General features: G+C 33.1%; 4 protein-coding genes across 5 annotated transcripts; 2 read left to right on the top strand and 2 right to left on the bottom strand.

Moving 5' to 3' along the window:
• Positions 1–264: 264 nt before the first annotated feature.
• Positions 265–25,489, top strand: LOC131844383 (uncharacterized). Its single transcript, XM_059193259.1, has 8 exons — positions 265–539; positions 1,602–1,700; positions 2,895–2,994; positions 3,461–3,629; positions 23,112–23,228; positions 23,770–23,906; positions 24,435–24,621; positions 25,348–25,489. The coding sequence occupies exons 1-8, from the start codon at positions 472–474 to the stop codon at positions 25,470–25,472; spliced, it is 1,002 nt and encodes a 333-aa protein (XP_059049242.1). The 5' UTR covers positions 265–471; the 3' UTR covers positions 25,473–25,489.
• A 1,420-nt stretch (positions 25,490–26,909) lies between these two features.
• On the top strand, positions 26,910–35,337 carry LOC131844400 (nucleoside hydrolase-like). 2 transcript variants are annotated; one of them, XM_059193283.1, is made up of 8 exons: positions 26,910–27,345; positions 30,120–30,221; positions 30,576–30,675; positions 31,459–31,627; positions 31,995–32,111; positions 33,102–33,238; positions 33,627–33,813; positions 35,141–35,337. In XM_059193283.1, the coding sequence occupies exons 1-8, from the start codon at positions 27,299–27,301 to the stop codon at positions 35,278–35,280; spliced, it is 999 nt and encodes a 332-aa protein (XP_059049266.1). In that variant the 5' UTR covers positions 26,910–27,298; the 3' UTR covers positions 35,281–35,337. The 2 variants fall into 2 exon arrangements, with proteins under 2 accessions (XP_059049266.1, XP_059049267.1); XM_059193284.1 differs by having other exon boundaries at positions 27,193–27,256.
• A 14,113-nt stretch (positions 35,338–49,450) lies between these two features.
• Positions 49,451–51,747, bottom strand: LOC131844302 (uncharacterized). The gene is made up of 2 exons (XM_059193149.1): positions 50,967–51,747; positions 49,451–50,209 (listed from the first exon to the last, which is right to left on the bottom strand). The coding sequence occupies exons 1-2, from the start codon at positions 51,333–51,335 to the stop codon at positions 49,691–49,693; spliced, it is 888 nt and encodes a 295-aa protein (XP_059049132.1). The 5' UTR covers positions 51,336–51,747; the 3' UTR covers positions 49,451–49,690.
• Positions 51,748–51,835: 88 nt separating this feature from the next.
• LOC131844301 (uncharacterized) lies at positions 51,836–53,774 on the bottom strand. Its single transcript, XM_059193148.1, has 2 exons — positions 53,378–53,774; positions 51,836–52,439 (listed from the first exon to the last, which is right to left on the bottom strand). The coding sequence occupies exons 1-2, from the start codon at positions 53,759–53,761 to the stop codon at positions 51,915–51,917; spliced, it is 909 nt and encodes a 302-aa protein (XP_059049131.1). The 5' UTR covers positions 53,762–53,774; the 3' UTR covers positions 51,836–51,914.
• Positions 53,775–60,948: the final 7,174 nt, after the last annotated feature.

Here is a 60,948-nt window from a genome sequence, read left to right as displayed (position 1 = left end):
ATAGCCTGAAGAGAGGCTTACAGAGGAGTAAATTAAAACCCTGTATACGTAATTTCTTCATTCATTGTATATATTTTTTAATTTGTAAATCTTTGCTGATAAAGCTTCTACTCTTAAGTCTGTCTAAGGACCTCTAGTCTAGCGATTTACCATAGCGACTTTCTCCTAAAGTCGTGTGTTCGATTCCGTGAAATATTTACAAAAGAATGTATTTATGTATTTCTATCAATGGTCTAGTACCCATAAATCTACAAACTGCTTAGCTTGAAACTAGATGGTGCTGTGTGAATTGTGCAGGGTTATTATTAATATTATCGGAACATCTCTAGGTGACTCACTCCGATAATAAATAGAGTTTTGACCGCGGTTCGTATATCGTTAATTTCACACAATACAATAATATTGGTCAGTCTATAAATGGGCCAGTTTCAATAAACACGTATCGTAAATGTTACGCAATTAACTATCATTATGTATTCAACAATATTATGTTATCAATTAATAGTGTTCTTATATGCAAACGTTAATGCGGTCGATTTGTAAGTGAAATAATTATTATTTTTATACACTACATTTTTTTTGTTTATATTTTGGAATTATAAGCGTTCGAGCACCAGAATTTGGTATTGTTCGCGGTACTATTGCCTATATAGGTACTTGCCTGAACAGTATCACAGAGGTAATTGGAAGGACCGTGTTATTTTTTATTTATTACTAACATCAGTCTGCATCACACTTTCCTGACATTTATATGTTACTAGTTGTCCCGACAAACGTTGTTTTGCCTTAAAATAAAAAAAAATTAGGGTTGGACTACCCCTAACATTTAGTGGGATGAAAAATAGATGTTGGCCGATTCTCAGACCTACTCAATACGTTCACAAAATTTCATGAGAATAGGTCAAGCCGTTTCGGAGGAGTATGGGAACGAAAACTGTGACATGTGAATTTTATATATAAGATATACCTAATTTATATTTCGCCCATTTTACATAATATTTTTTTAAATTATATCCTATGTGTTATTCTAATATATAAGCTATATTACTGTAAAGGTTCATAAAGATCCCTTTAGTAGTTTTTGCGTGAAAGAGTAACAAGCATCCATCCATACTCACAAACTTTCGCGTTTATGATATTAGTAAGATATTTTTCGCCTCTGGATACAAGCTTTTTTGAGCCCAACGATTATGTTACATCTTACGTGTTACCTTTACTTCATAGCGGAATGACCGTGTTTTTTTATTTATTATGTTTTACGACTCTGGATACAAATCCTTTTGATCCCAAAGACCGTGTCATATCTTATGTGTATAAGCAAGCAGCTAGAAGCTTACAAAACGTAAGCTGTATTCCGGTTGTAGGGAGAGATTAGGCAGTGAAATATTTTTTATTGTAAAATACACATACTATCTTAATATTGCAAAGCATTTTTGGTATCACGGGGGTCAAATAATAACGTGATGTCAGTAGTGGTTCTGTTCATGTATATAAACGATGACTACCGCTTACGATCAGAAAAGCCCTTAATATGTTTGTCATTCCAGTAATACAAATAAGCTAATGTACAGTTTGTGGTGTATGAATGATTAAAATTTCAGGCTTAATGACAATACAAAAATAATTATTGACAATGATGCGGGCGGTGATGACGCCATGGCTATATTTCTTGCTTTACTATACCAAAAACATTTCAACGGGTAAGTGCAGTTACATATGTTTCTAATTAATAAACAAATAAATATTCCGGCTGGAAAGAAGAAAAGGAAGCGTGGCTGAACTACTGATTAGGCAAGAAAAACATTAGGAAAGGTCCTACCTGTCCTAATGTCCTCGAAAAATATCTGTAATAATAATAATAATCTCAGGACAATTTACACAGCGCCATCTAGACCCAAGTTAAACTAGCTAAAGCTTGTGTTATGGGTACTAGATAACTGATACGAATACATAGATTTTTTTTTCGTAAATGCATACATATTATACATAGAAAATACCCAGACTGATACAAACAATCATACTCATGAATACAAATGTTTGTGCTGTGCGAGGAATCGAACCCGCGACCATCGGACGTAAAGCGGTATGTTAGACCGCTAGACCACCGAGGTCGTCAAAGTATAAAACGTCGATATAGAACCAATGACGATCCAGACAAGTGGTATCTGTAGACTAATACTTAGGAGAGCTGACTCAAATTAGGATGGGACAACGGAAAAGAGAGATAGAGAGAAATCATGTTACAGCTTGTCATTATACATTTATAATGCTAAACAGTTCTTGCTCGGAACGAGTTTATTGGCCGAGAACGGTGATTGTATTACAAAAAGTATAATAGGTACTAGTTGAACTGCCTACTTACGATAATTATATAAATCTTATTACAACGATATATTATAGAAACATAAGTAAAAAGTGTTACGGATTTATTTTATTAACCAACACAAAGAGGATCTTAATGAGGTTCTATTAATAAATGGATTTGGAAAATTCTTCCCTATAGTATATCCTATTATATTCCATAGAAAAGTCATTAAAATAGATTTGATCATTAATGTTTGGTTTGCAAATCAAAGCAACTGGAAATATGACTTTCTGTGGAATTTACAAACACTGGAATAGAACTAGCCATAAAAATCAGTTTTAATGTTGGTTGCACAAATAACAGAATATTGTCGGTACTATTCAATAGTCCATTTTTTTTGTACATAATGAATTGTTAAATTGTATAATATTTGAGTTTTTAAATTCAAATTTTATTGAATTAATGTCAATATCAATTAGTCCAAGTCCATCAAACGTTTGTAATAGTGTCGTAATATTACGAAATCATACATAATATTACCATAGTAAATATCCCGTTTACATAATGTGTACTATAATATTTATTTCAGGCCTGAAGTAGTCGCTCTGACTACAGTAAGTGGGAATACTGCAGAACACAATGTATATAGAAATAATCAGCGAATATTAAAATTAACTAATAGGCAAGACGTAAGTACACTATTTTAGGATATGATGATCTGGCTTAGGTCTTTAACTTTTAAATAGATAGATAGATTATACTTTATTTGTAACTTATACTAAAGAAAAGATATACAATATATTAAAGAACACGTGTATAAGTTTTATTCATTTTATCATCAGGCTAATCATATATTTTTTTTATACAAAATTAGCAGTATAGCCTGATGTTAAAATAAATTTAACATCTGCAAACAAATTTAACATCTATACTGCTAATTTTGTTAGTAAAACAAATTTTCTTATAGCTAATGTTAATAAATCTGAAAATAGTAATAACTAAATCAAGCCGGATTGTATGAACACCAGGCGACCTTACCATTTAGTCAGCATGACACAAACAAAAAAAAACTCTATTTTAAACTACTAAAAGTTTATAATTAAATAAAAACATTTCATTATTATTGCACATTGTTCAATTTGCTTTTATTTCCAGGTACCAATATATAGAGGTGTCAATAATTCACTATTCTCAACATTTAGAGAACGTAATTATTATGGCGAAGACGGCCTGGGCGATACGGGAGATAATTTGACGGATCTGGTTCCAGCTAAATCTCAGGATGCTGTGTCAGCGCTTATTGAACTGTCCAAGATACACGAAGGTGCATATTGTTAATGTTGTATAGAGGTACAATTGGATTTTTGTTTGTTATGCATAAACTCAACAATTACTAAAATAGAAGTAGGTACATATTAAAATTAAATTATAAAAAAATATAAATGCACTTTAAGCGAGTAAAGTAGGACGAATCACACATAGTATAAAACAATGTCGCTGACGCTGTCTGTGCGACCCTAAGCTTAAATCTTTAAAACTAGGGAACGGATTTAGAAGCGGTTTTTAATAGATAGAGTGATTCAAGAGGAAGGTTTATATATATAGTATCCCATCAAAAACATAAATGTGAAATGATAGCCGAGTTTAATATTATGATATATGCCTTGATTGATGACTTCTACGACAAAAGAGATGAGATCTAAATGGGTGCCAAGTTCAATGGTCTGTCCTGAAATGTATTTATAACAATATAAAATATCATTTCTTCTTATAACTTAGGATAATATACTGTAGCCTAAGGTCTAACTTGGCTAGTTTTCATATACGAAATATACTGTAGCCTTCGCAAGTTCTAAACATGTTACTTGTCGGTTCCTATTTTAATATTAATAGTAACTTTTTGGGAAAATCGGGGTGGTATAACGTCCACAGATGGTTGTACTCTACAATAGAGCTCTCGTGACTTGGATCTAAATTGTTAAGACGTACTCCATCTAAGGTTTTAACTCTGGAGAGTCCAACGTAAACCTGCCCTTTATTAAGGGGGTCTTCCTATGTGACGGCCTGTTTTTTAGGGATATTTTAGGATATTTTTTCTACGACCAGTAAATATTTAGAGCTTCAAGTTTTTTATCATTTATTAACACATATTTGGACAGTATAAATATAAAATTTCAGCTAAAAATATTCAGTCAAACTAGAGTTACAGCGCTCTGAACACCCCCGCCTCGAAAAAAAGAGCTCCCACTTCCTCCACGATTCCGGCTGATCGGCTTATCTGAAAAAAAAAAAAAAAAAAACGGCGTTTTAATTTGTAGGCTTAAAAGCACGGAATGACCTATAATCAAATGAATATAAAAAAAATTGGATTTTTGATAGACATTTGAAATAAAAGTTGCAAATTAGGCGTTTTTTTTTTTTGTTTTTTGCTATAAAAAAATCGAAGTTTTGAAAATTTTCGATTGATAATAGTTCATTCCATGCGTTTACATATATTGAGTGTGCCCTGTAAATTTCAAGTAATTCGGTCCAGCCGTTTCTGAGATACAATGGAGGAAAGTTTGAAAAACACAGTTTTGAGAAAAACGCGTTTAAAGTTTCAAGTCCGTTAAAAACTATTAAAATATCAACTTACTCTCAATCGGCGATGCCTGGTCCATAGAGTATTCCTTCCTTTTCCTCGTGAAACTCTTTTAAAGCAGATTGTTCAGCTCTTGAGTCAATCCTGGCTTGTTTAACGACATCACTTACGCGCCGCTCAGAGCGTAAGATTCGCTTTTCATCCCGTTTCTCAACATACGCTTGGGCTTCACGACCAACAGGGCATCCCATAATCGACATAACTTTTAAAATACCTTGAAAACCTTCATTAAAGATAATAACTGCTAAGTAGCTAGCAATTTCAACAACTTTGGGACCAGAATGAAGATGTTTAGGAGCGAAAGTCCAAATCAAAGAATTCAAAGATTCGTTATTGTTTTGTGTCTCTGCTCCTAAACAACGAATTAATAATTCGTCTTTCGATAAATCTTCGAAAACCGGTTTGATAGCTTCTTGGACTTGCAGAATTAGAGGTGGTTTATCGTGATGAAATTGGTCCAGTTCATTATTAGCTTCAGCCTTACGCCATTTACACCAACTGTCTTCGCCTTCTGGACAAAATTGATGCTGAGGGTTTTCATCAGAAGAACATTTGTGATAGTACGTTGCCCAAACTTCCTTTCTCATATCTTCAAGTGAATCTGGATGGCGTCGAATTGCTAATCCGTAGAATTTTGTAATTTCTTGGATAACTTTATCAGTAAGTTTACCTGCTCCTTTTCCTCCTTTTCCTTAATTTCTGTTTAAGTCTGTAGAAACGTGTCTAAACTTGTATAAACAAATATATTAATAAAAGGGAGGCCAGGTATAAAGCCGACGGTACACAATAGGCCCGGTCTCTAACTGCCAACTCACCGCTCCGAACCGCTCTTTCTTTTACCTGCTGTATCTTTAAAACGACTTCGAATTTTCTAAAATCGCTTTACTACCGTATTCTAGACATGTTAAGGGAGCAATTTATGAAAAAAAAAAAAATCGATTTTTTCAACCCATCACATAGTAAGACCCCCTTAAATATAGAGGAGCCTATGTTGAGAAGAGGACTGTCAAAACTAAGGCCTTGTGATTTGTGGATAGCATATGTTAAGCAAATACGGAATTGTTCTCTGTCAACATATACATTATTTAATATCTGAAACTTGGTATTGACACGTTATAGTTCGTAAAGACGATTATGTAACAAATTGACTGTTATCTACTGAATTCTCAAGAAAACAATTTGTTACCAATGAGTTCTCATTCTCGAGTTAACTATACATTCCTTCTTATAACTATACTATAATAAATAGAATAAGAAGAATAAATGATGGCTATGGGCCTATAGTTAGCTGGATCTGAGCGATCTCCCTTCTTAGGGATCGGATGAACCAAAGCCGTCTTCCAAAGTTTCGGGACTACACCTGTAGAGTAGCAGTACCGGAAAAGAGGCGTTAGTACCGGAGCCAACTCAGGTGCACACGTCCTGAGCACAATAGCAGGAATACCGTCAGACCCACTCGACTTGTGGATGTCAAGGGAGAAAAGAGACTTACGTACCAGCTTTTGGGTAAATTTTACCTCCAGAGGTAAAATTTATGTCATTCATTCATCATCATACATGAATTATGAATGAATGATGAATGAAGAATGAAGAATAATTGATGATGCATGAATGATGAATGATGAATGATGAATGATGAATGATGAATGATGAATGATGAATGATGAATGATGAATGATGAATGATGAATGATGAATGATGAATGATGAATGATGAATGATGAATGATGAATGATGAATGATGAATGATGAATGAATGATGAATGATGAATGAATGATGAATGATGAATGAATGATGAATGATGAATGAATGATGAATGATGAATGAATGATGAATGATGAATGCATGATGAATGATGAATGAATGATGAATGATGAATGAATGATGAATGATGAATGAATGATGAATGATGAATGAATGATGAATGATGAATGATGAATGAATGATGAATGATGAATGAATGATGAATGATGAATGAATGATGAATGAATGATGAATGAATGAATGATGAATGATGAATGAATGATGAATGATGAATGAATGATGAATGAATGATGAATGATGAATGAATGATGAATGATGAATGATGAATGATGAATGATGAATGATGAATGAATGATGAATGAATGATGAATGATGAATGATGAATGATGAATGATGAATAATGAATGAAGAATGATGAGTGATGAATGATGAATGATGAATGAATGATGAATGAATGATGAATGAATGATGAATGAATGATGAATGAATGATGAATGAATGATGAATGAATGATGAATGAATGATGAATGAATGATGAATGAATGATGAATGAATGATGAATGAATGATGAATGAATGATGAATGAATGATGAATGAATGATGAATGAATGATGAATGAATGATGAATGAATGATGAATGAATGATGAATGAATGATGAATGAATGATGAATGAATGATGAATGATGAATGATGAATGATGAGTGATGAGTGATGAATGATGAATGATGAATGATGAATGAATGATGAATGAATGATGAATGAATGATGAATGAATGATGAATGAATGATGAATGAATGATGAATGAATGATGAATGAATGATGAATGAATGATGAATGAATGATGAATGAATGATGAAAGAATGATGAATGAATGATGAATGACTGATGAATGAATGATGAATGAATGATGAATGATGAATGAATGATGAATGAATGATGAATGAATGATGAATGAATGATGAATGATGAATTATGAATGACGAATGAATTATGAATTATGAATGACGAATGATGAATGATGAAAGAATGAATGATGAATGATGAATGAATGATGAATGATGAATGAATGATGAAAGAATGAATGATGATTGATGAATGAATGATGAATGAAGAATGAATGATGGATGATGAATGAGAATAAAAATGAAGAATGAATAATGAATGATGACTGAAGAATGAATGATGAAGGAAGGTAGAATGATGAATGAGAATAAAAATGAAGAATGAATATTGATAATGATGATGATGATGATTAAAGGTTATTATACTGGTTTGCATTACAAATACTTAAAAAATAGATGGTACAATATATAAAATTCTGAAAATGAATGATGAATGAATGATGAATGAAAGATGAATGCATGTTGAATGAAAGATGAATGATGAATGAATGATGAATAAATGATGAATGACTGATGAATTAATGATGAATGAATGATGAATGGTGAATGAAGAATGAATGATTAATGAATGGTGAATGATTGAGAATCAAAAATGACAGAAAATGAAGAATGAATATTGATATTGAATAATGAATATTCATTGATGAATATTCATTCTTCATTCTTCATTCTTTAGTCTTCATTATCATTATAATTCCTCATTCTCAATGTTGCTATTCATTCTTCGTTCCCATTCATTCTTCATTCTCATTCAAATATCATTCATTCTTAATTTTCATTCATATATCATTCATTCTTCTTTTAATATTTTATATATTATATATATTATACTATATTATACCATTTTTGAATTTTATATATTGTACCATACTCCTCCGGAGCGGCTTGACCGATTTTTATGAATTTTTATATTTTTTTTTTATAACACGGGACAAACGAGCATGCGGCTCACCTGATGGTAAGTGATTACCGCCGCCCATGTCACCCGCAACACCAGGGGAATTGCAAGTACGTTGTCGGCCTTTTAAAAAGGAATAAGCTCTTTTCTTGAAGGTTTCAATATCGTATCGGTTCGGAAATATCATTGCTATAAAGTGATTCCATAATGTGGTTGTGCGAATCCGAACAATTCCTCAGAACACTCCCCGTGATATATGCGGTAGAAAATGCATAGAGATGCAATATAACAGATAGGGCCTTCCCCTTACTCTCAATAGCCTCTGCCCATCGATGTGTCAAATACACTAGAAGATCACCAGCTGAGCGACCCTGGCGAAAGCCATACTGACGATCAGAATCAACTGGTTCACTTCTAGGTATCGTAGGAGTTGACGGTTGACAATCGACACCATTGTCTTTGATTCAAAAGAATAATAAATAGAATAAGAAGAATAAATGATGGCTATGGGCCTATAGTTAGCTGGATCTGAGCGATCTCCCTTCTTAGGGATCGGATGAACCAAAGCCGTCTTCCAAAGTTTCGGGACTACACCTGTAGAGTAGCAGTACCGGAAAAGAGGCGTTAGTACCGGAGCCAACTCAGGTGCACACGTCCTGAGCACAATAGCAGGAATACCGTCAGACCCACTCGACTTGTGGATGTCAAGGGAGAAAAGAGACTTACGTACCAGCTTTTGGGTAAATAATGTATATGTTGACAGAGAACAATTCCGTATTTGCTTAACATATGCTATCCACAAATCACAAGGCCTTAGTTTTGACAGTCCTCTTTTCAACATAGGCTCCTCTATATTTAATAAAGGGCAGGTTTACGTTGGACTCTCCAGAGTTAAAACCTTAGATGGAGTACGTCTTAACAATTTAGATCCAAGTCACGAGAGCTCTATTGTAGAGTACAACCATCTGTGGACGTTATTCCGCCCCGATTTGCCCAAAAATTCCTGATACTGAATTGGCATTGCACTTGAACATTTAAAAGTTACAAGAAAATATAGAAAATAACACAAAAAAAGACAATTATACCCCGTAAATATACGAAAATACATATCCGTTCATTCATATCCGCGTATAAACATTAACCTTATTATTATAACTAATATAACTAATATTATATATAATACTAGAGGGTGCGTGTGTGCGCGGGCCTCAAGAGGCCCGCGAGGCGTTGTCTTTGATTTTTTTTGTGAAGACGGTTTTCTGTTCCATGTACGTATCGTGTACCATCCTGTGGCGAAACATTGTATTGTAATGGTCACAATACAAAACCTAACCTAACCTACCTTTCTGTATACTATATTAGTCTGGGGTCAAAGTTTTTAATGTAGAGATCATAATACGAAACCTAACCTAACCTACCTTTTTGTTTACTATATTATTCTGAGGCCATAATTTCTACTGTAAGAGTCGCAATACAAAACCTAACTTAACCTACCTTTCTGTATACCATTTGGACCTGTGGCTTTAATTTTTATTGCAATGATCACAATATAGAACCTCACATTACCTACCATTCTGTATTAGTATACAGAAATGTATGCTTGGTCATGCCACCTAATTTTGCAAAAAAATCGCATGAAACTATTAAGATGAGATTTATTATAGATCCCCGTCACTCTTATGTTAGAATGTCGAAAAAAAATTCCCACATTTTGGGTTTGCAAAATTACCCAAAAATCGGGGAAAATTTATAGCCTAGATAATATTTCAAACCGAAATCTGCCATGGCTCAATAAAGGTCGACTCGCTGCAGGGAAGCCAGGTACCCCAAAATATATTCCTAAATTTATCACCAGAGATAAAATACTCAAACTTTTTTTCCTTTTTGAATATTTTTAACTTATCCACTTTGGTGACAGAAACATTTTGTCCATACATTGTACATTGTACATAGCTAAGGTGACTCCTTCTAGTAGTTCCTTAGTACTGTTTACTATGAAAATTAGTTAATACTTCGCACCGAGAGTTTCCATTCCTCAATACAAGTCAATTCGTTGCAGGGATGATAGGTGCCACAAAACTGAATTTTAAAAAGTTCTTATAACTGTCATCATAGATCCTAATTCGGCCGCCATCTTGGATTTTTCCTTTTTAAATACCTTTAACACATACATTTTGGTGACAGAAACACTTCATGTATACATTGTACAGAGCCCATGTTACACTTAGTAGTTCTTGAGTACGGTTTACTATGAAAATCGAGTTATGGTGTTGCCAGCTGATTTTGACAAAAACCACCTAGGACCCTTTGGGGGATGATTTTGGACCAACGGTCATAACTGTTTTGTTCAACTTAACGAAAAAAAAATTTCCCACGTTTTTTAATTTTTCTCCGAAACTACCCCAAAATCGGGGAATTTTTTAGACCAGGTAATATTTCCCATCGAGAGTTCCCACTGCTCCATAAAAGTCAACTGTCAGTCGCTGCAAAGATTAATGGTACCCCAAAATTGAATTTTTAAAAGTCCCTAAAAATGTCAACATAAATTAAGTACCGTAACTCGGCCGCCATCTTAGATTTTTACTTTTTAATACTTTTGACATATTCACCCTAGTGACAGAAACATTTCGTTCATACATTGTATAGAGCCTCGGTGACTCCTTCTAGTACTATTCTCTAAGAAAACTGATGTAAGGTGTTGCCAGATAATTCTGACAAAAACCACCTAAAATCAATAAAGGGATTGTTTTTGACAGATTTTCATCATTCTTTTGTTTGAAATGTCCAAAAAATATTTTCCCACTTTTTAGGACCTATCTCAAAAAATACCCTAAATTCGGGGAAATTTTTTATACCAGGTAATACTTTGTGTTGAGATACATCATCTCTCCATAGAACTCGACCGGCTGTGGGGTTGCCAAGTGTCCTAAAACTACATTTAAAAATATCTCAAATTTTCTCCGAAAAGCAAAACTCCCCTATCTCTGCCGCCATTTTGGATTTTTACTTCTTAATAGTTTTGACGTATTCACCTTAGTAACAGAAACATTTCGTCCATACATTATGTAGAGCCTCGGTGACTTCTTCTTGTACTATTCCCTAAGAAAACTGATCTGCGGTGTTGCCAGATAATTCTGACAAAAACCACCAAAAATCCTTAAGGGGATGACTTTTGACAGATTTTCATCAATCTTTTGTTTGAAATGTCGAAAAAAAATTTTCCCACTTTTTAGGACCTGTCTCAAAAAATACCCCAAAATCGGGGAAAATTTTCATACCAGGTAATACTTTGTGTCAAGAGACATCATCTCTCCATAGAAGTCGACTCGCTGCGGGGTTGCCATGTGTCCTAAAACAACATTTAAAAATGTCCCAAATTTTCTCCGAAAAGCAAAACTCCCCTATCTGTGCCGCCATCTTGGATTTCTAAAATTTCATAATTTTCCCTAGAGGCCGGGTTCTTCGGCTATCCGACGCCGCACAGTGCGTTGAGCTAGCATACTCGTAGGTACCCTATCAATTTCAGTTTTTGAAGCTAGACCTCAATTTCAAAATTTGTCCCATGATGTATGGGTGTTGCCAGCAAATTCTGAAAAAATCCACCTAAAACCCTTCAGGGGACGATTTGTAGTAGACCAAAAAGAGTTCTTCATTTAAAATGTCAAAAAAAAAAAAATTTCCCACTTTATGGGACTTTTTTCCAAAATTAACCCAAAATCGGGGAAAAATTTTAGGCCTGGCAAATCTTCTTACTGAGACTTACCCATGTCAGTAGGTGGCGTTTAGCTACGGGGTTGCCATGTGCAGCAAAAACGCGATTGAAAATATCCCAAAATTTTTCCAAAAACTAAATCTCCCATAGCTTGGCCGCCATCTTGGATTTCTGAAATTTCATAATTTTCCCTAGAGTCCGGGTCTTTCAGCCTCCCAACACCCTACAATAGGGATCGGTAGCATCCCCGCTAGTACCCTAGGAATTTCAGTTTTTGGAGAGACACCCCAATTTCAATTTTGGTCAAACCATGTATGGGTGTTGCCAACAAATTTCGACAAAACCCACCTAAAACCCTTTAGGGGATGTTTCTCGATAGGCCTTGATGCCTCTTTTGTCAAAAATGCCGAAAAAATTTTTTCCCACTTTTTGGAACATTTCTCCCAAATTACCCCAAATTCGGGAATTCTTTTTAGCGCTGGCAATACTTCTTACCGAGACCCATCATCGCCCCATAGAAGCCGACTCGCTGCGGGGTTGCCCTGTACCTAAAAAATGACTTTGAAAATAATCCGGATTTTTAGGACCAAATTCACACGGCCCCAACTCGGCGGCCATCTTGGATTTTCGAAATTTCATAATTTTCCCTAGAGGCCGGGTCCTTCGACTTTCCTATGCCCCACAACCGGTGTCGCCTGCACCCCCGCAACTACCCTGGGAATTTCGGTTTTGAAACCCTCGAAAAATTACAATTTTCATTTTCATTTTCACGCCGCCATCTTGGATTTTATTTTTTTCTTTTAACCTGAAATACAAGCGTTTGCGGCCCGCTACGAACTACCGCTTGAACGAAATCGATCCGATGGAAATTGACAAAGTTCAGTCGCCATCTTGGTCCGCCATCTTGGATTTTCCCAAATTTCGGAATTTTCTCGTGGTCACCCTAGCGAGAGATACACTTCCCCCATACATCGTCACGACCCCCCGGCACTCCTTCTGGGAGAACAACTATGTCAATCAGTGAGTCACCGTAATGCAGCTTTATATATTATAGATATATATATTATACTATATTATACCATTTCTGAATTTTATATATTGTACTATCTATTTTTTAAGTATTTGTAATGCAAACCAGTATAATAACCTTTAATCATCATCATCATCATTATCAATATTCATTCTTCATTTTTATTCTCATTCATCATCCATCATTCATTCTTCATTCATCATTCATTCATCAATCATCATTCATTCTTTCATCATTCTTTCATCATTCATCATTCATCATTCATCATTCATCATTCATAATACATTCATTCATCATTCATTCATCATTCATTCATCATTCTTTCATCATTCTTTCATCATTCATTCATCATTCATTCATCATTCATCATTCATTCATCATTCATCATTCATTCATCATTCATCATTAATTCATCATTCATCATTCATTCATCATTCATCATTCATTCATCATTCATCATTCATTCATCATTCATCATTCATTCATCATTCATCATTCATTCATCATTCATTCATCATTCATCATTCATTCATCATTCATTCATCATTCATCATTCATCATTCATTCATCATTCATCATTCATCATTCATCATTCATCATTCATCATTCATCATTCTTCATTCATCATTCATCATTCATCATTCATTCATCATTCATCATTCATTCATCATTCATTCATCATTCATTCATCATTCATTCATCATTCATCATTCATCATTCATCATTCATTCATCATTCATTCATCATTCGTCATTCGTAATTCATCATTCATCATTCGTCATTCGTAATTCATCATTCATCATTCATCATTCATCATTCATCATTCATTCATCATTCATCATTCATTCATCATTCATCATTCATTCATCATTCATCATTCATTCATCATTCATTCATCATTCATCATTCATCATTCATCATTCATCATTCATCATTCATATTCATCATTCATCATTCATCATTCAAGATTCATCATTAATCCATCATTTATTCATCATTCATTCATCATTCATCATTCATCATTCATGCATCATCAATTATTCTTCATTCTTCATTCATCATTCATTCATAATTCATGTATGATGATGAATGAATGACATAAATTTTACCTCTGGAGGTAAAATTTACCCAAAAGCTGGTACGTAAGTCTCTTTTCTCCCTTGACATCCACAAGTCGAGTGGGTCTGACGGTATTCCTGCTATTGTGCTCAGGACGTGTGCACCTGAGTTGGCTCCGGTACTAACGCCTCTTTTCCGGTACTGCTACTCTACAGGTGTAGTCCCGAAACTTTGGAAGACGGCTTTGGTTCATCCGATCCCTAAGAAGGGAGATCGCTCAGATCCAGCTAACTATAGGCCCATAGCCATCATTTATTCTTCTTATTCTATTTATTATTCTTTTGAATCAAAGACAATGGAGTCGATTGTCAACCGTCAACTCCTACGATACCTAGAAGTGAACCAGTTGATTCTGATCGTCAGTATGGCTTTCGCCAGGGTCGCTCAGCTGGTGATCTTCTAGTGTATTTGACACATCGATGGGCAGAGGCTATTGAGAGTAAGGGGAAGGCCCTATCTGTTATATTGCATCTCTATGCATTTTCTACCGCATATATCACGGGGAGTGTTCTGAGGAATTGTTCGGATTCGCGCAACCACATTATGGAATCACCTTATAGCAATGGTATTTCCGAACCGATACGATATTGAAACCTTCAAGAAAAGAGCTTATTCCTTTTTAAAAGGCCGACAACGTACTTGCAATTCCCCTGGTGTTGCGGGTGACATGGGCGGCGGTAATCACTTACCATCAGGTGAGCCGCATGCTCGTTTGTCCCGTGTTATAAAAAAAAATATAAAAATTCATAAAAATCGGTCAAGCCGCTCCGGAGGAGTATGGTACAATATATAAAATTCAAAAATGGTATAATATAGTATAATATAATAATAATATATAAAATATATAAAATATTAAAAGAAGAATGAATGATATATGAATGAAAATTAAGAATGAATGATATTTGAATGAGAATGAAGAATGAATGGGAACGAAGAATGAATAGCAACATTGAGAATGAGGAATTATAATGATAATGAAGACTAAAGAATGAAGAATGAAGAATGAATATTCATCAATGAATATTCATTATTCAATATCAATATTCATTCTTCATTTTCTGTCATTTTTGATTCTCAATCATTCACCATTCATTAATCATTCATTCTTCATTCACCATTCATCATTCATTCATCATTAATTCATCAGTCATTCATCATTTATTCATCATTCATTCATCATTCATTCAACATGCATTCATCTTTCATTCATCATTCATTCATCATTCATTCATCATTCATTTTCAGAATTTTATATATTGTACCATCTATTTTTTAAGTATTTGTAATGCAAACCAGTATAATAACCTTTAATCATCATCATCATCATTATCAATATTCATTCTTCATTTTTATTCTCATTCATCATTCTACCTTCCTTCATCATTCATTCTTCAGTCATCATTCATTATTCATTCTTCATTTTTATTCTCATTCATCATCCATCATTCATTCTACATTCATCATTCATTCATCAATCATCATTCATTCATTATTCATTCTTTCATCATTCATTCATCATTCATCATTCATTCTTTCATCATTCATCATTCGTCATTCATAATTCATAATTCATTCATCATTCATCATTCATCATTCATCATTCATCATTCATAATTAATTCATTCATCATTCATAATTCATTCATTCATCATTCATTCATCATTCATTCATCATTCATTCATCATTCATTCATCATTCATTCATCATTCATTCATCATTCATTCATCATTCATTCATCATTCATTCATCATTCATTCATCAAACGTTCATCATTCATTCATCATTCATTCATCATTCATTCATCATTCATTCATCATTCATGCATCATCAATTATTCTTCATTCTTCATTCATCATTCATTCATAATTCATGTATGATGATGAATGAATGACATAAATTTTACCTCTGGAGGTAAAATTTACCCAAAAGCTGGTACGTAAGTCTCTTTTCTCCCTTGACATCCACAAGTCGAGTGGGTCTGACGGTATTCCTGCTATTGTGCTCAGGACGTGTGCACCTGAGTTGGCTCCGGTACTAACGCCTCTTTTCCGGTACTGCTACTCTACAGGTGTAGTCCCGAAACTTTGGAAGACGGCTTTGGTTCATCCGATCCCTAAGATCGCTCAGATCCAGCTAACTATAGGCCCATAGCCATCATTTATTCTTCTTATTCTATTTATTATTCTTTTGAATCAAAGACAATGGAGTCGATTGTCAACCGTCAACTCCTTCGATACCTAGAAGTGAACCAGTTGATTCTGATCGTCAGTATGGCTTTCGCCAGGGTCGCTCAGCTGGTGATCTTCTAGTGTATTTGACACATCGATGGGCAGAGGCTATTGAGAGTAAGGGGAAGGCCCTATCTGTTATATTGCATCTCTATGCATTTTCTACCGCATATATCACGGGGAGTGTTCTGAGGAATTGTTCGGATTCGCGCAACCACATTATGGAATCACCTTATAGCAATGGTATTTCCGAACCGATACGATATTGAAACCTTCAAGAAAAGAGCTTATTCCTTTTTAAAAGGCCGACAACGTACTTGCAATTCCCCTGGTGTTGCGGGTGACATGGGCGGCGGTAATCACTTACCATCAGGTGAGCCGCATGCTCGTTTGTCCCGTGTTATAAAAAAAAAAATATAAAAATTCATAAAAATCGGTCAAGCCGCTCCGGAGGAGTATGGTACAATATATAAAATTCAAAAATGGTATAATATAGTATAATATATATAATACATAAAATATTAAAAGAAGAATGAATGATATATGAATGAAAATTAAGAATGAATGATATTTGAATGAGAATGAAGAATGAATGGGAACGAAGAATGAATGATAAATGAACGAAGAATGAATAGCAACATTGAGAATGAGGAATTGAATGATGGTGGAATGATGAATGAATGATGAATGAATGATGAATGAATGAATTATGAATGATGAATGAATGAATTATGAATGATGAATGAATGAATTATGAATGATGAATGATGAATGATGAATGATGAATGATGAATGAATTATGAATGACGAATGATGAATGATGAAAGAATGAATGCTGAATGATGAATGAATGATGAAAGAATGAATAATGAATGAATGATGAAAGAATGAATGATGATTGATGAATGAATGATGAATGAAGAATGAATGATGGATGATGAATGAGAATAAAAATGAAGAATGAATATTGATAATGATGATGATGATGATTAAAGGTTATTATACTGGTTTGCATTACAAATACTTAAAAAATAGATGGTACAATATATAAAATTCAGAAATGGTATAATATAGTATAATATATATATTATATATAATATTAGTTATATTAGTTATAATAATAAGGTTAATGTTTATACGCGGATATGAATGAACGGATATGTATTTTCGTATATTTACGGGGTATAATTGTCTTTTTTTGTGTTATTTTCTATATTTTCTTGTAACTTTTAAATGTTCAAGTGCAATGCCAATTCAGTATCAGGAATTTTTGGGCAAATCGGGGCGGTATAACGTCCACAGATGGTTGTAATCTACAATAGAGCTCTCGTGACTTGGATCGAAATTGTTAAGACGTACTCCATCTAAGGTTTTAACTCTGGAGAGTCCAACGTAAACCTGCCCTTTATTAAATATAGAGGAGCCTATGTTGAAAAGAGGACTGTCAAAACTAAGGCCTTGTGATTTGTGGATAGCATATGTTAAGCAAATACGGAATTGTTCTCTGTCAACATATACATTATTTAATATCTGAAACTTGGTATTGACACGTTATAGTTCGTAAAGACGATTATGTAACAAATTGAATGTTATCTACTGAATTCTCAAGAAAACAATATGTTACCAATGAGTTCTCATTCTCGAGTTAACTATACATTCCTACTTATAACTATACTAAAATTATTATTAATTTTTGGTTTAAACTATTGTAATAATAATATAACCACAAATATATAAGTATAATTTAAGAAAACTATGAATTTCGTAGCATAAATACCAACCGAATGAATGATGAATGAATGATGAATGAATGATGAATGAATGATGAATGAATGATGAATGAATGATGAATGAATGATGAATGAATGATGAATGAATGATGAATGAATGATGAATGAATGATGAATGAATGATGAATGAATGATGAATGAATGATGAATGAATGATGAATGAATGATGAATGAATGATGAATGAATGATGAATGAATGATGAATGATGAATGAATGATGAATGAATGATGAATGAATGATGAATGATGAATGAATGATGAATGAATGATGAATGAATGATGAATGAATGATGAATGAATGATGAATGAATGATGAATGAATGATGAATGAATGATGAATTAATTATGAATGAATGATGAATGAATGATGAATGAATGATGAATGAATGATGAATGAATGATGAATGATGATGATGAGTGATGAATGATGATGATGAATGAATGATGAATGAATGATGAATGAATGATGAATGAATGATGAATGAATGATGAATGAATGATGATGAATATGAATGAATGATGAATATGATAATGAATTGAATAATGATAATAATGATGAATGAATGATGAATGAATGATGAATGAATGATGAATGAATGATGAATGAATGATGAATGAATGATTCTAAATATATACCTAATGATGAATGATAAATGAATATTGAATGAATATTGAATGAATTTTATATATTGTGAATGAATATATAATGATTATAATGATGAATGAATGATGAATGAATGATGAATGAATGATGAATGAATGATGAATGAATGATGAATGACTGATGAATGAATGATGAATGAATGATGAATGAATGATGAATACATGATGAATGAATGATGTATGATGAATGAATGATGAATGATGAATGAATGATGAATGAATGATGAATGATGAATGATGAATGAATGATGAATGAATGATGAATGAATGATGAATGAATGATGAATGACTGATGAATGAATGATGAATTAATGATGAATTAATGATGAATGATGAATGATGAATGAATATTGAATGATGAATGATGAATGATGAATTATGATGAATGAATTATGAATTATGAATGACGAATGATAATATATATATATGATGAATGATGAATGAATGATGAAAGAATGAATAATGAATGAATGATGAAAGAATGAATGATGATTGATGAATGAATGATGAATGAAGAATGAATGATGGATGATGAATGAGAATAAAAATGAAGAATGAATAATGAATGATGACTGAAGAATGAATGATGAAGGAAGGTAGAATGATGAATGAGAATAAAAATGAAGAATGAATATTAATAATGATGATGATGATGATTAAAGGTTATTATACTGGTTTGCATTACAAATACTTAAAAAATAGATGGTACAATATATAAAATTCTGAAAATGAATGATGAATGAATGATGAATGAAAGATGAATGCATGTTGAATGAAAGATGAATGCATGTTGAATGAATGATGAATGAATGATGAATAAATGATGAGTGACTGATGAATTAATGATGAATGAATGATGAATGGTGAATGAAGAATGAATGATTAATGAATAAAAGAATGATTGAGAATCAAAAATGACAGAAAATGAAGAATGAATATTGATATTGAATAATGAATATTCATTGATGAATATTCATTCTTCATTCTTCATTCTTTAGTCTTCATTATCATTATAATTCCTCATTCTCAATGTTGCTATTCATTCTTCGTTCCCATTCATTCTTCATTCTCATTCAAATATCATTCATTCTTAATTTTCATTCATATATCATTCATTCTTATTTTAATATTTTATATATTATATATATTATACTATATTATACCATTTTTGAATTTTATATATTGTACCATACTCCTCCGGAGCGGCTTGACCGATTTTTATGAATTTTTATATTTTTTTTTTATAACACGGGACAAACGAGCATGCGGCTCACCTGATGGTAAGTGATTACCGCCGCCCATGTCACCCGCAACACCAGGGGAATTGCAAGTACGTTGTCGGCCTTTTAAAAAGGAATAAGCTCTTTTCTTGAAGGTTTCAATATCGTATCGGTTCGGAAATATCATTGCTATAAAGTGATTCCATAATGTGGTTGTGCGAATCCGAACAATTCCTCAGAACACTCCCCGTGATATATGCGGTAGAAAATGCATAGAGATGCAATATAACAGATAGGGCCTTCCCCTTACTCTCAATAGCCTCTGCCCATCGATGTGTCAAATACACTAGAAGATCACCAGCTGAGCGACCCTGGCGAAAGCCATACTGACGATCAGAATCAACTGGTTCACTTCTAGGTATCGTAGGAGTTGACGGTTGACAATCGACACCATTGTCTTTGATTCAAAAGAATAATAAATAGAATAAGAAGAATAAATGATGGCTATGGGCCTATAGTTAGCTGGATCTGAGCGATCTTAGGGATCGGATGAACCAAAGCCGTCTTCCAAAGTTTCGGGACTACACCTGTAGAGTAGCAGTACCGGAATAGAGGCGTTAGTACCGGAGCCAACTAGGTGCACACGTCCTGAGCACAATAGCAGGAATACCGTCAGACCCACTCGACTTGTGGATGTCAAGGGAGAAAAGAGACTACGTACCAGCTTTTGGGTAAATAATGTATATGTTGACAGAGAACAATTCCGTATTTGCTTAACATATGCTATCCACAAATCACAAGGCCTAGTTTTGACAGTCCTCTTTTCAACATAGGCTCCTCTATATTTAATAAAGGGCAGGTTTACGTTGGACTCTCCAGAGTTAAAACCTTAGATGGAGTAGGTACGTCTTAACAATTTAGATCCAAGTCACGAGAGCTCTATTGTAGAGTACAACCATCTGTGGACGTTATTCCGCCCCGATTTGCCCAAAAATTCCTGATACTGAATAGGCATTGCACTTGAACATTTAAAAGTTACAAGAAAATATAGAAAATAACACAAAAAAAGACAATTATACCCCGTAAATATACGAAAATACATATCCGTTCATTCATATCCGCGTATAAACATTAACCTTATTATTATAACTAATATAACTAATATTATATATAATATATATATTATACTATATTATACCATTTCTGAATTTTATATATTGTACCATCTATTTTTTAAGTATTTGTAATGCAAACCAGTATAATAACCTTTAATCATCATCATCATCATTATCAATATTCATTCTTCATTTTTATTCTCATTCATCATCCATCATTCATTCTTCATTCATCATTCATTCATCAATCATCATTCATTCTTTCATCATTCATTCATTATTCATTCTTTCATCATTCATTCATCATTCAGCATTCATTCTTTCATCATTCATCATTCGTCATTCATAATTCATTCATCATTCATCATTCATCATTCATCATTCATCATTCATAATTCATTCATTCATCATTCATAATTCATTCATTCATCATTCATAATTCATTCATTCGTCATTCATTCATCATTCATTCATCATTCCACCATCATTCAATTCCTCATTCTCAATGTTGCTATTCATTCTTCGTTCATTTATCATTCATTCTTCGTTCCCATTCATTCTTCATTCTCATTCAAATATCATTCATTCTTAATTTTCATTCATATATCATTCATTCTTCTTTTAATATTTTATGTATTATATATATTATACTATATTATACCATTTTTGAATTTTATATATTGTACCATACTCCTCCGGAGCGGCTTGACCGATTTTTATGAATTTTTATATTTTTTTTTTATAACACGGGACAAACGAGCATGCGGCTCACCTGATGGTAAGTGATTACCGCCGCCCATGTCACCCGCAACACCAGGGGAATTGCAAGTACGTTGTCGGCCTTTTAAAAAGGAATAAGCTCTTTTCTTGAAGGTTTCAATATCGTATCGGTTCGGAAATACCATTGCTATAAGGTGATTCCATAATGTGGTTGTGCGAATCCGAACAATTCCTCAGAACACTCCCCGTGATATATGCGGTAGAAAATGCATAGAGATGCAATATAACAGATAGTCCCCCTTACTCTCAATAGCCTCTGCCCATCGATGTGTCAAATACACTAGAAGATCACCAGCTGAGCGACCCTGGCGAAAGCCATACTGACGATCAGAAATCAACTGGTTCACTTCTAGGTATCGTAGGAGTTGACGGTTGACAATCGACTCCATTGTCTTTGATTCAAAAAAATAATAAATAGAATAATGAATGAATGATGTAGGTCGTCTGGAATCTAATCTAGTATCTAGGTCATCTGGAAGTGGGTTATAATTTTGATCTATAGTTGATCAGTGATAAAAATGACGATTTTTGGACATTAATATCTAAATAACCGTTTGAGATATGTTTATGAAATTTGGAACACATATTTATCTCGCAAGTCTCAATATATGAACCAAATTTGACAGGTTTTTGTGAAAGAGTTTTTGAGTTATGAGGAGGTCAAAAGTGACTCCAAATGGTTCGTGTAAATATACACACGGTGCTGCTTGCCAGTTTACTTGAAACTCGGCTTGACACGCTACCGCGTGTCTAGATATAATACATGTACATCCGTGCGAAGCCGGGACGAATAGGTAGCTTTATATAAAAATAATACAGATATATTGGAAACCATCGTGATAAATTCCTAGTGAATTTTTCACGGTCGGCTAACTAACTTAATGTTTAGCCTAACTATTTCTTTATTAGAAATTATTTTACTAGTATATTGATTTCTTTCAGGTACTCTTATCGTTGTAACAATTGGCCCCGTTACAAATATAGCTCTGGCGATCGTTTTAGACCCTGGATTTATAGGGCGAATAAAACACATCTACATCGCAGCTGGTCATATTTATAGTAAGTTTAATATATCTATATATTGTATTTATGTCTTTACAATACTCTTGCACTACCATGTCCGCTATCTGCCACCTCAGTTAGCTTTAGGTTAGCTGGAAGAGGTTCCTTTCAGAGATACACCTGCCTTTACTCACACTTTTGTATAACAATCTTATTTATTTAGTGTTAAAAGCGCCATAAAGTGTATATCAATAATTCCTGTTTGGTCATGTTTGAAGTTACTTTATCTTTTCACCAATTCACAAGTCAGTTAATGGTTTAGTGTAATGATTTACTACTAGTACATTCAAGCTCACGCTCAAGAGATCGTCCGTTCAAATCCAGCCGACAGCAATGTTAATTTATATTTAATAATGAATCCGAAAGACGGCGCCGCGGCGGTAGAGCCCTTTTCACTTTGGATTTCGAAATGTAGGCATGTTAAGTGTTGCATTCACTACAAACATTGACAATTAACAATTAATCTGACTACCCTTTTTAGGATAACATTCGTGATTGTATGTTTGTATTTGTATATTAATAAATTTCATTGACATAGGCGATGTACATCCCGAAGCAGAATTCAACGCAAAATCTGACGCCGAGGCGTACTTTATAGTTACACAACGGGCAAATCCCGATAAAGTCACAATTATACCATTCTCGCAAATAAGAATACATTTGAATTTTACAAAGGTTAGTTATATTTTGTTTGCTACAAAAGTTTTTTAAGGTTGTGTGTCCAGCAATTTGAAAATAAAACTGTTCTTTTTTCAAATAGCCGTATTCCGATACTGAAAGAAAAATACTAAAAAATACTTTGGTCATAAAATCAAAGTTGCATTGGGACTATTTGGCTGTACACATATGAGTTGTTCACCGTTTTTATTATATCTGGTTTCCCATAGCAAGTCGAGGTTCTGGATCTCACGCTCATCCTACTCCCATATATTCCTCTTCTAATTGTTTTCCCTTACTTACTCCTTCTTAAAGGCCAGCTCAGCCAGGTCAAAAGGAATTGCAGATGAGAATCTGCAATTCCCAAAGATATTGGGTGCGCAAAACAAAAAAAAAACTAAATTATACCAAATCGCAATATAGTATCGAAACTCTCAAGCATATAGCTTGAGAATTTACGTGGTATGTAATAGTATGTACGCAGTCAATAACCAACGCAGTTTTTCTAATTGCTTTGTTCATAAAGTTTATTTTTATGTTTTTAAGGAATGGAGACAAAATGTATTGGGTGCTATCGATACAAATATAATTAAAGAACAAAACAGATTTGAACAAGTATCAATGAAAAGAAATGTGAGATGGCAGGCGCTGGACCCAGCCTCCGTAGCTATAGCCGTTAGACCTGATCTTGTGAAAGAGTATAAATATTCGAAGAACGATATATGCTTGTGTGGTAAGACATACTTTGAAATTACTGAAATCGAATCAAAATATGTAGGGCGAGAGGATTACTAGTAACGTAGACTAATAATCCTATTGCTAGCAATGTTCCAGGTCTTAGATAGACCTACATACAGTGCCCCCTAGACACCACCATGATAAATGCATATTACATAATTACTGTAATTTTATATTATATTATTGTATGTACAAGATGTGCCTTAGACTTCCACCGCGTCTGATAGTGACGAAAAAATATTTAATAATAACAAAACCCAAAAAAGACAAAGAAAAAAATAAAAAATTACTATATAAACTTTCATCCCGTATTTTATTTTACTCCCTTAAGGGTAACATTTTTATAATAATGTCATATTTATTTCTATTTAATGAACAGCCTACAGAATAAGTTTATAGTTTTAAAATTGACGATATTTTCATACAAACTCTCATCTCCTATTTGAAAGCGAGACAGACACACAGACACAGTTACTTTCGCATTTATAATATGTATTAGTGAGGATATTTATTTTAATGTATGTTTATAATATGTATGTATATGTGGTTTATTAGCGGCAATTTAGCGATAAGGCCGCCCATTGTTACCTCTGTCTTGCATACAGTAATAATATGTTTTTTTTTATTTGTACTAGTGCTATTAGCTTATGTAACTATTTTCTGTAAGGAGGACTATAAGAAGTTTTCATTTCATTATAAACTTTTTTTTATTTGATTGCAGGTGAGGCTAGAGGACTAAATAATAACAGTTTGGTCAATAAAGAAGATGCTAATGTTAGGCTTCTCTATTCAGTGAACGAAAATGAATATAAACAGTTTCTACTCGAAGTTTTTTCAAAGCAATAAATTATATAGGACTGATTTTTTTGTGTGTATTTTTAGATATATATTACATATATTTATATATCTGTAGTAGTTTTTATTGTCACAGTTTTACGGTATTACTGCCCTACAACGCTTTCCATTTCTACCTAATGTTAGCTAGAAGAGAATGCCTTATGGCGTTAAGCTCGTCTTTTGTAAAAGTTACTTTGATCAATAAAGAATATGGCAAAATCTCCAGATTTTTGTTGTACACAGGTCTCGGCTTGCCATATGTTTGTTTAAACAGTATAAACAGTCATACTCATAAATACAAATGTTTGCACCGTGCGAGGAATAGAACCCGCGACCATCGGTAGTAAAGCGGTGTGTTAAACGGCTAGACCACCGAGGCCGTCGCAACATACATATATAAAGAACATACATAAATGTATTCAATTCAACTGGCAGTATCTATGCGCATGCGTCGATCTTCATTACTATACGAGTATGTTAATTTTGTCTTACATTGTGTCACCTTTTGTTTGAATACAGATATATATATATAGATATAGAACATGTTTAACAATTTCAAGACGCGTAATTATATATAAAGAGTATCTAGTTCGTTGAAATACAATAAGTATTTGTTTTAAACAGTGTTTTTAACTTTATTTTAGCAATTTTTGCAATTGTACATAAACTAAATGATAAAATTATAATGCTAAATCATATTATGTAATGCGTATTATTTTAATTGTGACAGTGAATTTGATGGGATTGGGAAATTTAAATTAAATATTGTAAGTATACTTCCTTACATAGTATAAAACGAATTCGCTTCAGCTGTGTCTGTACGCTGTTGTTTTTAGCAATAGATAGAGTGATTCAAGAGGAAGATTTATATAACTAGCTGTACCTGCGACTTCAACCGCGTCGAATTTAACTTTATAAATCTGAAATAAATATTTTTTTCTAAAATAAAAGTAGTCTAAGTTACTCCTTATTATATCAGCTACCTGCTAGAAAAAGTCGACAAAAACGATCCAGCCATTTCAGAGATTAGCCGGAACAAACTGACAGACAGACACATAAAAATTGTAAAAAATGTTATTTTGGTGTATGTACCGTATTTGTGGTCATATGCATATAGTAAAAAACGGTCATTTCAATATTACGAACAAAACACTACAATTTTATTTATAATTATGTATAGATTAATACATGTAATCTCGTGCGAAACCAGGCGGGTATCTAGTTATGTATGATAAATATAGGTGTATAATAGGTAGCTAGGTATGTGTAATTTACATATGTATTAGATCTTTATAATTATTCCATTATAAATACGATAATACTACTTTGTTCCTGCAGTCTTAAAAACATTTCTATGATAAAATGTAATATTGCAGTATTAATATTTTAATGTAACAAGGGCTACTTGACTGTTATATAGTATACTAAGACCTTTAAATATGCAATTTAGATACACAGTATATGTGCCTACATAAACTATTATATTTTCTCGGGGACTCTACGTACGTAATACATTGACGGTGGTCGTTGAAAACACTCAGAACGATACAAACAATCATACTTATGAATACAAATGTTTGTATCATGCGAGGAATAGAACTCCCGACCATCGGAATTTAAGCGGTATGCTAAACTGCTTGGCCAATGAGGCCGTTCTATGTTTGATAATGCTATACCTCCACTAAATATGAAACGCTAAATATAATTGGCAGTATATTTTTTTGTCTAACTCGCAGGCAGATAGGCCATCCAGTTTGTTGTATCATTCGAGATTAGTTTATCTCGAGACGATTGTGAGTAAACATCTCGTAATAGTTGTTATATTATGTAACATTATGTTCAGAATTGTGTGTTTTGTGTTAACCTGTATGTGTTATTTAACGTAAGTAGAATAACCATTACTAATGAAATGTAGTTGCACCTACTATTTTTATCCTTACTAATCCTAATTTCCTTACTAATATTATAAATGTGAGAGTAACTGTCTGTCTCGCTTTCACGCCAAACCTACTGAACATATTGAAATGAAATTTGGTACACAGATAGTCTAGACCCTAAGAAAGAACATAGGCTACTTTTTAAAGCGAAAAAGGGGAGATGAAAGTTGGTACAGGAACATGGCCATTTCAAAAGTTAGGAGCTAGAGACTTATTTTTAGGCTGTTTATTAAACATAAATAAATATGGCATTCAAAGTTTATAAAAATGTTATCCTTAAGGGGTTAAATAAAATAGAATAGAATGAAAGTATACATGTAATATCGTCATTTTTAAAGCTAGAACGATGAATCTTTTTTCTTTGCTTTTTTTGGGTTAGATTTTTAAATTTAATATTTTTTATTTATTTGGCCAAAGTATGCGGATGAAGTCGCGGGAATTAGTAGTGACAAATAAATTTCATACATAGGAAATGCTAATCTTATTGAAATTATCTCGTTCACATTTTTAGTTTCCACAGACATACTAATATGTTATGAATTATTCTAGTTTCTTACATAATTTGCTAAAACTATAAAAAATTTCATGATTATTATTAAAAACAATTTAGATACTTATTACATCAAATTATGTCAGCCTATTATTGTCATTTAATATATATATTACTAGTGGCTTCGCACGGATGCATACAGATATGCCGGTAAATTCAATGATACAAATATATACCACATGTATTATATATGTATAATACATGTGTTATAATATAAAACATTTATTTTGAATCACTGTATATATTGCTGTAAACTCCATTAAAATCCGTTGTGTAATTTAAAAGATATAAGCAAACAATACTAAGTTAGTTTAATACGATGTAAATATATTACTTTACAGTCCTCTATTATTTAAATAAGCGCTTACTGTATAGCAATTGTCTATCAATAAAATTATTAATCATACTTTTATACATTACTAAAGATACAACCGTGGAAATATGTCTGTCTGTCTGATGCATTTTCACGTTTAAACGGCTTAACGAACCTTTAAAGAAAAATTGAGTATCACAAACGATGCTTTTTATCTCAAAATTGAAGACTAAATCACATGTTCATCAGGTTTTTTACAATGTATAGACGGGTACTACAAATCTGACATATGTGGTACCCGTCGTCTATATGCCTCAACAATACCACGGATATCACGTTATCATGTTACGTACTTGATACCACTAATTCGTCTATTCTGGAGAACTAAGATGTCATGCCTTTCATGATGTAATTACACTGCTTAATTTTACACAGCAACCGAATCTCTGCTTACGAAGCAAACTTGTACATACAACAGTCTTTCTCTGGGGAGAAGGGGATTGTTCGTAATGTGGACTGATGAATATGCTGGCAATGTAAATTTATCGGGTCGACCTTCAATGGCTCACTCTGGAAAAATTCACATTCCTGGTGAATTTGCCACAATGGCATATCTAACCTGACGCTCGTCTTGTCATCCTCTACTAGTGCCCCGTCAGTGTAAACCGTTAGCGCAGGCGGGGACCATTCCATTGTCGTCTATTTAGGAAATTCCTTTCTCTATATTCCTAACTACACATAGATGTGCGGTGTAAAATATTCAACTATTTACATATATAATGTTATATTTATACAGTTTTGTTATAATAATACATTTCTAACAAACGGGTCAAAAGTTATCCGTATAAATATAACTTGAATAATAGTAATTATTTGTAATATTAGATAAGTTATTATATTTTGAACTCTCAATCTATAGTATTGTGGTAGGTACTTCCTCGTTTATAATATATATATAGTGATAAAATATATGTATAATTTGTAAATTTATTTATGTACCTACCTAATTATAGTTTTAGTTAATTTATTTAGCTAATAATATATATGTATATACATAGCATCGATCGGAATTTGGCATATAAATATGCTAAAAATAACAAAATGTTTAATCTTTTTATATATATATATATATATTTTAAGACATATTTTATCTTAAATACTGTCACCACAAACTCTATTATAGTTATTTATATACCTGCCTTGGCTTTGCATGGTTGAAAATATTCTAGGAATTTTTTTTTTAAAGTCATATTAAAAGTTTAATGTAAGTTACAGTCCATGTTACTCGCTGATAATATAATGATAATAAACATTTTATAAACAAAAAAAGACTTATTACAATCGATTAATATGCTTTACATTTTATCCATCATTAAGAAACGAACATAAAGAATTAAATTCTTCTGTTGTATACGTAGAGCTTAGATTATTATACATTATACATGGTTATAATATAATATAAAAGAAGTTACCTCACTGTTCTTTTAGATATACTCGTAATATACCCTATGTCCATCCTCAGCACAGTCTATCTTCATATCAAATTTCATTAAGATTCATTCAGCCATTTAGTCGTGTAAAGTTCGCAGACAGACACATCGTCGAATTAATAATAGGAAAGTGTATATTGTACTATTTATAACAATTACTATTTTGCCTATACATAGAAGATTATGTTACCATTCAGAATATCTTTCAATTCATATCCCTGACGGGCTTAGGTAGCGAACTTTGAAAAAGGGCGAGCACGTTGGATCTATGTAGGACACAGTGCTGCAGGTCTTAACACCTGAAAATAGCCCAAAACCGTCAATAATAAAAAAAAAACATTCAGAACACTATGTCTCGTATTCCAGTGTTATGGCGAAGGAATCTAAAATTGTGATTGACAACGATGCGGGCGGTGATGACGCTATGGCAATATTTCTTGCTCTATTATACGAGAAACATTTTAATGGGTAAGTTTACACCATTTAAACTGAATCCTTATTAATATAATAAATGAGAGAGTAACTCTGTCTGTCGCGCTGTCATGGTTACTTTTGTCGATAATTAGCACATGTCACTTCTGGCGTTTGCGGTGGAAGAAAACCTATGGCAAGTTACGGTAACTGTTTACCATCAGATGGACCATATGCTTGTTTGCCACCATCGTAGTATAAAAAAATATATCCTTTTACTTTTTGACCTTAATATATTCCTTCTATGGTATTATTATATATTTCTATCAGTTGTTTAGCACCTATAGTGCCTGTATTGTATGGTATCCGTAGTCCTAGATCATTAAAAAAATAATATGCTATTTTTTACAGACCAAAATTGATTGCGCTAACGACAGTGAATGGAAATACAAATGAAGAAAATGTTTACAAAAATAACCAGAAGATATTGAAAGTAGCAAATAGACAGGATGTAAGTAGGTATTATTACACTAGGTATTAGTACCAGTATTCTTACACCTATCACAGAGAGAGATTTTTAAATTCATTTTTATAAATAAACTTAATAAATATTTGATCAATATTAAACATTCTTTCATATATAGAAAGTTATGTTAACAGCGAGAAACAGCTAAGTTATCAAGTATGTTTGGTTGCAGGATATAGCTCGTTAATTATAAATTAGAAAATTAACATGTCAGTCTGTTATGATGTTTTAATGGCCAATACCAACATAGTAATAATAACAAAATAAGTAGAGTGCTCAGAAGATAGTATAATGTAGCTAGCTTCTAACATTATCAAAGAAAATGCATAAGTTACAGGAAGTGCGACGGCCTCAGTGATCTAGAGGTTTACCACAACGCCTTACTTCCCATGCCCGCGGGTTTCATTCTCCGCACGGTACAAACAATTGTATTATTGAATATGATAGTTGGTACTGGTCTGGGTGTTTTCTATGTATATAATGTTATTTAAGTGTTTATAACAGTGGTCTAGTACCAATGACACAAGCACTGCTTAGCTTCGGACTAGATGGCGCTATGTCAATTGTCCAGGGTTATTATATTATTATTATAAGCATGGTAGTCGAGACCTGGAGAATCCTTAATTGAAGAATTCTAAAAAAAGAAAAAAAATGTACATACCTAAAACCCATAATAATAGTTCTGATTTTTCCACTCAAGTTTAAAAGTAGCTTAAGTCAAAAAGAATGGCAAAACAGTAGCTATAGCTTAGTAATAATACTTTCCAGGTACCAATATACAGGGGCTCGCAGAACTCTTTAGTTGTAACACCAGATGGCGGAAACTATTTTGGATTTGATGGATTAGGTGACGCTGGTGATGTGTACGCAGATTTGGTTCCATGTAAGGAGGAGAGTGCCGCCGTAGCTCTGATAGAGCTCTCTAAAAAACATAAAGGTAACTCGTAAGTAATACGGTTAATAGTATTTACATTAGTAGACTAGTACAACCATCTACGTGAGCAATTCTGCGTCAAGCAGCTTGCTTAGTAAGCTATGTTTCCCTTTGTAACATGAGATATGGCAGTTAAATTACGGGGTTGGATAAAACTTTGACACCGACGTTAGAATAACACTTATTTCCCAAGAATGATAACCTACGACAGGTGCAACATCGGAAACTCACAAATAAAGACGATCACTATAAATATAATGTTTACAGTTCAAAACATAGTGAAAAAAGAACTTAATTTCTTGTCTATTTTTGTTGTAGAACTTTCATTATTGGATCAATTAGCCTACCATCTATAATCTTGATATTTCAGATGAATTAACAGTAATCACAATTGGACCTGTTACGAACGTCGCAGTTGCCATTAAATTGGACTCCGGATTTTTGGACAGAATAGCACATTTATACGTTGGAGCTGGGCACATACATAGTAAGTGTGATATATTTTACTAGAGTGGACTTAGTAGCCTTTTAAGTTTGAAGAACAAGGTGCTAAGCAGTTTACATTTACCTTTAGATGGTCCTGGTTTGAAGACTCGCATTATGTACCTAAATATTAGGATTCATTAACAATAATATTGAACAGAGATTAAGTGCGTAGCGGTTTCTATCTTGATTGTCGCATGCCTAATCCTTGTTGTTAATTAATTATAAGTAAATCAATATTTATTTAAAAAAGCAACACACAAGTTTCTTTCTCATTCTTCTTGTGATGAGTCTGCATTCCAAATGAGCGGTAGAATAAAAAAACTTGACTATTCAAAAGTTCTTATATTAAGTTTATTTGAATAAAGATTATTTATTTTTGTTTCTATTTCTATTAATAAGTTTAGTTAACACTCAATAATTTTCTGCCTTATTAAAAAGGCCTTTTCCATACTTGCATGTAACTGAAAGCTGACCGTTTCAGTTACATGAAAAAATTACTCCGTGCCAAATAGCGAATGATGTTTACCAACCAACGAATTACACCTTGTACAAAGTTATCTGTCTGCGTATCTCAGTTCCATCTACTTCACCAGTTAAGCAGTTTGCTTTGTAAGCTGTGTTTCGATTGAATGCGCGGAGACGTAATCTGGACTAGCTTTACACTGAACTTAAATCTATGTTATGTGGAGACGTAAACTAATGGAAGGGTTCCGAGTGTTGACAGAAATATTACAACTGTAGGCACAAAACTTTAGCTTTGCAGTTTTTACTTCCATCGTTATATTACCTACATAAAAATATCAATTATTTGAAATAAAACTTTAACGTTTAAACTTTAAACTATGTTTTGCAATGTATGTTACTTATGAGATAAAAACACAAATAATAATTGTATTAATGGGAGAGCGTTTTATAGGTGAGGATCGCCACTTAATCAGATGGTCAGTCAGTTTGTTTCTGATTCTAATTAAACTGACTTGTATTTTTACAGGTGATGAACACTCAGATCCCGAGTTCAATACCAGTATGGATGTTGAAGCTTATCACGTCATCGCTCAGAATGCCAGCCCGAGTAAAGTCACATTTTTCCCATTTTCACAAGTAATGAAGCATCTTAATTTGAGTACGGTGAGTTTTACCCATTCCTGTTATTTGTAGGTATATACCGGTAATATATTTGTCAGTAGTAATATATAGATCTATTTGGTAGTTTTTGTTAATAAGTAAATAGTAGTCGGCTAAAAAAGTGGCATCTGGTACCATGTCAGAACCTCCACGCGGTTCCCCGTGGAAACTATCATGATAAATTCCTTGTGAATGTCACGGTGGACTAACTGACCTGATCTCATGTTCATTCTCCACTGGTGCACCGACAGCGTAGACCGTTAGATCAAGCGGGTGCATATGCCATTAGGATACTAATGGAAAAAGGATACACAAAAATAGACGGACATTAAGTCACTTCTTCAATTAGTAAGTTTTGACCTAATCTATTATACCTATATGCTATTTTCAGGCATGGAGAGAAGAAGTATTGGGAGCTATAGACACGGATATAATAAAAGCACAGAACAAGTATGAACAAGTAGTACTCAAGTTGAGCGATAGATGGCAGGCTCTAGACCCAGCCACAATAGCTGTGGCTATCAAACCCGACTTAGTTGAAGAGTATCAGTATTCGAACAATGATGTGACACTGTGTGGTGAGTTATACTTACCTACAATTCAATGTAACGGCAAATTAATAATAAAATCAGGACAGCGCTATCTAGTTCTAAGCTAAGCAGAGCGTGTTATGAATACTAGACAACTGATACAAATACTTAAATATTTTTCTAAATAATACACACAGGAATCACCCAGACCGATACAAACAGTTGTATTCATGAACATAAATGTTTGTACTATGCGAAGAATCGAACCCGCGACCATCAGACGCTATCGTCGCTGTGTGCTAAACCGATAGACCAGACCAGAGGCCGTTGGCACAAAATTACAGTACGGAGGCATGACATCTTAGGCCTTTAGAATATATCTGGTATTTTGTAATGATGCGATAGAAAATAACTCTTAGGCGTTACCACCACGAGGTGGTTGTACTAATTCTCAAAAGAGCCACCAGTCAGTCCACCAGAATTTTCTCTGTCATTTGAAATATATTCCGTTGAAAGTTGTTTGCTAGCAATATTTTTTATTCAAATAAACTTAAAGCATATAAATATTAGCACATTATAACGATTACGCAATACAAAAACAATATTGAAAAAAAATATATTATTGATGTCAAAGTTGGCGGTATATTCATTAATTATTATTTTTGATCGCCATCTACCATTCCGTAGAAATGATTCCTTATCTGACATTTTGTGAAGTACACAAAAATGATACTAGGAGGCGCTGTAATCTATATATATATTTAAATAAAATTGGAGTGTCCGTTTGTAATATTGAAATAACCGTTTTTTACTACATGCATATCAATATAAATACGGTACATACACCAAAATAACATTTTTTACAATTTTTGTCTGTCTGTATGTTTGTTCCGGCTAATCTCTGAAATGGCTGGATCGTTTTTGTCGACACTTTTTCTAGCAGGTAGCTGATATAATAAGGAGTAAGGCTACTTTTATTTTAGAAAAATAAAGTTAAATTCCACGCGGACGAAATCGCGGGAATAGCTAGTTACAAATATAGCTGTGCTTGTGACTTCATCCGTTTCTCATATTTAAGCTACATTAAAATCCATTCAGTAGTTTTTGCGTGAAAGAATAACAAACATCCATCCAACCACACTCACAAACGTTTATAATATTAGTAAAATAATCTTCTGTCTACATTTACTATTAAAATTACATATAGGCATGTTGGAAGTTTCAAATATCAAACCTTATGCTACAACAGAAAAACAAAAGGCAATTTGAAAATTATATTTAATATATTTTTTAATTTAAACAATCCCTTATCCTCTCCATCACAAACAATAATTATTTTGTATATCAATATATTTTCTAACATATAAACTTTCAGGAGATAAAAGAGGAATCACGACAAATAAATTTGTCCCTAAAACGGAAGCCAACGCAAGAATTATTCATTCTGTCAAAGAAGAAGAATATAAACAGTTCCTGCTAGATGTGTTTTTGGCGGACAAAAAATTGCAACGTTAACAAAAAAATAAATATATTCTTTTCCAATTACTTGTATTATATTTAGTTTCATTTAATAATAATAATCTCAGTACAATTCACACAACGCCATCCACACCCAAGTTAAGCTACCTAAAGCTTGTATTATGGGTACTAGATAACTGATACAAATACACAGATATATATTTTCTGCGTAAATATATATAATACATAGTAAGCACCCCAGACCGACACAATACAATCATACTTATGAATACAAATGTTTGTGTCGTGCGGGGCATCGAACCCGCAAATATTATAGGAAGTAAAGCGGTGTGCTAAACCTCTACATCGAGGTCGTCATTTAGTTTAATTTACTATCAAAATATCATTATAACAATACTAAGCATTGCTATATGTAACGCTAAATGCATAAACGGAAAAAGAGGTGACTATCCATAATTTTCATCACATATGAAGGACCCTTCATATGTGATGAAAATTGTGACATTCTAGAACAAGAGGATGGGAAGAGACAGAATACAGTGTAAAAAAATATTGTTGTCATTTGTATTAAAACTTTTATTACTCACATTGAAATGTGACTATGACAATATTTTTATTAAAAACAATATTAACATATGCAGTGTGACTACACATTAAAATCTCACTTTCTTTACAGTCGTTTGAAACTAAATATTTAATTTACAATTTTCGCATCCTTACTATTACTATTACTATTTATTGCAAAGAAAAATAAACACAAATTATTATGTTAAGACTAGTTGTTTACCACAGCTTCATCTGCAATTACAACAAATTATTTTCAGAATCCTATCAGACATTCTAGAATCTCCTAAGTCCTGTGGTTTAAGCTGTATATGTCAGTTAGTTTTTGTTTCGTTTTGTGGAGTCATGTTACTTTAGTAATAGAAAAAAAATCTGAGACCCAAATAATGGAACGGACATAAATGCTTGTATTCAAAGAGGAACATAATATTATACCTATATGCACAAATTATGGATTCTACAGCCGGAGGTTGTAAAAAAAATCCAACCTTTTTCTTAACTTAAATTTATTAATATAAAATAATAATTACAATGCTTATAGTTCGATGTTAGAACAGAATATGATTGATTTATATAATTCTATAAAAATGAAATGTAACTATAGGCATGACGCGATATGGCGTGATGCTCATTGCTGATCAAGCATTTGGTGCCGCGTGCAATGTTTATTGGGGACAGTGCAAATGCAGCAGTCCTTCTATACTAGGCTTGCGTAACACCTCCCCTCGTAGAACAGCGACTATTGAAGACGTTTGTCGTAAATTGAGCTGGGGGTTGCTCTGGGTTAACTCTCCTTGTTTCAGGAACAGTGTAGATTCCTTCCATTTCCATATGGTTGACTGGATGAGCTTGCCTGGTGTTGAGGTATTTTATGCGGAATTTATAATATGTAATGTCACAAGCAAGTACGCAAGCACTTACTAGTATTGCATATATCGGTATAGTCGTATGATATATACCGCTATTATTTTCTGTCTGCAGTGTCAATGGAGGTGCTATTGACATCTTCATATTTGTTTCATGCAGGTGATCCAGTTTGATCGAATTCAGTTTGAATGCGGGTTTCAGGGTTTCGTAAAGGTCTTGTCCGCAGGATAAATGTCTTTTCGTTGGAGTTGGAAAACTCACACTGTAGTGCCTATTGTTGAGTTTCTCGTAAGCTAATTTTGTTAGTGAAACAGTAATGGGGTTGCATGTGCGGTCCCGCTGCTGCGTGGTGATGAGCCTCTGGATACAGTCTTGGGGTGATTGATTCTGCATATTGCTGGGTGCGCCGCATAAGTACCATCTGCTCGTCTTCGGACATTCTGTCTCTATGTATTTAAAATCTTTCTCATGAAGAACAAGGAACGGATGGGGTGGTGATAAGATCTCGTGGTGATTATTGGATATTATACATAATTTATACATATCATACGTAAAAGGATAGATGATGGGAACTTTATATATTATTTTATAATCTATATAATATGAACCTAACTTAATTATATAATATATTTCTCTAGTATCTAAATCTATTACTACTTTATCTGTACCATATATAGCAGTTATGTTATTAATCATAGTGCGGATTGTATACGAATCTAAAAGAGAATGGTGCATAGTAGAAGTTTTTATAAAAGCTATTATAGTTAATTATAGTTATCGCTTACTATATCTATAATTTGAGATAAATGGGCATATTTTACTAAATCATAGTCTCGTGTAGCTTCGTTTTCTTTTATCTTACCTACTAAAATGTCTATCTTATTCTGATTTGTTACTATATTACTTATGATTTTAGAATATTGAGCAGTCCAATCTTTAGATAAACTAACATGTGCATTAAATTCAGATACTATTTTATTTTCATTATCTTGGAGAGATTTTATTACCTCGTTATACTTTTTACTATTAACCAGGAGCGTCCTGAAACAATTGGGCGCTTTTAGGGACTCTTTTTAATCTAGATTTAGCTACAGGACCACGTTTTTTCTTAGTATAAATATGTATAGGGAGGTCTGCCATTACAACGTCTTGTGTGTAACGGGGCACTAATTTTTGTCGGGAAGCAAAAGGATTTTTTACAAAAATCTGTTGTTCTGGTGAATACTGAAGTTCAGTTTCACGATCCTTATTATGATTTTCAGTAATATTTTGACGGGAGGAATTACAGAGTTCATGAACTGAGTTATATACTAATTTCATTTTATCTTTATGGTTATTCATATATAATGGCCTATGCGTCTATTATAGACGATTTATGGCGTAATGGTCCGTGAACAGCTTTTTTCGTGGCTGTATAAACCGATACGAGAACGGCATGGCCTACCACAGGCCCGACAAGGGAAACTATCGGCAGTAGTCTGTACTGAGCCGCCTAGGTGGCGCTTCCGTCTCTTGTCAGCAAGCCTTTGAAGCCAGGCATCATCGCAAACCCTTCGACCCTCCATTACGCGTTTGCGCCAATCTGATCTATTGGTTGCGAGCTTTTCCCAGCTACGGTGGTCTATTTGAAAAGTGGCCATGTCACGTTTGGCGCAATCCTTAAAGCGAAGCAAAGGCCTCCCTACATCTCTCTTTGCATTCGCTATTGCACCGAGCAGAACGCGTCGTGGTAAACGAGAGGGTTCCATTCTGTGCACGTGCCCTAGCCAACGTAGGCGCTTCTGTTTAAGAAATGCTGTCAAACTAGGCAGCTGTGCGATTTCTAGAATCCTCTCGTTGGTTACCCTGTCACGCCATGAAATGCCCAAAATTTTGCGTAGACAACGCATGTAAAAAGTGTTTAATCGACTCTCTTGTTTTGCATACGTTGTCCAGGTCTCGGCTCCATATAGGAGAATGCTTAGTATGGAAGCCTGAAAGACTACCATCTTGGTCTTGATAGTCAGGTATTTGTTGTACCATACTCGCGTACTAAGCCTCCCAAACATAGTTGCCGCCTTGCCAATACGTGAGTCGATCTCCGCTTCAAGCGAGAGATTGTTTGACACGGTCGACCCTAAGTAGCAAAACCTGTCAACTACCTCTAACAGCGTGCCATTTAAAGAAATTAAAGGGGCTTCTTGAATGCCTTGTGTTAGCACAACTGTCTTCTTGGTGTTAACATACATGGCGTACAGGGAGCAGGCCTGAGAAAATTTGTCCAACATAGATTGAAGCTCAGCTGCAGAATTGGCCACAAAGGCGGCGTCATCGGCAAAGAGAAGACTATCTACGAAAAGGTCCTCGCGGTTTCTCTTAGATTTGAGGAGAGAGATGTTGAACATATTTCCGTCGGTCCTTGTATGCAGATGGATACCCTGGTGGTCATCGCCGAATGCTGTGTATATCAGGAGCGAGAAATATATTCCAAACAGGGTGGGAGCCAAGACGCAGCCCTGCCGCACACCTCTGCGAACGTCAAACGATTCAGACGACTGGCCGTTAAAAACTATGGTGCCCCTCATATCCTCGTGGAAAGATTTAATGAGGCTCAGGAGTTTAGGTGGACACCCAATGCTCCCCAGCGCCGAGTACAAACCCTCCCTGCTAACCGTGTCAAAAGCTTTGTTGAGGTCAACGAAAGCCACAAACAGGGGAGTATTCTGCTCTCTACACTTTTCTTGCAATTGCCTGAGTGTAAAGATCATATCTACTGTGGAACGCTGAGAACGGAACCCGCACTGTGTCTCTGGGTAAATGCGCGCCGCAAGCTTTTGGAGTCTACATAGAATAACACGTCCAAAAAGCTTGCCAACTATACTCAGAAGGGATATACCACGGTAGCAGTTGCAGTCGCCGCGGTCACCTTTCCCTTTGTATAGTGTTATGATGTTGGCATCTCGCATATCCTGTGGCACATCACCCGCTTCCCAGCACTTCAACAAAAGATTCCGCAGGATTGGTTTCGCGCATTCGAGTTTAATTATTTCAGGGTTATTCATATATTGTTGTAATAAATGAGTTGAGAGATCTATATCAAATGGATCTCGAGGATCAAAATGGCCAGTTACAATTTCAATCGGTTTACACTTTGTAAAACTATGTATACTACTATTGTAAGCCAGAAGGGCATATGGCATAAGATTTATTACCGATTCAGATTTATTATTTATTTTTAATATACGAAGGTGCTCTAGAATAGTTGAATGGAATCTTTCTACGATACCATTCTCATTCGGTGTATGAGGAGCTATTCTGTGGTGTTGAATTTTATGAACCCTGACGAATTCTGATATAAGTTGGTTGGTGAATTCCGGTCCATTATCAGTAACTATGGTTAGAGGTACGCCATGATGTGTACAAAAGTTTAACAACCCTTGCACGACACTGATGGCTGTGCCATCCCTTAAGTGGTAAGCTTGCGCATACTTAGAAAAAGCATCTACTATAGTTAGAAATTTCTCACTCTGTATAGTTAATAAATCTAAATGAACTAATTCTAATGGTCTTGTGCCTGGTGGAACAATTCTGAACTGTTGTTTGATGGGATTGCGGTCATATTTTGCTTGACCACAAACTGTGCATTCGTTAATAAATTTAGTAATCTGTTCACGCATTTTCGGCCAATAATACTTATGAGATAGAGCTAAATGACATTCGTTAATGCCACGGTGATTCGTCTTTCCATCATGGTACTTATTAATGATCTCCTGTTGCCTCAGATATTCCCTTACATTTTCAACTTTGTTAATAAAATATTCATGAATGAGTTTTTAAATGTTTTTTGTATAATAGGTACTATAGTGTACATATCTAGAAATGGATTTATAAGTAAACCTGTCTTAATTTTTGGATGAACATATTCTTTTATAGCATTAATGATGTCTTCTTCGAGATTAGATTTAGATATTTGTATTGATATACGTGTATGAGTATCGAAAGGTTTTGTTAAAATCGGTCTGCCTTTAATATCGCCTACGATGTTTAGAATTAACTGTTTCGTGAATTTATTTAATGGTTCGTCTGTTATGGGTATTTCTAAAATTGGATTTTCGTTGTCAGTATGCACAGTAACAGTATTAGAATTACTTATAGCATCCACGACGGTTAATGTTCTTGATTCGTCTACGGTTGGTGCTTTATCAGAGGGATTAACTATAATAGACATAAGTTCGTCATTATGCACTTCAATTCGTGAAAGCGCATCGGCGTTTGTATTCTGTTTACCTTGTTTGTAAACTACTGTAAAATCGTACTCACTCAATTTTAATCGCCATCTGGTAAGACGCGAATTGGGCTCTTTGAGACTCATAACCCACTGGAGTGGTTTATGATCCGTTATAATTTTGAATTTTCTGCCAAACAAGTATGGTCTAAAATACTTTGTTGCCCAAACTATAGCTAAAAGTTCTTTCTCAATAGTGCTATAATTAAGCTCGCTAGAATTGAGTGTTCTGGACGCATATGCAATAGGTTTGTCAGAACCTATTTGTCCTTGAGATAATACTGCACCGATAGCGACGTTAGATGCGTCGGTTGTCAACAAAAACTCTTTATCAAAATTTGGATATTGTAAAATAGGATCATTAGTTAATAGTTTCTTACAATGATTAAAACAGTTAATATAAGTCTGATCTAATGTTATTTTTGAACCCTTTTTTAGACATTGAGTTAACGATTTAGTGAGGCGTGCGAAATCTGGTATGAATTTTCTATAATATCCTAGAAGGCCAAGAAAACGTTTGATTTCAGTTGTAGTTTTAGGTAAGGGGTAATTCTCAATAGCGTGGATTTTATTAGGGTTAGGCTTCACTCCTTCACTACATATAACATGTCCTAAAAACTCAGTCTCTAATTTTAAAAATTCAGACTTATCCATTTGTATCTTAAAGTTGGATTCTCTTAATTTAGTGAATACTTTTTCTAAATTTAGGATATGTTCCTGTAGTGAGGTACTGTATACTATTATGTCATCTAAATATACGAGACATATGTCATTTTGAAGGTCTTTCAACAAGTTATCCATAACTCGTTGAAAAGTTGATGGTGAATTTTTAAGACCCATTGGCATTCTTAAAAATTCGTAATGACCGTTCTCTACATTAAAAGCAGTTTTGTGAATATCCTCTGAACTCATTTCTACCTGATAGAATCCACTAGCTAAATCTAAAGTAGTGAAGTACTGACACCTTCCAAGTTTGTCTAAAACATCTGTTATATTAGGTATGGGGTATTTGTCATCAATCGTTTTCTCATTAACCTTTCTAAAATCAACGACAAGACGCCACTTGACTTTCCCTGATGCATCCGCCTTTTTGGGTACTATCCAAATCGGTAAACACCATGCAGAGTCAGATGGTCTTATGATATTTTGTTCAAGCATCTTATGAATCTGGTCTCTAACCTCTTGTCGATGAACATATGGATATCTATAACTTTTTGTGTGTACTGGAACTTCATCTGTAGTTTTTATCTTATGTTTGATCTTGTTGGTGAATGTAAGTGGTTCGCCCTCAAGATAAAACACATCAGCATAGTTTGCACATAATTGTTGTACATTAATTCTTTCTTCCTCATTTAAGTGATCTGTACGGAGGCGAGATAATACGTCTTTAGCACGATCAGATAAAGTTTCAGTATTTTCACATTCATGGTTAAATATTTCAGCTTCAATTGGTCGATCCATTGAAAAGACAATATCATTACGCGTAGTGTTACTTAACTCGACCCAAGCTCTATTATTAACTACTTTTGTTACGCAATCGGAAATTAAACAGTTACAAATAATTTGATTTTCAATTAGTACATCGCCATCCTTGGTATTTACTGGTAATCTAACTAATTTTGAAGAGTTTGCTGGTATAATCTCTTCATAGAGATTTACGTTACGTGAATCATACATCTGTATAGGTATCTGCGTATTACGAGTGATTAGTAATTTATTTTTTAAATCAATATTTGAATCCCATATGTCAAGCAAATCAAAGCCTAATAATCCATCGAAATAATGGTGAAATTTGTATATGAAAAATTTTATATTATCATTTTCGTTAAATTCTGGGAAACAAGGCAAGTTAATAGAGTAATCATTTTTACTGGTAGCATGTACATTTGTTACTTCAAATGGTTCGTAATTAAGAGGAATGTGACTGAAATACTTTTGTACAGCTTCTGGACTGATGAAAGATTGATTTGCTCCCGTATCAATTAAAAATTTAAGAGGTGGATTACTAATCTGAATATACCCTAATTGTCTTTGTATATGGAAATTTAACTCTATTTTAGTTTTTCTGATGTTATAGCTTCCTGAAAATTTGAATTGTCCTGCACATTTGATGCTTGTTCAACCTCTTCCACTACCGGCATATCGGTATTGAAATCGGTGTTAAAGTAATAATCATTATATTGGTCGTAATTATAACAGTTTTCATATTCGTATTCCGGATAATAATAAATGTCACTATAATTATCGGTATATGCGGGATAAAATTCGTTGAAGTTCGCTTCGCGTGTTTTAAAATAGTTACTAGGCGGCGGGTTCCCGAATTTTCGCCAGTCATGTCCATAAGGAGGTAAAACTTTAGGGACATACGTGCTAACACCACTCATTGGGCGCGGCGAGTTGTTAAAATTAAACTGTTGAGGCGGCTGCCTGTTAGGAAGTCGGAAGACGTTACTTTGAGGGTTATAGTTTGGTGGGGGTGCGCGCATAATTTGTTGAGTACGAGTGGGACCTCGTGGTGGTAATCCGTGTGGTGGTACATTATGTTTCCACCCTTGGTTTGGTTGTGGTTGAGTTGTAGATTGCCGTGTATTGAAACCCTGTTGTCTAGACGGTCCAGGCATATTGAAAGGAATGGATTTCGGTATAAAGTTATTTAGGGGTAAGTTATGCGAATTATGAGCTTGTTGCCAATCCTTTTTTTGTACGGTATTTTCATAGCGCTGTTGCATATATAAGGTATTGAGCTCCTCTTGAACAAATTCAAGGGCTCTTTCTATGGTTTCAGGGCGCATACAGCGTATCCTGTAACCTAAGGGGTCTTTTAAACCACGTAAGTACGCTTGAAGAGTAAGCTTTTTATAAAGCGCGCGTTTAGCCTCTATAGTTGTTTGAATTGATTCGTGAAGTGATATATATGTCATTAAGGTGCTGTATAAATTTTGACAACGCTCGTAGAATTCCTGGGGGGTGCTAGACCCTTGCGTCTGTAGAGATAAGTCACTGTATAAAGCTGTTTCATCACGATGATCGGCAAAATTATTGATTAATGCACTCCTAATACCCTGCCAATTTTCTGGTAACCCGTTAGAATGAATAAGTCTAGCAGCTTGTCCCGAAATCTTATTTAGGATTCCGTTAATTAACGCTAAATTAGCTAGTTCATTGCCCGGTTCAGTATTACAATGTGTTAAAACTAACTGGTCACAAATATTAATAAATCTTGTTAAAATATGTGGATTGCCGTCGAATTCCGGTACTAACCTAAGGGACTTATATATGGTATCGATGTCGCTGCTATTCATTTCTATATGTAAATTTCTATGTTGGTCTAAAATATTTATTCTACTATTACTTGACTTACTACTACCTATCCTAATATTCCGTGATTCTCTAGGATGAAAAATCTTGGATACTTAAAATTACACATATAAAATAATATTAAAATATATTAAAGTATGGGAAGTAAGGACTGAGAAAGATTCTAAGTACTTACTGCATATTACTCGAACGTAGAGCAGGTACAGGCGGATCTTGATACACTTTCGAATTTTTGAATAACTCCACTGTAGAAATCCCGTAGAATTCGAATACTCAAATATATATATATATATATATATTTATGAGTATCCTACCGACTGCGCCAATTATGGATTCTACAGCCGGAGGTTGTAAAAAAAAATCCAACCTTTTTCTTAACTTAAATTTATTAATATAAAATAATAATTACAATGCTTATAGTTCGATGTTAGAACAGAATATGATTGATTTATATAATCAGTGGCACTCAATGAGGAAATAGCCATTATTATTGCTAAAAGTTGCATATAGATGGCGTGATTGATATCGATGGAATTCTTCATAGTTTTGCAAACGTTTTAAAAAACAAAACTGTGTTTTCAAAATAGTTTAATCCATTTTTAAAAAAATATATATACATGTTAAAATGAAATAATGCGTTTAGAAAAGTAATTTTCATATATTTACTCATTTTGTTATTTTCCAGTACTTAATTACACTTTAATCAGTGCTAATACGGGGCTCAATGTTTTCAAAATGCTTTCATAGATGGCATTGTTGTCATTTGTATCGGCCTAATTAAATGTCTTTTTTATATTTTCCAATAATAAGCACTTAATATATTATTATTGTAAATTAAACATATAAAAAAAGTTTAAGTAAATTAAAAATAGCCGAACAAGCAAATAATACTATTTCCAATAATACTTATGTATGAAGTGTTGTCATATTAAAAATAAATACATGTATTATCGATTTTTTTTAATAATCGATACCAGGATTTTATTACAGCGCATTATTCGATGATGCTTTTAATGAGTCGTTGTGAACAGTAAATTTTCATTATTTTGTATTAAGTATAGCAGTATTCCGTTTCAAAGAACGGAATATAGTAGTACATTATTAGTGTCGTTGGTTATTTACATTTGTACTGAAAAATCGATTACATAATAATTTAAAATATCGAGTACGAATCGTAGCTGTCTTCGAATACTGGCAACTGGTAAGATTAAAATAGTTTAAAAAAAAAGAGAGAAATCGACCCTAACTCGAATACCATAAAGTTTATTTTCCTTTCTCATTAATATCATAGCAGTTTGTTTTTAACTTGCGTATGACTCTGTGGTACGATGTTTAACGTGTATTGTTATTGTACGGTGCATACATTTCAAAAATTATATTTTAATGTAGGTACAAACATTTCTTTCATACATTTCATACATGTCAAAAATTATCTTTTAATGTAGGTACATACATTTCTTTCATACATGTCAGAAATATCTTTTAATGTAGGTACATACATTTATTTCATACATTTCATACATTTCAAAAATGAACTTTTTATGTAGGTACATACATTGTTTTCATACATCTCATACATTTCAAAAATTATATTTTAATGTACATACATTTCTTTCATACATTTCAAAAATGAACTTTTTATGTAGGTACATACATTTCTTTCATACATCTCATACATTTCAAAAATTATATTTTAATGTAGGTACATACATTACTTTCATACATTTCAAAAATTATATTTTAATGTAGGTACATACATTTCTTTCATACATTTCATACATGTCAAAAATTATCTTTTAATGTAGGTACATACATTTCTTTCATACATTTCATACATTTCAAAAATGAACTTTTTATGTAGGTACATACATTGTTTTCATACATCTCATACATTTCAAAAATTATATTTTAATGTAGGTACATACATTTCTTTCATACATTTCAAAAATGAACTTTTTATGTAGGTCCTTACATTTCATACATTTCAAAAATTTCATACAATACATTTCTTTCATACATTTCAAAAATTATCTTTTAATGTAGGTGCATACATTTCACACATTTCAAAAATTTCATACAATACGTTTCTTTCATACATTTCAAAAAGTATTTTTTAATGTAGGTACATAACACCCCATGTCAGACCCCTTATATTTGGAAGAAACTTAAAAATAATGCCAAAAATATTAGATGAATATATTTTTAATACGAATATTGTTTTATTTTTGTTCATCAACTTTATCCCTCACTAACAATACTAGTAGTAGTACATAACCTGGTTTATACCGCTAAAGATATTGAAAGATATACGAGTAATTCAGAATGTTATCAAGTTCAAAATAAGCACACATTACTTGCTTAGATAACAGAGTAATATTACTAGTAATAAAAACATTTGTAATACCCATATGTATACTACGTATGTATAGTAAGTACTTACGCTGCGGCGCCGTGAGACTCGTCTAAGTACTTCATCTACTACGCGCGGTAACCGCGCCGACCGACCAATAGGATAGCGCCTCTCGTGTTTCCAGAAAGTTCGCGACTAACGGACGATATAGTAGTAAGGCAATGAGTGTCCCAGTGATATCATTATAATATTTTCTCGTTAAATTTTATTGTAATATACACAATTTCGCACTAAATAACGTGTTACCCCGTTACACATTTCTAATAATGAAAAACCTAGACCCACCCTGTTCACTTAATCTTACAAGATCTGACTTTAAAAATTACGATATCCTCATATAGCCTTTCATTTCCCCTTTCAATACTTTTTCGCATTAAAAAGTAGCCTTTCTCAGGGTCTACATTATCTGTCTACCAAATTTCAATTAAATAGTTCAGTAGTTTTGGCGTGAAAGCGAGACAAACAGACAGACTGAGTTCCTTTAGCATTTATAATATTTGTAAGAATATCGCTATTAAAAATAGGGGTTGGTGAAAGACGGGTGAAAATTTAGGCGTGTATGTATTTTCAATGTAACATTATAAATAAATAAAAAATTGTCCATAATACAAAAAAAAATTTTTTCGGGGTAGGCCACCCCTATGACTTAGGGGTATAAAAAATAGATAACAACCCTACCTCAGACCTGGGAAGTATACATATCAAATTTCATCAAAATGTGGGAGAAATATGGCAACTAACACTGTGATACAAAATTTATATATAAGATATAGCGGAATTCTTATTAGGTAAAAGAGGGGTACATCGTAGAATACATGAGGTATATACCAGTAAATTAATTGTAGCTAAAATCAGTCTCATACATATAACGATTGAAATAAAAAATCGTATAGCCCGATTTTGATACGTACGAGTATAAACGTATCAAAATCAGGCTATACGTATAGCGCAGACGCGTTACAACATATCAAAAAAAATAGGCATGGAATGTAAAATAAACCATAACACAATAGGTATATACATTGGCACATAAGCCATATCTGCAGAGTGTCGGCTAACGATATTATACCTACACATTTACATTGAATCTTGAATCGTCCCTAATGAGGTACACGATACAGTTACCTACATATCTATTATATACATATCTTTGCAAAACAGATGTCATGTAGACTGAATTCACTGCCATCTATTTTCATGCTTTGTTACTAAGCACCCACTAGTAATCCGAACTGCTTCAGATCTAGCGACATCTATCGGCTACGGTGGCGAAATAAAATAGCCCGAAGAATAGCCCGAGTTAGGAAGGAACCATTTTCTTGTATGGGATGGGGTATCTGTATGTAATATTATGTTATCTGTGATATAATTCTATAAAAATGAAATGTAACTATAGGCATGACGCGATATGGCGCGATGCTCATTGCTGATCAAGCATTTGGTGCCGCGTGCAATGTTTATTGGGGACAGTGCAAATGCAGCAGTCCTTCTATACTAGGCTTGCGTAACACACATACCTATATGTTAATAATATTATGTTTAGTATGCAGGACACCATAACTTCAATAGAAATAATTTTACACATTATATAGGTAAGTAAACTTACAATTAGGATCACATTAAAAAATTAGGAGTAAATAAACATTATTTGCTTTTTTCTTATCCCATTTATTTGGGGTCTGCGTATGTCTTCCATTCATTCCTATTCAAAATCACATATAAATAATAAACAATTTTAAGTAACATAACAATATAAAATTGGCCTAAGCATAACAAAAAATATATTTCTTTATTTAAATTATGTTACTTAAACTAAAACACACAATAATTGTGTGTGTGCCTTTAACAGAGTCTAAAATATTCTTTATTCCATTTCCATAGAGTTTACTGATTACTTTGCTTTTTACAAAATTGCTATAGAACTGATTCTTCCAAATTTTAATTTAAAAATGAACGTGCATTATTGTATACATGTACCATATTTGAAAAGATTGCGAGCTGAGTTCTTGTCAGTTCTTCTCATCTCGAAAGCATTCTGAACTGACGGTATATTTGACATATCCTAAGATTCTGTAATAGACCTACATGAATAAAGATAATTTGATTTGATTCACTGATTTATGTTTATCTTGTAAAATGCATTTTTTACATACAAGACACACATATCTTGCTATATATTGAAAAAGTATAACAGTGAGATCCATTCAGTCATTTTATTTAAGAAAAGGCAACAGTGAACAGACAGATAGACATGTACCTTTTCACATTTATAATTTGTTTGGATTTGAAAATATATACTTTATTAATTATTCTGGTTTTGACAACCATTTTCCAACTACAATTCATCATTGTTTTTCAAAAATAAAAATATTATTTACAAGAACCTACCTAGTCTACCTACAAATATTTGTCCTATTCTTTTAAGTACTACTACTAATAAATTACATATTCGTTACTATGTGGGTTGCAACCCACAATTTGAAAAACACTGATCAAGTCAATAGCATTATATTATTTATTTATAATTGCTGCTCACATCAGATGAATTTACCAATGAATCAAAAGAAGAGATCAAAAAAGTGTTATGAATATTGTTGAAGACAATCTGTTCTATATACATCACTGGAATGGTGTACAAGCTGACAGAAACTGGTGACTATGTCTATAAATTAACAAACTTTATAATTATCCTGTACTGACCCTCATGTGTTGCTATTCTGGAGGAATAAAGTGTACATTTACCACATACCTACAGTAGTAAATTTGTAGGGTATGTAACCCTACAAATTTACTACAGTATTATATAGAAATAAATAAATAAATAATAAGAACAAATACAGTTTATATATTTATCCTTTAGGTATTATTTAGTGTTTAAGAACAGATATGTAGCATCAACTTTAGGGCACCTTTGGCACTTGGTTGCTTTGGCACTTGGCACTTGGTTGGTCCACCCTACAGGAGAGCTAACATGGCGAAACAATGTTCATTGATAAAATCTCACTAACACTAGATCTCTAAATTTAATCACTTGTATCCAACACCTCACATTTCATAACTGTTTCATCATTATCCCCATCGTCTGATGATGAAACAGATGACTGATGATTCCTATTATTTGATGTAGGTGACACTATATTCGTGGACACATAACACTCTGTATAAGATGACGAATTCGGGTTACTGGATGCATTGATTTTGACAGAGAATCTGTTCAAATTTTCCAATTCTGCTTCGAAGAGCACATCATTTATAGCCTTCTCAGCAAAGAGTCGTTGCTTTGGCTGCAAATTCTCCAATTTATCAGCCCATATGAAAGCAATTGGGTTTTTCACTTTAAACATATGCGGCACACCAGATTGAGTTTCATCTGCTTTATTGTTTTTTTTTATTTTCGGTTTTTTCTTATTGCTTCTTATTATAATATCTCTAGCACGCTTCTTTGGCGAAATATATATTGCAGAAGAGAGTTCTGTCTCATTCTCCTCATGGTCTATGTCTTGTATTTGCTCGGAATTGTTGCAATCATGGGTATCTTGGGACTGGAATTGAAAATAAATACCATAATTAAAATAATGTAGTGTCTATGCACTGTCTGATCACGTTTGGTCGGCAACGCGCGTAACCAACACACCTGCCTAGTGTACTGAAACACCAGGCAGGTGTATTGGTTAAGCCATTGACATAAGTCCATAGACTAAAAAATATATTTATTTTATCAAATGAGTTCTAACTTCTAACGTCGTCTGCCACTATTGTGCTTATGATGCGTTTACATATATGTATATATATATATCGTCGGTTAAATAGAAAAATGGCAGTATTCAAATCGTACATATTACAAGACAAGCAATTAAAGTTTTAAATTTATTTTTTCCCTTCAAGTTTTAAATTTACACAGAAGTATTATATATCATTTTAAAAGTATTTAGATAATGATTAAGAGGGTGTGGTTAATTTAATTGATATATATAAATAGGAGGCACTTCATTTTTCAAAATTGGAAGCTATTTTGAATAATGACATTTTTCTATTTCAATGACGATATCTATTCATTAACAAAATTGCATATATATTGTGAATGTTTATATTATCAATTTATAACTATCGCCACCATAATAATAGATGTTGATGAATAACTTTAATTAATTTAAAACATGACACATTTATTTTACCGTTTTAGAAATGGCAAAGAAAGACAATTAGTAACTCAATTATGTAAGTATAAATATAACCAGTAATATTCAGTTCAGAAATATACTATTCATAATTTAAATTGTTTACAATAGAATAACTTACCAGACTGGCTTGAACTTCTTCCTCTAAAAAATAAAGCAAATCAAATGTCCAGGATTTTGGTACATAAACGTCAAAAGGTGAACTCACAGATAGTTTAGAGATATTCACTTTCTTTAATTCTTTCCTATAGTATGTACGCAGTCCATTTATTTTCATTCGTACATCATAAATATTGGCAGCCGGTTTGATTAATCTATAAATTTGTAATAACTTTTGCAATGCCTCCTTTCGTTTGTATTTATTGTGGTAATGATCATGTTTTGAGTCCCATAACATTGGTAATTTCTCGTATGCTTGAATAAATTTCTTTTCAGCATCGTATAAGCTTGGCGGCGGCGGCGAGGACGGTGACACAACGTCCATAGTCATAGCAGCGCAAACTCAGACTAATTAGATAGAGATAGAACGATTCTGATGTTGGCGCGACGCGAAATGAAAATGGCGTCCAGCCGCTCATGCCATGGGGGAATGATCGTCGTTTGTTCGTATCCTCGTGTGGTGTAAGTGATGTGCGTGCGACGTTCAGACAACTATTTACAAAATATACAAACCTGGTTGAATCCATATTTCTGAATTTCGATGATGAAGTTGTAATACATATTTTGAAATTATATTGACACAGTTACAAAGTCGTAGTATGAAGTCTACATATTGCTAGCTATTTATTTAATAAGTTCATCAATTCTTCGAAAAGATTATAAATAATAATCTACTACGTAGGTTTTTCTTATCATTTTGCTTAATCTGTGAGTGAGTTTTGGGTACTAGCTATAGTATAAGTGACCCATATGTATTTATAGGCTGTTTAATACTAGTAACAACGGATTCACAGGAATGTAAAATAAGAATAAATAAATACACAATGATCCTAAAATATATTTTTAACTTTAATAAGACTTGTTATTATTGAATAATAAAAAAAAATATATAAATCTAGAAATTGGTTCCTTAATCCTGACTTAAAACTACAACATGTTCACCAATATCACCGGACAAATAAGATTCTTCCTTGGTGATTTTTGGTTGTAAATCAGGTTGTTCGGAAATGTTGTCCTGTGTGGAAACGAAATACTGTGAGTAAGGTGATGAACATTCTTCTGCTTGTTGATTAATTTTCACAGAATGTCTATGTAGAGTTCCCATTTCAGCTTCAAATAAAACATCGTTTATAGCTTTTTCTGCTAGCAATCTCTGATCTGCTTCCAAATTTTCGAGTTTATCTACCCAAATGCGAGCGATTGAATTCCTTATTTTCGTCAACTGCGTACAACAAGAACACGTGTGATAGGGTGAACTTCTTTTTGAACAAGTTGGCCTTTTAATTTCAGTTATTTCATATTTTAAACTTTTCTTTTTTGCTGGCGTATGTTCAACTTGAACACACTCGATTTCACGAATTGGTGATGTAGAAATTGCTGGGTCTAATTCAACTTCAATTTCTTCAAAAACGGTGCAGTCACTGGCATTATGTTCCTATAATAAAAAAAAATTGTCTTCATCAAACTGATAAAGAAAAGTTTACTAAGTTAAATTCCTCTCAATTGAAAGGTATAGGACTACAAAACGACAGCAGAAAATAAGACGGTCACGAACTAAAAACATAATTGTTTTAATGACCTATTAACCTTTTGTCATATTCGTTAGTTAATATACAATACTAGTGGAATATAGACTACATGCGTAAATTTTAGGAAAGACATTTCTTATTTATAATAACAAAATTTATTTTCAATATTGTAACAAATTAGGTACAGTTACATGGTCAATAACATAATAAATTTTGTTTAACTAATTAAACTATTATAGTTAATATTTAATTATACTTAAAGTTTAGAATAAAATAAAGGTATATTTTCTTTTAACTACGCTTAATCTCTTCACTCGTGGCATACATTCTAACGTGAACTGCTTACCTACAATGTTTATGTGTGTGTACGTAAGCGTATAGCGGCAATATCTAAGGTAGCGTAGTGTGCTCCGAACTGCCGTGTACGTACTCTTATCTCACTTTATTTACATTTTTTGTCTCATTCTTACAATATCAAAAGTGATTCTTTTTTGTTTTCATGAACAGAATTAAATTCATAATCAATTAATAAAGATACTATTTATAATTATTATTTTACTTAATTAAGAATTGTTTTTAAAGTATAACTAGTAATACCTCCTAAATAGATATATAATACAATATATAGGTACGTAATGCTACATTGTTGCCGCGAATGCCTTCTAGAGACCGCGTCATACAGTAAACTTGTGTCTGACATTATTCTTTAAATTAAAGTACTTTTAAAAAACACTGCTGTTTTGGTGCATCAAACTGACAAGTAATTTCATAGATTATTAGATACAATAAAGAAAGTCTATTTAATGATATATTCATTATAAAAATTAATGAAACAATGACTTACGTCGGTCGTCGTTGATACTTCCATTTGATTGCCTAAAAAACTGAGTAGCTCAAATGACCATGTCCTCGGCTTATAAACATTGTTAGGTGAATCACTATTAATCATCTTGGACAAAAGAACTTTCTTCAATTCCCGCCTATAGTTCGATCTAAGCGTGTTTATTTTCATTCTCACATCGTTAACGGTCGCGCTTGCCTTTATAAACTTGTACACTTTTAATAATTTCTGCAGTGCTTCGTGCCGCTGATATTTGTTGGAGTATTCTGGGTGTTTTGCGTCCCATAATATTGGTAAACTTTTGTACACGTAAATGAATTTTTTCTCAGCTTCAAACAGGCTGGGTAACGTTTTCGAGTTGGGAACGAGCGATACGTGCGTCTCCATCGCGGTCCAATCTCTGACTGACAGAGACAGACTGATGTTGGAATGATCGGTTGCCGTTTCCTCGCGGCATCGATCAGTCCACGGGCAGCCAGAACTACTATTATTACTTGTCTAACCGCTTTTTGTAAAATGATTGATGCATGACTGCGGATGATTGATGACTGATGTATTGGAATTACATTTTATAGGTACCTACCTACATAAAGGAAATAATAAATAATAATATTTTTTTATTTCATAGCTTACGTCCCTCGTAATGCTAGTGGAGGGAGAGTTATTTTACTTAAATTTGTTAACGGTGTTTATCATCATCATGGAGTGTGTCAAAATTTTTACATATAGCTTTAAATAATTAACGCCAGGGAAACACTTGATATGGATATTTCTGGTTGCAAGAATATGTAGCTAAGTGTGTATTTCATAGTAGGTATAGTGTAAATATAGGTCAAACACTCAACACAACCATTTAACGTCATAACCCACCTATAATGATGAAAGTAGTTAGGTATGAAGATAGAATCAGTTTTGTTTAGGTATATGTTTTTTATCTTGATGGTAGAACATCTTTTCAAGATTTGTTTTGCCTCCGTTTCAAGAGTGAAAAATGTGGGATTTATATTCAGAACAAAGCACATCACCGCGAGGTTAACAGGAATCACATCATGTTAATCTGTGAGCCAAAAAAAACCAGTTAATACATATTTACAATGTAGTATTCCCAGAAGTAAACTTCAATGATTTTGAAGGAAATTCTCAGCACGAGACCAAAATAAAAACCAAAACTACTAACCCCTTCATCAAATGGAAGTACACGATACTTTTTTGTAAATAGGTAAAATATAAAATTAGTAGGTAAGTAATTTCAACAAACGCTCACTCTGATTGATAATTTAGTATTTTTATTCGATATTTTTATTAATTTTAATTCGATTCCAACTCAAGATAATTCGCTATAAACAATATTCTAAAATCATATTATACACTTTCTTTAAATATATATACTATTTAGAATAATTTATTATAACTCATAATAAGTACTAATAACGGAAAAAACTAATCATCAAATAGAAAATATTAATGTGTACACTTTTCAGATACAGCGCCACCTAGTTGTGTTAGAATTTACTTATTCCGCAGAGAGTTGTATACTCTTGTTGCAGAGCAGAATGACCAAATAGTATTTCTATGAAACATAATATACATAATTATAAATTCACAATACTTCTCATAGATGGCGCTATCACACATAATAATATAAAAGGTGATTTGTGAGAATAGAAAATTGAATTTTGATTATAGATAAATAATTCAGTTGAATTGTTAATTTACATTTATTCATTATTATTATTCATAAACAAGTACTTTGTAAATATGCAATAATATAAAAAATCAATTAGAGTATATTAAAACATTTAAAAATAATGACATATGCGTTTCAACATGTATCTAGTCAAATGTAAAAAAAATGTGTGCATATTTCAATACTTTTTGGATGGATCGTAAATATTATTGTATTACAGCATTTGCAGTAGCTGTCTTTTTATTCATTATTTTATAAGGAACTAGCCACCCATCCCGGCTTCGCACACATCCAGTACAAATCTTTGAATATCTCGGCTTGTTCTCATTCTATAACACACGTACCTATATCTATACATATGAATAAAATTGGAGTGTCTGTAATATTGACATAACCGTTTTTTACTACATGCATATACATGTAGTAAAAACGGTTAGTATTTATTACATTCATATGAATATAAATACGGTACATACACCAAAATATTTTTTTTTACAATTTTTGTCTGTCTGTCTGTCTGTTTGTTCCGGCTAATCTCTAAAATGGCTGGATCGATTTTGACGGGACTTTTTTGGCAGGTAGCTGATTAATAAGTTACTTCTTATTACATCAGTTACCTGCCAAAATAAGTACCGTCAAAATTAGGGTTAGGCTACTTTTATTTTAGAAAAATAAAGTTTAATTCCACGTGGACGAAGTCGCGGGAACAACTAGTTATACATATAAACCTTCATTTTGAATCACTCTATCAATTGCTGGAAACTGCATTGAAATCTATAAATTGAATAAATTTAATTTTATCCGCCCGATCGGCTTGGAAGTTGTAAGAATAATTAACAGTTTAAATGTCAAATCGCCCACGTCGTCTTATGACGTGAGGATAGATCAAGATATAACTTAACAAAAGAAACATTTTTATATCGCCCCCATAAAAATAGGTATAGTCTATGTCTAAGTATTATAGTCAACGTGTTGCGGACACAGATATTTTTAGTAATAATTTTTATGGGGAATATGTTGTCTGAATCGCCGTGAAAACGGCCATAAAATATAATATTGTAGTTTTTCTTATTGCCTGCCCGTGCGACTGCTGAAGTTAATTATTGTGTGTCACCACTCCGCTTCATTCCAAGAATGCTATAAAGGTGTCTAATACTATACCCACACCTTGATATATTATTATCAAACAAATAATAATAATATCTGAGGACAATTCACACAGCGCGATCATATGCTAAGAAAGAAGTAAAACATAAGACAATAAATAAATGGCAAGAATTGTATATAAACTCCCAGATAAGAGTCATAATAAAAACATTTTGTTTTTATTATGTACAGATTTAAGAAAAGCTCATCTATACATATAAATAAAATTGGAGTGTCTGTTTGTAATATTGAAATAACCGTTTTTTACTACATGCATATATGTATACATATACTAAAAAACATTTTTTATCATTTTGTCTGTCTGTCTGTCGGTCTGTTTGTTCCGGCTAATCTCTGAAATGGCTGGACCGATTTTATCGGGGCTTTTTTGGCAGGTAGTTGATATAATAAGGAGTAACTTAGGCTAATTTTATTTTAGAAAACTAATTTCATTTTAGAAAAATGAAGTTAAATTCAACACGCGGATGAAGTCGCAGGTACAGCTAGTTATATAAATCTTCCTCTTGAATCACTCTATCTATTGCTAAAAACAACAGCGTACAGACACAGCTGAAGCGAATTCGTTTTATACTATGTAAGGAAGTATACTTACAATATTTAATTTAAATTTCCCAATTCCATCAAATTCACTGTCACAATTAAAATAATACGCATTACATAATATCATTTAGCATTATAATTTTATTATTTAGTTTATGTACAATTGCAAAATTTAAAAACTTAAAATAAAATTGCTAAAAGAAAGTTAAAAACACTGTTTAAAACAAATACTTATTGTATTTCAACGAACTAGAAACTCTTTACATATAATTACGCATCTTGAAATTGTTAAACAAGTTCTAAAGTTCGACAACACAATTACGCATTTACTAACTGGTCGTGGAGAAAAAAGATCGTACCTGCACAGATTTAAGATAATAGACTCCGATCATTGTCCGTGTGACGATGAAACAGCGCAGTCTGTGATACATGCCATAACGGAATGCTCCATATTTAACAGAAAAATATTCATTTTGAAAATTTACTAGATATGGAAATAAGTTTAGAAAATTTCCCAAAATTAATGACAAGTAAATATGATAGACAAATATTTTTAGAGTATGCAACAAGATTCCTGAAAACCATAACTAATAAGAATAAGTAGTGTAAATAATTATGGTGTTACAGGTACATACATTAAGTAGTATAAGGTTAATAAAAAAAAATAGGCCGTAAAGAAGTCGCCACAAAGGAAGCGGCAGATATTACTATACATAATAAAAACAATTCACACAGCGCCATCTAGCTGCTTAGCAGTGCTTGTCTCGTCGATTACCTTAGCCACTATAGAAGTTTTCAATAGGGAGGAAATTGGTCGCATTGATAAATTCACAATTTTGGTTACTATATTGCATAACATTCTCAAATACTCAAATCCACTATCTGGGGGCCAATTCTCGTTTCCTTCGACATAATCTCGAAATCGACGTAGTGATTCGAATCCTATTTCTACTATAAAATCTGGAATACCGAAGTTATTTTCTCGCTTCGCGTATTCTCAGCACCGATAGAAACAATCGTGTCGCTTTCTTAGGGTTAAAAAATGCATGAGTTCCGTAGCCTTTGACTATAAATGAAATTATAAAAAGCTTGCTTACTCAATTCAATTAGCTCTGTCTAAAATTAAAATTAGATACACTTCAGCAGCTTGGCAGACCTTTGTTATCCAAATTTTTTATACTATTCGTCAATTACGAGTCAGCACAATTGTGTTTAATTAGTTTTTCTTAGTAAAAATTGCATTATTCATGAAAGTGAACTAATGGAATTAAGAAAGTACAAAAAAAACGTTAGGTTCATTTGCCAAGATTACTGAATTTCGATATATTTGAATTTTCCATGAAACTAAAGTAGTAGGCTCTATATATATTTGAAGTTATTTTATTCGTGACAATGGAACCAATATATTACCCTTAAAATGTATATTTACCTTTAATTATATGAAAATACCTTTATTTACTATAAAATTATTAGTGTAACTTCCTGGTTAATAATATTAGTAGAGTTTTTTACAAAGTCTATCTCTTCTGCAATAGGTGTATAAATAAGTACTACATTATATAATTATAATTGCATAGGACAGTTAAAAGGATAAGACCCCATGTCTTATCCTTTTAACTGTCCTATGCACAGAGCCAAATGAAGAACGGCCCGTAAATCAGATGACCTGACAAGAGAAAACTCTTAAATACACGAGAAGAAATTGTGTTAATTCCATTACACGTTGCAAATAAAGATAAGATATTTTTTATGTCATAAAATATTTTGTATCTCTTTGTTACTTAAAAGGCAATCATAGTAATTTATATGCACATATAATTATATTAAAATTGTTCAACATTTGTTTAGAAGAGCAACAGGTAAGTTTCTTGCTCAATTATCTTGGCTGAAACTGAAGCAATGAGTGGTAAATAGAAAAGTCTACTCAAATGTGCATAAATTTAAGTTTATTTCTATAGAAATTATTTATATTCAATTCTATTCTGGAATCACTGTACAGATTTCTCAAATTCTTTCACGGTATAAAAGTAAGTAACATTTTATCTCAATATACCTATACAAAACTCAACTAGGTACTTAGGCAAAGTCGGAGCGGGTCACTAGTTCCATATAATTTGATTAGACAATCGAAATCAACTTTTAAGGAGACATTCAGTAACGTTATCAGTCTACAATGCGAGTAAAAGTTTGTGATTGCTATCGATCAATCAAATCAAATGAAATCAGATATGGCGTTCATTATGCGAGTTGAAAAAGTTTGCAGCGTAATTGAAATGACTTATCTCAGACCTTCATTTAAGCACAGGTTTAAGATACACATGTTAGTTGAGATTAGAGTATCCTGTATTATTTTCCGTCCGAGTTATCCTGTATACTTTTTATCATTTTTTTTTATTGTTCTTTGTTTGTCTGTGCGCAATAAAGAATTATTATTATTATTATTATTATATTATTTAAAAAAAACCGTACTAGCTCTTATCCCCCAATATTTATAACTAACCTACCCCAGTTTCGTTATGTTGCTCATACGATTGTGTGTTTTGTATATATTAATATACATATATATCATATATCTGGAATAATGTATTTCAAACAGTAAAATAATTTTAAATTTGGTATCTATCCCTATATTCTGTATACCATATAATCAGAACATGTTTGCAGTAATTTATTGAAGAGTTTAGTATTAATTTTTCACCTTTAATTGGCTGTCTACTGCTGAATCAAATATTACTCCAAGGGTAGAACAGGATACCCTTGTAGTAGTAAGGAGTAAAGTTCTGTCCAGAGTAGACGTGTGTAATATTCCATTATTATCTTTTAAAAAAATCTCAGTAGACGGCATTGGGAATAACAGAGTGACAAATATTATGAAAAAAATTACTATCTACTGGCCGGTATCTTAATGGAATTTGCCTGTCAATATTTCATTGGTGTAGTGCAACAGTGGTAGATAAAATTGGTATTAAAATTTATATTTATACGGAACCCAAAATTAAATAAAAATGCCAGGAGTAATGTGAAGAGGCGTTTTATTCCAGTAAATTTGTGTTATTATTAGGCATTATGATGTCGATGACCGGACAGCTTTTGGGGCTGTAGTGATGTGTAAAGTAACATAATTCTAAGTTAGTTTTGGATGTAGTCATGGTAATAAATGGTTTTTGAGTGTAGTTATACTTCAAAATACCATCGGAGGTGGTTTGTAACCATGGGCAGGCCCCATGTTTTTCGTATTGATATACCCTTTCCGTTACACCCTTGTAAGATGTACTTGTATAAGATGATGACTTAGGCTTTAAAGCCGGCTACCGCAAGGGAAACCCCAAGTAGCGCCCGTGACTTGTGACACGGGTGTAGGTTTAAAGAGCTCTTTTAGAATACATTAACACTCGCCTTCACTACTTGCAGCTTCCCCCCAGACCCAATTAAGACCGGGATGAACCTATTCCTAATACAATTCACTTTAGTATCCAAAACACAACCGGCACGCTCTACACTCGTTGACTGAATGCCGCGGCTCACCCAACCAAAGGGCAGGCCCCATTTATAGACCGAAGTTTTTCGTATCGATATTTACCAAATAGATCATATTAAATACTCAATTATATTCATAATCGTTACACCCTGTATAATGAAGTAAACTTTGTGAGGTTGTAGGGAGTAATCTATGGATCTGAATCGATTTTGGAAATTCTTTTAGTGTTATAGACAGTCGTCGCTCCTCCGGATGACATATCTATATACTATAATATAATACGAATACACAATTTAAAAAATCAAATCATTCCTCTTTAAAGAATACTTGCTACTCGCCCCATCTGCGTACAGATGCACATGTATTATATATATAAACCTTCCTCTAGAATCACTATATTTAAAAACAATAATCGCTTCTAAATTCGTTGCGTTGTTTTAAAGATTTAAGCATACATAGGGACAGACAGCGACAGCTACTTTGTTTTATACTATGTAATGAAGTACAGTAAACATAAAACATGTAATAAGTATACCTTTAGTCTTTTCGTTACTGAACTGTTACCTCTTTTTCTTTCTTCACAATAGCCGCTATTAGCAATTAATATAGAGCGCAAACTTGTACATTAAACATTTTATAACATTAATATTCAATGAAGACTTCGTTCGCATGGTTATCAAAAACACTATCGCGATTTTTTGG

Source organism: Achroia grisella, unplaced genomic scaffold (genome assembly GCF_030625045.1).
Source record: "Achroia grisella isolate CSIRO2021 unplaced genomic scaffold, CSIRO_AGI_Agris_v1 utg402, whole genome shotgun sequence".
Lineage (NCBI taxonomy): Eukaryota > Metazoa > Arthropoda > Insecta > Lepidoptera > Pyralidae > Achroia > Achroia grisella.
The sequence above is the reverse complement of the archived record's forward strand: the minus strand, read 5'-3'. Positions and strand labels throughout refer to the sequence as shown.

Bases quoted from the DNA above. Each gene is read 5' to 3' on its own strand.
- LOC131844383 (XM_059193259.1), top strand. From the start codon at position 472: ATGTATTCAACAATATTATGTTATCAATTAATAGTGTTCTTATATGCA. The intron at 540-1,601 runs GTAAGTGAAATA...TTAAAATTTCAG, and splicing joins AACGTTAATGCGGTCGATTT to GCTTAATGACAATACAAAAA. The intron at 24,622-25,347 runs GTAAGACATACT...ATTTGATTGCAG, and splicing joins GAACGATATATGCTTGTGTG to GTGAGGCTAGAGGACTAAAT.
- LOC131844400 (XM_059193283.1), top strand. From the start codon at position 27,299: ATGTTCAGAATTGTGTGTTTTGTGTTAACCTGTATGTGTTATTTAAC. The intron at 27,346-30,119 runs GTAAGTAGAATA...CTCGTATTCCAG, and splicing joins ACCTGTATGTGTTATTTAAC to TGTTATGGCGAAGGAATCTA. The intron at 30,222-30,575 runs GTAAGTTTACAC...TATTTTTTACAG, and splicing joins TACGAGAAACATTTTAATGG to ACCAAAATTGATTGCGCTAA.
- LOC131844302 (XM_059193149.1), bottom strand. From the start codon at position 51,335: ATGACTATGGACGTTGTGTCACCGTCCTCGCCGCCGCCGCCAAGCTTA. The intron at 50,210-50,966 runs GTAAGTTATTCT...TTTCAATTCCAG, and splicing joins AAGAAGTTCAAGCCAGTCTG to TCCCAAGATACCCATGATTG.
- LOC131844301 (XM_059193148.1), bottom strand. From the start codon at position 53,761: ATGGAGACGCACGTATCGCTCGTTCCCAACTCGAAAACGTTACCCAGC. The intron at 52,440-53,377 runs GTAAGTCATTGT...TTTTTATTATAG, and splicing joins AAGTATCAACGACGACCGAC to GAACATAATGCCAGTGACTG.